Consider the following 72,089-nt stretch of genomic DNA (forward strand, 5'->3'; position numbering starts at 1 on the left):
TAGGAAGAAAATTATGGTATTTGTAAATTATTTACCGATGCCATAATATATATTGTTTTAAAAAAGAATGCAGATGATAGTTAATGTACAAACTACTTGTAATGTGGAAGAAGTATTTACCAGTGTAAGCACCGAGTGGCCTGGTACTTCCTATTACCAAGATACTTCCAATCAGTGCTTACACTGGTAAATACTTCTTCCACATTACAAGTAGTTTGTACATTAAGGCTGGCATATCCTTTATGGTTAATATATTATTATATATATAAGCCCAGTTAGATCCTTATCTATCAATACAATGGTTCAGCGTGCTTACCGGGGGAATCCGGGTACAGGATTTCATCCTGGCTAATAACACTGTTCAAACCTCCTTGCAATGTGGAACAGCAAAATTTTAATCATCTACATACCAAATAAAGTCATCATAGAAAGATGATTTGCGCAAAACAAGTGACACTTTCCGGTACTGTCAAATTGCCTTCGAGTATCTGTTGAGAAAGTACCAAAAGTTGCTGTTTGTTGTACTGTATTATATAATGTAGCAAAACGATTGAATGACAGATTTGATTTTGAGTAGTAGAAAACAATCATGAAAATGGTTAATATAATGAACAGCTAAATGAAAATGAAGGAACAAAAATTTGAGGCAAACAAACGCATCAAGAAATGTCACAGTTTGTATTACATGCGAATTAACTTACTTTTTTCAACCGAATTAACTTTTTTGTATTTTGTAAACTCATATGTTTCAGTTTGTCCTTTTCCTTCCCTCAAAATTCCTTTAACAAATTAATAAAGATATATCAAAATAAATAACAAAAAATTTTTAAATAACTTGCTAATAATAATAATAATATCTAAGTAGGCACTTTTGTGTGCGCGTATGAACTTACATACAAAGTGTAAGTTGCATTGTACTGAATGTACTTTATAGTGTATGTGCACCTGCATGCGCATATGCATCAACGGGTTTTTTGATAAAGGAAAAAGGTTTTAGGATGTATTTTATTTTAAGTAAAGAGAACAAAAAAATAAAAATTCTCCCAACTCTTCGTTAGTTCAAAACAAGAAGAAAAATAAAAAACTGATAAAAAAACAATGGGAAACAAAAATGATCAAACTTAAAGATTGGGTGAAAAAGAAAATCAAGTTTTCACCAAAGTAATTACAAGTATTTCCATGTTAAAGTTGAGTGTGCCCTACCTCAAACTTCAAAATAATAAAGTTGTAACTATACTAAAGTAGTTGTATCTTCACTTTATTCTCATCAAAAGTGAAGTAACAACAACTACCTTTACAGAAAAACAAAGTTATAATTACAGGGGGTAGTTGTAATTTTTATTCACGCCAAAGGTATTACAACTTAAAAATACCATACTTCAACTCATTTTTATTCACTTTACCCAATTTATACTTTAATTCAATAATTTCCAAATGGTGAAATTTCAGTACTTTTTTGTAATCTTTTCATTAGTTAAATAAAAGTGTATTTTTAAAATTTTATTTTATCATTTTTTTATTTCTATGTTAGGCAGCAAAAATTTCAGCACCTGTTTTCCTTATAAGTAATATCATTTACTGCAATGATATAAATTCTTTATTGCATTAACTAGGGCAGCAACACATCCCAACAGAACGGAGACTGTTTGCAGACTACTCTAAAATGAGTTTGAAAGCTGTTCTTAATGTATATGAGGAACCATCAATTCTTCTTGCGTATACAGCATAAATGTAAACGTATGACAATATTAGACTTTCATTGAAGATGATATAACATGAAAAGTATTCTTGCCATATATATGGAGGCCTAAAAGTGATTTTATTGGGATTGCAATTTGGTTGTACTGAGTACTATTGTTTCTTATGTAAGTATAGTAGAGACAGGAAAAACCACTACATTAAAAAACGACAGGCCAAGGAGAGAACTTATGGATGGGCAGAAAACTGTTACTTATCAATCCAAAGTGTATCCCATTACCCATAAAACTTGGTTTGATGAAAAATTTTGTCAAAAGCATTGGATCTTAACAGCCAAGGTTTTTTATATATTAGAATAAATTTTTAGGATCAGTGAGGGAAAAATCAAAAATGAAATATTTATTAAACCACAAATATGTAAGCTAATCAAGGATTCAGACTTTGAGTGAATCTGGGAAAGCAGTTTGGTTATCGTTTTAAAATATTATTAAATCATTTTTGGCCAAAAAGAAGGCTGAGAACTATATAGAATTTTTAAGTGAATTTTTTGAAAGCTATAAAAACTGGAATGAATTATGTCTCTAAAAGCACAAATGTTGCTTTTACCAGTATATATCAATGCTGGTAACACACTACCAGGCACCAAATAGGCCTAATATACTTGCTGATTACTACAGGAGAGTGAAAAGAGACATTCCAAAGGCTGAATACAGGAAAAAACTAAAGAAAAGCAAATTAGGAAAGATATCATACTACAACAATTCCTTAAAAAAAAACAATTTTCTTTAAAGCAGTACTATGAAAAACCTTTTGATAACTTTTGGTTTTTAGATTTGAATCACACCAAAAAATAATATAAGACACAAACACACATACACACACTCACACCTTACCTTACTTAATGCATGCAACAGAAAAATTTTTTTTTTTGTTTGCAGTGAATTTGTGTCATATGTTTTCAAACACATTTCTAGAACATAAATGAAAGCTCTGTTTAAATGTGCTTCAGACTGTTCTCAGGACTTCTTATCTTGATGAAAAGTAATCTATTACAGCATAACTCAGACCTGAGCAACTATGAACTGCTTGGATGCTCACTGCCTGGAGTCGGTCCTGAGACATACTTTCAGGTAGGGTTGTTGTATAAGTAGCTCCTCTGTAACCCTTTATTCCTTTTTCATTATTCACCCCTGACCTTTATCTAAGGTTAAGGTACTGAATCAAGAGCACTTCTAATACTTCCTAGCAGAATATAAAGAAATTTGTATCCTTACAAATCGTATCCTTACGTCCTCTTAATCTGTTTACTGACACATTTAAGTATTTTACATTAATTAAGGCTATTCTATAGGAACAATCACAAATTTGATCAAACTCATACTATTTAGCATGCCACATACTACGCTGAATAATAACTGTAGCGTTGTTTTCATTCAAGGTTTGAACCTACCTATCTTCAAGAATACCTAAAATAACAAAGATATCTACATAGGTACTAGAATGTAATACAACAGAACAATTTGATTTTATATTATACAGTACGTGAAAATGATGCACGTTTTTGTAATTAATTACATAAAACAGAATTGCAGCTGCTATTATGAGTAATTTAATAATTATTCAGTTACAACAAATCTGTTTTATTATTTTTTTTCAGAAATGACATTTAGTGGGTAGCGTATTCAGTTTATTACAAAAAAAAGATCTGCAATGGGAAATTAGTAAATGATTATTAAAAAAGGCAGGCAATGTATTGCGTAGCTGGGAAAGTTCCAATTTATTTTTGAAAAATCATTTTCAATTCAATCATTTTAAGTTCTATTTTTATATTTATGATAAAATAGTTTTATTTTAGTGAAAAACAATAACCAAAATTATCAATTATTTTTTTTCACATTTTTATGTAAAAATATTTATTTCTAATTTTATGATGGTTAAAAAGCAAATACAAAAAAAAATCATTATTTTATACTTGGGAAGGACTTAATGAAAGTTGAACAGTGGGACTACTATTTTTCTCTTGTTTTTCCAAACACATACAATAACTTAAAGTACAGCAAGTGAATAAATAATGACTTTTTTGATACATCAATCCATTGTACCTTATACTTGATATTTGCTTGTATCAACTTTTGCTGTAATTCATCTAAGGATTTTTCCAGATTTGTCATTTCTTCAAAATTAATTTTTTTGTCCACGTGTTATTCAAGTTTTCCAATAGTATGAGCTTTATATTTATTTCAAATAGCAGATACTATTCTGCTTTTTAAGTTTGTAATAGTTTCCCATTTGATATTCGAACTTCTGAGGATTTTCTCTCTAAAAGGCTTTTAAAATTCAAATTTCTGAGTATTTCTAAAAAAATGCTCAAAAAAATCTAAGACAATTCATTATCATCTAACGATATAGATTTAAATCCTAATGATTTTTCAGATGTGGATTTCTTACATAAATAAATGATAATGATTTGAAAAATAATAATATGAAAATGTTATCATCAAAACAGTCCAGAAGAAACTGTTGATATTTATTATGAAAATGGTTAACTAAACAACCAAAATTTAATCGAGTTCAATAATGAAATAGATTTAAATAAAAGGGAAACCGAATATTATTTAGAAAATGTTGTTGCAGTGAACAATGTAACAGACATAGTGTTTGAAGAAAGATAATGATTAGAAGAAATCTTAAATCCATATTTTAATGCTAACTGTACTGTTACACCAATGTTTCAAACTATTGCAAAAAAAATTTACAAAGTTTAAACGCCAAGAAACACATTTTACCCGGTTTCCTTATCATTTAAAACCAGTCTCCTCTAAAAATGTCCAAATTGTATTAAAATTTGATAGCATAAACGACACAGAAAAGAATTTACCACAGCAACGGGTAAGTATATACTATGATGGTGAAATATACTTCATGTATTTGACAATATGAATGAATCAATTCCACCTTATGAAAATGGATTACAAATTTTTATCCAAATTGTAGTATACAATTTATATAGTTTCCTTATTGTTTCTTTACCAGTTATTTCTCTACTTGTAGAAATACAAAAACATTTCACAAAGTTGAAAGTCAAACTGATGCTTACAATTGTGGATTCTTTGCTACAATTCAAGACTAAATGATTTGGAAAACCGGAAGAGGAAAGTTATGATGAATCACATTTTCTCAAATAGATGAAACATTGCTAATCGTGAGGCTAGAATTCCTATTAATGATAGCAATAGTATTTCTGTTGCCTGTAAAGAAAAATTTTTAGGTGCTTTATTAGATGATAAATTTGGAAAAAACACACCATATTTTTCTGTTTTGAAGTGACTTGTATTTAATTCCCCCTCTGTCTGAAGGAGAATAAAATATCATCTCTTGGGGCTCCTATCAAAAGTCAGAATGAGTTTTCAAAATACAAAAATGGGCTTTCACATTAATGTTTGGTGCTCGTTCAAATCGTGCAGATCAATATTTACAAAATTAAAAATTTTAACTTAGCCTTGTGTTTATAATTATGAATATAAAATCTTTACTAAAAAAATACTTATGTATTCTTACAAAAAATAACAACACCCACCTTTACCGAATCAGACAACAAAACTTTTCATACAACTCAACTCAATACTTCGGCTCAGGAGAAAAGTCTTTATGCTTCCATTACCATATTTAATAAATTGTTAAATTGTTTGATGTAAAGTCTTCTGACCTATTTATTTAAAATACAATAAAAAAATATTTTTATGGAAACAATTTACTCCGTCAATGAATTTTAAAATAATAATAATTTTAAAAAAATGAACACGATTTAACTGCAACATAAATATATGCTCAAAATAATTTTTAAAAGTGGCTTCTGAACTGTTATTAATATGGATTTTAATCATATCTATTTCTTATTTTATAATTAATTGTAAATTTTGTGATACAGCTGTGATTAAAGATTTTATCACAATAGCCTTTGATTCATCTGGTAATACTGGAGCAGTTCCTTTTTATCCATGGAGTAGCATATTACCCATTCCTCACATGATCTTATATAAAGTAGTTACAATTCAAGGTTCATTCTGATCAGAATGAAAAATTTAACTATTTATAAAAATTCAAATTCAAAATAGCTTTTGTACAAAACATTTTTTAGAATTTTGATCAAGGACAGCCATTTCTGGTAACGGGGAAGATATGTGAACTGCAAGAAAGAATGTTAAATTAGGTTTATTAATAAGGTAAATAAAAACCATTGATGATTTTTAATTCATTTTAATTAAAAAAATAAATAACAACTATAAATACAATTTAATAAGTTCATCACTCACAGCAGAAGGAGTCAATATACCAAGATCAGTAAATAATAATGTTATAAATGAAGGTGGAGTGTAATCAACAAGGGGATGCTGCTTACTAAGATCTTTATTTAACATGGATGCCGTATACTGAAAAAATAAAATAAAATGAAGTTAAATTTAATTCACTGAAAAATTCCCTACAACCACCCACAACATAGTATTACAGTTAACAAATGTAGAGAAATACATACCTTAAATTCATTTGGCAAATCCCTTTGATTTAATGGATAAATTCTAGAAAATTTAAAGCTTTCTGTTAAAACGTAGAATGGTTTTTTCATTTCTTTTGCGCACACTGCCATAGTAAAGCTTCCCACCTACACAATAAGTACATGACATGAATAAGAAAAATCTTTCTAAGAATGTAGTCAAATTATAATCATAAATATTGTTTAATATATTCATAAATATCAACAATATTTATGATTATAAATATTGTTTCCTGCTTAATTTAAATATTAGTCATTAAGTACCACACTAAAAACATTCCAATGTTCTGACAGATGTTTAGTCTGTAGCTCTTAAACTAACAGCGCCATAACATCTTACACCAGACACTTACCGAGGAGATTCCTCTCGCCATCATGTTATGTATTGTACATTGGCGTACACAGCCCATTGAAACGCAAATGTACAGATTTAAAAGCGACACATTCATTCTCTTCACTGGAGGACCTAACTAAAAAAAATAAGTGATTGCACAGAAAACAACTCCTACTAATGTTTCCTTATCTGAAGAGCTTTACAAGCGTCACAGCCGCAAGAAAGACTGGGATAGGTAATATCTTATCAATAATCTCTGTTCAACAAGAACTATGATGCAGTTCCTTCCTTGGAGGTATTGCAGATGGCTTTATTTGTAATGGTATTTTTCTTAAAGCGCTTAGAAAACTACTCTAAAATGTTGTTAAATAGTATATTTAATCTTGTGTTTGTCAGTTCAATACATTGTTTTCATAAAATTTGATAAGTTTATAAATTTCAAGAAAATTTACTAAATTTAAATTAAACACCTTATTAATAAATACCTTATTAATTATTCCACCGCTTTCTACAACACCTTCGGCACCGACCATTACCATATCAACTTGTTCCATCACATAACCGACAGCTGAATCCAAAATAACTGTACACTGTATGTTGTACTTTTGTAATGCTTTTGCCATCTCTTCGCTATCAATAAAAGAAATAAATAAAAATCATACACTACTAGTATTTTATAAAGTTAAAATATAATTTAATAAAATTAAATTTACTATAAAAGAAAAAGAACTGAATACTACTGGGTATCCCAAATGGAAACTCAATCTGATGTTAACAAATTTAATTTATTACTTTAAAAAAAAAACAAACATATCAACAGAAATAATAGTTGCTACGAAGAATTTTTATATATAGGAGGTACTCAATATGACCACCAAAATTTGCTGCTAGGCATACCTGAATGCATTTCAATATGTTTCAAAATACATGCTGAAGCACCAAAGAAGTGACAGTCTTAACAAATTTATTTGTTCATTTCTGCAAGGTATGAGGATTGTTCTTGTAAACAGATTCTTTCATTGCTCCCCATGAATTAAAATTTGTAGGTACAAGATATGAGGATCTGAGGGCGAATGTTTCTTGAAATGAGTCTCCCTGAAAACTTTACACAGATAATTTAACAAAACATCGATGAACACTATTATTCAATCTTGTTGGAAGTATGCTCCAGCAATTTCTTTCTCATTTATAACAACGAAAGGATAAATGATTTCATTGCAACAACATTCTGGGTGACTGTGTTTAGAAAAAACTGAATGATTATATTACATCTGCTAACACAATCTAGCACACCATACTCCAATCTTTTCACCATGTAATGGTCGTTTCAAGTTCTCATGAGGATTACTCACAGACCACAACCGACATTCTGGCTGTTGAGAAGGCCTGATAAATGAAACCACAATTTATCTGAAAAAAAAAAAAATATAAATAAAGCACAGATTCTAATAGCCTGTTGAATGAGTTGACCAAAATAATCACAAAAAATTTATGTAATCATTTGGCAATTTGAGATTTGTAATTTGCTTGTGGAATCCAAAAAGAATTTCAGAAAAGTAAGGGCTATACTTGCAACCATTTCACCCTTTTGGGTGTTACCCAGTTAATGAAACTTAAAAGGAAAAGTATTTGTGTTCAATGAATTTTCACAAAATATTCAACTCAATAAACCAGTCTGTTGTTTCCATATCTTGGGGAGAAGCTATTCTCTTGTCAAGCATTAGTGGAAGGTGAATCAATGTTTCAAATCTATATATCATGGGTGTCAAAAAGGTGATCTGCTATAAAATTTTTGTGGCCTGCATTGCCCAGAAATGAAATGCTAAAGTAAACAATACTTTACAGGAGAAATAGCAAGTAGCCACTGTAGTGGTTTTCTATATTACCATTGTATTACTCTACAATGAGTCATGCTTTCTCTTTGCAAGTCTTGATGCTGCTATGATGTACTGTTGAGTAGGTTGCAAATGCAGTCTTTCTAATAATTTTATCGAAAAGATATTTCACTAATACTAGTTTTCTGTCGTGATCTGTTGTGTTGTATTTTAACAAGTATGTAAGCAATGGTTTTTAAATTTTATACTTTTAATTTCAACCATAGAATTTTAATAGAAAATGTCCCTTTCAACACAAGTCAAAAAAAAAAATGATGTTGAGAGAAGAAATTTCCATGAAAAGTCAAAGCTAACTATTTTTATATGGAAGTGAATTAAAATTACATAATATTAAGCATCATCGTAAGACTAATCACAAGGAACAATATTCATGTTTTAAAGGAAAAATAAGAGAAGAAAAATTAAAAACAATGAAGAAATCACTTTACAATCGGCAACAAGTATTTAAAAAAATTATGAAAACTAATGAATCAGTATAATAAGAGAAAGTTATGAAATAAACAATGTTAGCAAAACATTCAAAATCATTCATGGATGGTTCATTAATCAAAGAATGCATGATAAAAGCAGTCTAAATAAACTGTCCAGAAAAAGCACAATCATCTCTTGATATTTCATTATCTAGAAATACAGTGGTAGAAAGAATTATTGAAATGGCAGAAAACAACAGCTCACAACTACAAGATATACGAGATATTGCTAAAGTTGCTGTACTTTTCATGGTTGCAATAATAACACGAGGATCACTGCAGAATTGTTGGGAATTATACCTATTCTTAGATCTATGACTGGCAATGATATTTTTGATGCTGTGTGAAGATTTTTAGAAAAGTGTAAGCTTCCACTTGACAGATTTGTGTCTATAATAACGGATGGTGCTAAATCAAAGACAGGTGGAAATCAAGGATTTGTCAAAATTGATAAGAAAATTACAAGTTATGTACCAAGATAAACTAAAACCGTGGCTTTCCACTGTGTTTAAAAATATTAAAAATGGATGATGTATTGAAAACTGTAATAAAAACAATCAACTTTATTATCACAAGAGCACTTAATCATCAGAAATTAATTTATTTTCTTAAAATTTGTAGAATCTGAATTCGATGATTTTCGATTCGATGAGTTTGATGGTTATCATGCCACAAAGTTTTAAGGAGATTCTATATGCTTTTGGAGGAAAACAGTTTTCCTTGAAATGAAAAATAAAGATGTATTGGTTATATAAAATCCTTTGTGGATTATGGATCTGGAATTTTTAACTGGTATCATAAGCCAGCTCAATAATTTTAATAGTACACTGCAAGCCAAAAATAAGTTAATAATGAATATGTACAACGCTACAGCAAGTTTTGTACAAAAATTAATATTGTTTAAAAATCATTTTAAAAAAGATGTTTTGTCCTGTTTTTCATTGCATTAACTTCATACATGAATCAAATGTCTAGAAACAAATGAAAAGAAGTAAAAATTTCAAAAATATATTCATACTTAGGTGAAATGTACCCAGAGATAGATATCTGACAGAAACATCTGACATCTTACAAGAGATAGACATCTGACATCACACAAAATGACCTGTGACAGAAATGAGTTTGATTCACCTGCTCTATATAACTGGAATACTATCAATAAAATCAGTATATTTGATTACAAAACTAAAGTTTTATGGAATTTTCCATCTCACAGGGTGTTTTGCAGGAAGACACTCTCTTTCACCTATGTTTTTTTAATATTTATATAAAATAAGGAAGAATATTTTATGGAATGTGGGTTGTAGTCCTGTTGGTATTGACTATGCGATAAGGATTATGATCCTAATTTGTGCTGATGATTTAATCCTACTGTCTCAGAAGTTGATTGAATTACACATGAAATTAAAGTCTTTGGAAGAATGTTGTGAAATAAATAACTTGAAAGTAAGTACTGAAAAAAGTGAAAAAATTAAAAAGAGAAAGCTAACAGCAGAAATAAAAAAGGTCAGATCTCAGGAGAGATCCATAGGTGAATCCAAATCACCTCTAGGGACTTTGCCTATAGAGAGCTGTGTGTTAATTAGGATCTTTACCTTGTAAAAAGATTAAAAAATGGAATATTTCATAAATTTAAAATAGAGCTGCTGAAGCCTGATGTAAAGAGCTGACAACACAGTTGTAGTACTTTCCCATCATGCAGCTTTTTTTCAGATGCACAGCTTATACACACAACTTAATTTAAAATATTGATAATTTTATTTAAATAAAATATTTTTTATTTATTTAATTCAATGATTCTAAGTAAAACATGTGTGCATACCATATTTCATTTGCGTGGGTTTAGCAAGTGGCGGTACTAGCAGCAACTTTAAATATTATTCATTTATTTAATTGTACCGCTCACCTGTGATGTCACAACAAAGTAGACGACTACAGCAGTAGTCTGGCCATTAAGGAGGATGTGGGGTGAATAAGGGAGGGTGGGTGGCTGAGTTAAGATCCCAATTTTTTATGGGAAACAAATCTGTAGATCCAACATCCAACGAGGTGCTAACAGAAAAAACTGCAACAAAAAAGACCCACTGTACTGTGGGTCTTCTACAATGTTTCAAAATGATTATTATTTTTTGGAGTTGGGGTGCAATTTAGAAAAAAATTCTTTACACAAAAGATGTTTTTTTTTAGTTGTTTACAAAGATATTTTTAAAAAATGCAATGAAAATCACTTCTTGTATTGCCTTCTATAACTCTTTAAAATTAAAACCATTTTTAGGGGTGGGGGTAAAATTTACCAAATTTTTTTACAAAAGTTGTTTATTAATAAACAACAAGCAGTTATTTATAATCTTCATCGACTAAAAAGGAATATGATTGTATTCATAGACCATCTTTGCTAGAGATCCTATGAAATTATGGACTTCACCTAAAATTGGTTAAAATGATAGAATTCACATTAACAAACACACAGTCCAAGGTTAAATTTAGAGGGGAGATGACTGGACCCTTCCCGATAAAGACTGGATTGAGACAAGCCAATGGACTTTCCCCACTGCTATTCAATATTACACTGGACTACAAAATTAAAATTTCGCAAAGGGAAAATCCCATTAAAACAATAATAGGAACAGGTAAAAATTCTATAAAAACTAATATATTAGGATTTACTGATGATTTGGCCTTACTAGCACTAATTATGGAAGAGGTTAAAAAACAAATCACCAGCCTAGAAAAAATTTCCCAAAGGATTGGCCGAAAATTTCTTATTAAAAGATAGAAATAATGGCCATGGATTTCCTCTCACTGCAGATTGAAGGAAAAACAAACACGGCAAAACAAAATAACTAAAATTAAAAGAGCACAGTCTAACTTGGTAAACATACAAAAAAAAAATGTATCTCAATAAAATCCAAAATTCATCATTATAACACAGTAGTTCTTCCGGTAGTGCTTTATGCTTGTGAGACTACCTTTAAGATTAAGAATGAAAGTAAAACAGACCAATTACTTAAAAAAAGGGCAAATTATCAGAACTTGTTTAAATAAAAGTTATCAAAATGATGGAGTCTGGCGAACTGCCACAAATGAAACAATCTACAAACAAGTTGACCCAATTCTCAGTACAATGAAAAAACAAAGTACTTCCTTTTTTCCATGTATTAAGAATGCCTGAGAACCGAATTCTAAAACAACTGGTCACAAGGAATATTAACAAAAAATCCTGTGGAAAATGTGTTTGAGAAATCCAAAGAGATCTTCAAGAAATTGGCTTGAGAGTTGAGGATGTGTATGATAAAATGAAAATTAACTACGCACTTCAAACAATAGATTCAATGTTAAAAAATTACAAAGGCATAACAAAGTGGAGATCACAGACAAGATCGGGAAGCAATGATTCGATAGAATGAATAAATACTGGGAAAATCAAAAGGCCAATAAAAAGACTAATATAGAAATTCAAGAGGAACTGAAACATGGATGACATATGGATGATAAGAGGAAGTGGTCCAATGTGGCCTCAAAAGTAAAAAAAAAATAATAAAATATTCACAAAATTATCAAAAAAAAAAATATATATATACATGTATCACACTTCTGATTATTTTTTCTAATTTCCAATACTATTGAAAAGAACAATACAAACTAAACTTCTGAAGATTTATGTGTAGTTATGTGATCCTTACAATTATTTAAAAAAGTGAACGTTTGACTTCAATCAAGAGAACAAGTAAAAATATCATCCTGTGCCGAGGCAGGAGAGTATGGTAGATACTCCAGACATGCCGGATTGTGCCAAGCAAAATATTACTTATCCACCATGATTGATGTGGAAGCACATGTCAATGATATTGACATACACATTTCGTTTCTCTGTGAAACCTTCTGAAATTGTAAATTTTTTACGGTACTTTGTGTGATTTATCTTGTCATTTAAATTCAGTTTCAGTAAATATTTTAAGGTTTAATGCAATGTGTCAACATAAGCCTGTTTGAATATAAAAAACCCATTATGATTTTTTATTTTCATCGAATACTACTAGTCTTGGATAATAAATAACACTTACATACATTAGAAACTTAATAATTTGTTTTCATGACTAAAGGATGATAAATTTTACGCATATCTTATTCCAACTTTGAGGTAGTATCTCATCTGGAACATTATTCCACCGCCAATATTATTGAAAATTGCAACTTTAACTGTTAATGTTGGCACCAAATTTGAACTATAACATTCTTTTCAAGATGACCCATCATAAAACATGTTTAACTATTATTGAGTGCCAGCATTAAGTTTCCATTTGCAATATAATTATATCTGTAAAGATTTTGGAAGTAATAGAATACTCTGCAAGTAATATTTACAATAACCAGATTTTTTTTTTGTCACTCAGTTGACCCCATTCCTTTCTGTTCTTTGCTAATATTTTAATCTCGACATGTTAACTTCATTCTTTCTACATTCATAATTACTGTGATATAAATATTATTAAATAAACATAATTTACAAATTGCTGGAAACACTTTTAAATTAAAAAAAAAAAAGATTGTAGTATATTTTATTTATACAGTATACTTACACTTTACAACTCTGATAGTATAAAATATCAGCATCTCTATATTTTATCACCTCTTTCACATTTTTTGACACCGACTGAATTATTTTTACACATTTTTCTTTAAATTTTCATCCTAAAACCGTACATGTGTTGTATTGTTTATCACTTTCATCTTTGTTGTTTTTCCTCATTTCCCTGTTGCAGATGATCGATAAACTTTCAATAGGATTGAGATCAGATGAGTTTGTTGGTTGTATTATTTTCACTCACGGAACTATTTTGTCGGTTTTGAAGAATGACAAGGCACAAGGTATTATTGGAACACCCGACTATTGCTTTCCAAAGAGGCAGAGCTTTGTATTTCATATTCACTGTATGTTTTTCTGTATTCATCATTCCTATGATAAAACAAAGAATGAGATCCTTCAACAGAAAAACATCCCCAAAACATTTTTTTTTACCTGATGTTTCACAGGTTTCAGTGTCTGAAAAATAATTCTCCATTCAACAAAGTTTGGATGTTTCCCACAGTGAATGTGTTTCATCAGAGAGAAAATTTCTTTCTACTGATCTTCAAAAGTCTAATTTACATGTTTCTTGCTGTTGTAATCTCTTTTTTCATATTTTTTGTCAGTAATTTAAATAGACATCATGTTTTCCGACTGTTCAGTTCAAATAACCTTCATCAAACAGCTGAATCATGAAATTCAACAGTCATTTCCTATTCAAGATAATGACTAGGTTTTTTAAGATTAACATTTAATATGTAACCACCAAGATAACATCTTTTCAAGTAATCTTCTTTTTACTGCCACAATTTTCTTTTTCTTTTGACAGTCTCTTTTCAGAGACTTTTAACTGTTTAGAGATTCCATTATCTGCCATTATCAGGCAGATAATGGAATTGGCAGCTTTTAAACTCACCTTACACTGAACTGCAATTTGACATCAATATATCAAAATAGTTCATAGAAAGTTATGATTTTAGTTCTTTTTTTTTGGTGTAACATTCTTTCTAAAAAATTAAACTGAATCACCATAAAAAATTACACAATATGTAGCAAAAACCAAATGTACCGATTACCAAAATTAAACAAATCTGATTAATAACATTTTTAAAACACTGAATGTTTAACTTCACATGCATTATAAACGATAAATGACTATAAGATTAGTTGTTCTTACAATAATGAACAAAGATGGCCTTGAAAAAAGTAGTGTGAACAATACAACTGAGATTTCCCTATTCTGTGAATGTTTTCATTAACTCGCATAACATTACAGTACCGTATCATATTAATTTCACTTAAAATAAAGTATTGTTCACACACACATCCTTGTAATACGAAAAATCCATTTATCCATACGAATAAATTACAATTTTCCTTTTATTATAAGAATGGGCAATATTTACATACTACTATCATTAAGGGCAGTTTAAGCTCAAAGCTCAAAGGGCATCAGCTTTAATACAAAACATAGGTATTAGAGGGAGAGGATTAATATACAATGATTGTAATAGATCTTCCCTTTTTTATAAATGCACAATGATTAATGCAATTGCTGATCAAACGGTATGTATGATAGAACTGATTGATCCTCAGCAAATACTGACCAATTACTATCTGTCAGAGAGAGTTATTATCAATCAGAGGTTACAGTGGCCCTGGAGAAAGAAATGTATAATAATTCAAAAATTCATTATAGCAATAAAATTCACTTACCCGCTACTATCCGGAGATGACTTTGTAACAAACACTTGAAACCTTTTATTTGAAAGAACAGCTTCTTTCATAGTTTCAAAAACAACTTTTGATTTTGAATGTATTAGGATTTTCTGTAACAAAAAATAAATTGTTATAGAAATAATAAAAATATTATATATTTTAATTTAACGTTAAATATTACCGTAGGAAAAAACATTACAGATTGAAATGAAATCCAGCATTAAGGTTCAGAGTACTGGCATATACTGAGAAGTGGAAAAATTCACACCTGAAGATAAATACTTCAAAATAATATAAATATAAAGAAAAAAATTATGAATGATTGCTTTCAAACTATACAGAAATTATTCTTTCAAAGGACAATTTCCATATGATTTAACTAAGTCATTAAAATTTGTAATAACTTTAACGTTATGTAAATATTTTTATTTGTATAATGTTAACATGAAGAACTCAAGTAACTAATGGTTATATATTTTGGATTGCATGATTTAAGCCTTATCCCTGTATATACGTGAAACTACTTTAAGTTGGATTCAAGGGTATAATACACTTAATTTCTCTAAATTTTTGTTAAGTTTTGGAGATGTAAGAAAAAATCCATATTACAAACAATGCTTACTTGAGCAAAAATATAATAATAGGCTAGGAATACCAAATATCAGCATATTACTAACAAAGTAACAAAATCAATTTTAGATTAAATTTATAACTTTTACACACTTATTTTATCAATAACATAACTATTAAGTAAAGCCACTAGAGAACAAAATAAACCTTATAAAAACAAACAAGTGTAAAAATATTAATTAAAATATACCATGCATATTAAATAAAGGCAAGAGAATGCAATAATCAATTTTGCATATGCACACGCACTAACCAAATTTAATACATATCCTAAATAAACATTACCAGATCAAATAATTCACAATACTAGGATTCAATATGATCTTCAAAACAAACAAATGAAATCTATTTCAATTTGAATAGTACAACAAAAATGATACTTTTTTGCTTTAAGGGCATAAAATGGATAAAATGTCAATGGCCAAACCATGTTTGACAAATCGATTCTTATAAATCACTTAAATTAAACAGATCAGATAGTTTCATTTTTTATTGTTGGGATTTATTAGCAGCTCAAATTGTATATTATAATATAGCAGTAATAACAATAAAACACTGAATATATGTATACCAGAAAAAACTCTGATGGAAGTAAATAATTAAATTATTACTCGTCAAAAATTACAAACAGAAAACATAGGTGGATAATAGTTGTACATGGGTTCTTGAAGTAGTGTTGGTAGTGCTAATGGCACAATGGAAGGGATAGTGTATTGTGGCAGGACATCATACACAGAAAGAAGCTGAGTGCCAGTACAACAATCCAACTCCAGCCTGTGCATCAATAAAGCTTTCTAAACTTTGACAAGTGATCTGTATCTAAAATTTATATCGGTTTATCGTAGCAATAATTATTTTACATAAATTCAATCCTAGCACAAGAAATAAATGAAAACGACCGATCACAACTGAAATAATATCAGAAACTTATGTACAAGACATGTTGTAAAAGTAGGAGCCATCTGCTAATAAAAATGGTAATAACAATAATAATCTAATCATAATTTAAATAATCTTGCACAAGTGCAACAGTTTCAACTGCTTCACTAGGTAGCTATCAGACCTCTTATTAGCAGTCTATTGTTGTTTTCATTACATTCGCAGTATTAATGATGACTGCGACAATAAACAATCCTGGGAGTTGTAAAATCCAAGGAGTGATTTAAATTTTCAACACTAAAAGTTTTATTGTGAATTGTGTGAAATTTACAGACCTGCAGTAATAGGTGAGGAAAAGTAAGGCGACGGTGTCTTGAGTTTAATGAATGCGATACACAAACATTCATAATAAACAGAAGAGTGAAAGGGTAGGGGCTTAAAAAAAACACCTTATTTAACACACAAGTATAAAAGTTTGAAAAACACTCTTTCCAATTAGTGTTCTTATAAGGAGCATTTTCACGCATTTTGCAGAGTACAGTGTATAGAACTATTAATGCAATATAATGGTATCGTGAATTGTGTGCAAGATGTGTATGAAAATGTTGGCTGACATGCACAAAAATCAAAGAATAGCCTCTGGTACACTATGAGAGAATGGAGGAGAAAGAGAGGAAGGGGAGAGACTTTTTTTTCATATCATAACTAGTAATGAAAACAGAATTTCATATATCAATTTCAAGTCCAAACAATAATCCATGAGATGGTTCATTTGAATCTAAGATTCCAAAAAAAATCCAAGCAAACTTGAAAGATCATTGCAACTGTTTTCTGAAACAAAAAAGTACTCTTCCAGTGGATTTAATGGAGCCCGAAACAAGTGGAGATGTACAGTTAAGCATTTTCAAAACTAAGATGTGCAATCGGTACGAGAAGCATGGGATGCTGTCATCAGGAATGTTCACATTCATGATAATACACACTGCTGTCTGCAATACCAAGAAGAGATTCATGAACACTACTGATGGGAACTTTATGATAACTCCCCTTGCATCCTGGACTTTGTACCTAGTGACTACTGCGTCTTCATTCACTCAAAAAAGTGATTTAGTTCTCAAAAGTTTAAGGAAAATGATGAATTAAAATCAGCTGTATTGAACTGGCTGAAATTTCAGCAAGCTACTTTTTATGAACAGGGTGTTAAAAAATGCCTTGTAACAACAAAGTTTATTATAACACACTACTTTTATTTTATAACATGTTTATTTATGAGCACCTAGAATATTTATGAATATTCATAAGGGCATAGTGATATTTATAACCACCTCTACTGTACCAGAAAACATAAGAGTTTTTATTTAATTCTATGTAATACTTTGGCTTATGAAAAAAGGTCTATTTATTTCTGTTAGCATTTTTTAATAAGTGTGATACATAAACATTCATAATAAACAGAAGAGAAGAGTATCGATATTGACATATCAATATTACCGGAAAGATTTGAAAAATCTTTCCTCTAATAATTTAAAATACAATTAAACATTTCTGTTTTACAGGAACAATAGTACTCTGTTGAACTTAAAAAAAAAACCTTCTGCATTCCTGTCTAATATGTATGTAGAAATAATTTTTACACATTTTTTATTTACTATTTTTAATTTATTATTACTTCAAAATTATTAAATTACTGTGGACTTAAGACTAATTTTTTATTTTATTTTATAATTATGAATTTAATGGGATGCTGTTCTGACCGTGGTTTTTCTTTATCTATCTAAGCAAATGTAGGAGCTTTCTTTCTATTATCTTTGTAGTAGCATACCTAATCATTCCTGACAAGATCTGTATAATGTATTACCATGTAATAAGGTACACAATCAAATATTTATTTATTTACTTATATCACAACATTTAAAATTACATTTAAATAGATAGTCTGCATTACTGCTGTCAGTGCTGTTATAGTACTCTATTACTACTACTACTACTACTACTACTACAACTCCAATTATTTTCTATTCTGTTAATTTGTAGTACTCTATTACTCTAGCATTAAATGCTAAAAAATGTACTTGTATTTATTGTCATATAGATAAAATGTTAAATGAAAAAAAATGAAAGAAAATTTAAATCTAGATTTCTATTCTCTTGTTTCCAAACATCAACTGACTGGTTAGTTTTATCTCATATTATAAAAATTAATACGTATTTATTATTTTTATCGGCCGGTTAAAGTTTTACTGGAGTATACTTGACTCATTGTATCAGACGTCAAGAATAAATTACAGCTGCACACAAGTATATACCAAGCTAAAAACTAGTAAAATTTCTACAGATTAATTATAAAATTATCATACTTACGGCACCATCAAAAATAAAAGTTGAAGCAAGTTTAGCAACTTTTCCTCTAGCTTCCATTAATTTTTTTAAAAAAATTTCACCACGATGCAGCATAATTTTCTTACAATCTGCAAAAGGCTGAAAAAAAATCACAATGAGAATAACAATGATAAAGTTGATAATGACATAAATACCAGAAGGACTTTTAGAAATTTTAGCCAGACTAATGTGTAAATAAAAAACACTGTAAACAGAATTTCTATAAAATTAAAAAAAAAAGTTTCATATTTAAAATTATATTATTTTATTTTTATTCATTTATCTGTAAAGTTTGCTTATTGAAATTATTAACTTTTTTTTTTGGAAATTTATAACTTCTTTACAATACAAGAACCAAATTATGAGAAGATATCAAGAGAATTAATTTACTTTTCACAAAATATTTTTCACTAACACCATACCATTATTACCTCTACTCAAAAATGCACCATATCTACTTGAAATACGATCGGTGAAACAACGGCCAAGCCATTATGATAACCTGATCTAATATCTAGTTCTCTGTATAGGGACAAAATTAAACACTACCAGTCTTAAGTTTTGTTCCATAACTTCCTCCTACTCTATACTAGATGCAAGTTTGGGTACACTACTGGCTACCATCACTGATTAGGACATGATTTAAAAAATTTGAGACAAAACCACTTGCAAAGGCACATGAGTGATATTACACGAGGAGCCCATTTTAAATATTTCTCAATACTTATACAGTCATACTGAGTTTAATGAAGAGAATACGTTCCACGAAATTACATTGTTAAATTAAACTTTGTTATCAGAGGTAAAAATATTGGGGTTGGGATAAGTTCCTTAATAAAAAAAAAAATAAAAAATAAAAAAAAAAAAAAAAATATATATATATATATATATATATATATATATATATGCAATCATTAAAGGAAGTAATTTTTATTCAATAAAACTTTAATATATTAAAATATTTATTTTAATCGATAACAAAAATTAACTTATTTTTGTAAGTGCATTAAAAAGATCTACAATATGGATTACATAATAATAACAAACATATTCAAAAAGAAATGTTATTTATTGTAAAATAAGCAGTTATTACAATTGTATAATCACAACTTTTTGTCAATATGAATCTGAAGTTGATTTTTTATGCTCCTTTTCTCTTTTCAATAATTGATTGTATGGACATACTGCATTTAATACTGATCTTTTCACAATAACACTTATTCTCAAATCTGAATCATTTTCACAAAAAAAAAAAATTTAATGTTGTTATCTATATAACTAATTTTTTGTTGTTAATGTTTTTTTCATGAAGAACTTCATTTACTGAACAAAAATCATCATTTTTTTATATTTTTGACTTTGTTATTCACAAAATTTTCTAAATCTTCAACTGAAAACTCCTCATCTTCTGCATTTAATAAATTGTTAATCTTTTAAAATTTTAATCTTTTTCACTAACATCTACAAATCTTATTAGAATAGACAACTAAATAACATCAGTTTTAATCTCCTGAATTTTATATTCGTCATCTAGCACAGCTTGTGCCCATAATTTGTGCCAAACTTCATTTAAACATTTCCAAGAACTATGTATGTTTTCAATTGTATTTTTAACGGTGTAATTTTACAAAAAGTATTAACCAACATGCTCTCTTTACCTTCCAATTCAATTAAATTTCTTAATGAATGATGCAAATAATGCGCTTTAAATGTTGCTGCTGTTACTCCTTGATTCATCAGCTGAATCGAAGTTGTGTTTGGTGGAAGAAAAACAATTTTGACAGGAATACATGTGTTTACAAAGATTAACTATGAAAATTAGTTGGATGACCAGAAGTATTATCCAACAAAAAAAGAGATCTTTCTTCAAAATTATTGTCTTTGCAATACCATTTCACTACTAGTCAGAAATGGTTGACAAACCGATCAGTAAATAATTCCTTAGATATCCACATTTTTTATTAGCTTTCCTTATTACAGTAAAATCATATAATTGGGTTACCTTTTAATGCTCTTGGATTTTTTTGAGAGGTAAACTAGTAACAACTTTAATTTAAATCCCCTGTTAGAATTGATCTAAAAAGTAATGTTAAGCCATCTTTGGTTGCTTTGAAATCTGATGATGGTTTTTCTTCAACAAAAATAAAGTTCTTCGATTATAATCATTTTCAGAACAAACTACTTTCATTAACATCGAACACTAGATTTGGAGAAAAGTTTTCTTATTCAATTATCTCCTTAGTTTTCCTGGATATCTATTCATAGCTTTAATGTCTGCACTTACAGCTCTTTTCCTGATAATTTTACACTATGAATTTCAGCTGGTATGTTTAATTCTTCAAACCATCCACAGGAAGCTATAAAACTTTCTGTATTGCCTTCTGTTTCTTTAGATTTTAAATGATTAAATACAGATAATGCTTTCTTAAATCACCATTTGAGTTACAAGCATATGGCTCTTGTGACATATCAAAATATTTTTTCCAGTTTTCTAAAATTGGATTCCTCAAGCGAGTTAATTTTGCTGCTATAATATCTGTACAATTGGTGCAGACTGTTTTATTTTTCTGTTAGGTAAGGTATGGTTGTTTTAGTTGATTGAGCTAACCCAAGGAATGTGTCACACTGGATTGTTTTTCACCTCTTTCAACACATTCTACAATTTTTTATTTCATTTCTAAAGAGATTACTTTCCTTTTCTCAATTTGGATGTTTTAACAAATAAAATAAAATTATAATTTTACAATAATATCAGATAATTGATGTCATTTATCTCAATGAACTGCAGTGAAACATACAATATGCTACGCATTTACGAAACGTTAACAATGACTAAATTTTATTAAAAACCTTGATGAGGCATGCTGTTAATACAACATTCACTCACTTGGGAATATATATTCACATTAGTGCTATCTGAAGAATGTTGACTGCTGAGTGAAACTGTAGGGAAAATCCTTTATTATTACTCACCGAGCCTTTCCTCAACTGCCGATACGTCATGTACTGTTCGTTACAGGAAGTTTTACTATAACCGAATGCAACCTTTCTCTATGTTAGTCAGTCTGTTGTGCTGTGTTATACGTGTAAGACTGAGTTACCTCTTTAGTGACATTAATAATTAATTTGTGTTTCCAAATATATATAAGTTTTAATATGCTTAGTTACATTCATACATTTTATATTTTTAACTGATAAATAATGTATTTGTATGAAAAAAAAATTCATTGATCTACAATATTTTATTTTTGTTTATCCTTTAGAAATATTTTCACAAAATATAATTTAAAAAAATAACCAAAAATGATTATAAATTATGAATTTTTTGAGGCTTCATTATCAGAGGTAATGTTAAAGGAGGTATGACTTTACATTAGATTTTAGAAGATACAGTACTAAATAGTATACAACAAATTCTGTAAGTATTATAGTTTCTTAATACTTGAATTTATAATTAATTTATAAAACTCTAATTAAAAATATCTTAACTAAATACTTGAAGAGCGAAAGAAAATGAGTATAGGAATTGGTACAGCAATGAATTCAAGAAAAGTTTTCATGAGGGCTGTTCAGAAAGTTCTCGGCCCAACAAAGAAAACACAAAGTATTTTCAGAAATATTTTTTTTATTTTTCTATGTGATCACTTTGCAATTTGATACATTTAGAACAATGATTTTCCAAGTTTTTAATATCTTCAGTATAATGTGATTTGTCCATCTCAGCAAAAAAATGGTTTTCTATGCTTTGATCTTATTATCTGATATGAAACTTCATCCAGATCATTTCTTCAAGTTTAGAAAGAGGAAGTAATTACCGAGTGCAAAGTCTGACGAATATGGCACATGTGGAACCAAATTGAAGCATAGATTATGGAATTTTGCAGAAATAACCCAAGATGCGAGTGAAAATGCATTACCATGGTGAAAGAGCATGTTTTTTTTGGGCATTTGGCCTGACTAGTACCCTTCAATCAGTTCAGCAGTTAAACATAATACTCCTTGCATGTACTGATGATGGTCTGCCTTTTTCCAGATAATCTGTAAGCTCTGCACTATAATAATTCTATGACTTCTAGAATTCTATTTCAGAATTCTTCTGAAAATAAACCGTTAACATTTTCTCTGTCACTTTTACCTGTTTCCACCCACTGCTTAAACTGCTGTTTAGTCTCTGGCATGTAATGGTAAATCCATGGCTCATCTACTATTATAAAATGTCAAAGAAACTCATTGGGATAAGTAAGTCTAAACACTCTTGAGAAGTGTTCAGACAAATTCATTTTTGGTCAACTGCAAACATAAAATCCAACGAACAGAAATTTTTCTCATACTCAAAACATTGTGAAAAATATAATGTAAATGATCTATCAAGATGTTTGCGATTTCAGCAAGCCTGCGCATCTTCAGTAGGTGATCATTTAATATGGCATTGTGGATTTTTGTGACTATTTCATCAGTCATATCGGGTTTTGAGCATAAATGGATGTACAACCACAATTAAATTCAGCAGCCCATTATTCTACAATAGAAAATGAAGGGGAAGAATCCTTTAATGTGGAATCTAACTTTTTTTGTATGTCTGTTGGCACAAAATCTTTTAAAACAAAGTTGTTACAACAGCTTGAATTTCAATATTAATTTTTCATAAAATGTCAAAACTTGTTTGCTTTAACTGATCAAACAAGCATCTAAATGCATATGTCTGAAACTCTGCAGTACGCAATCTGAAGGATCACACTTAACTATTATAATCATTTAGTCATACTTATGTCATCTGTGTCAGACCGAGAACTTTCTGAGTGGCCCTAGTTTATGGTAAGATGAATTTAGAAACAGAGAAGACTTGCTAACATTAACATATGGATCAGAGCCATCCACAATAAGGAAGAAGAGTATTACAAAACTCCCACACAAAAATAATAAAAAAGCAAAATGCTTTCTGACAAATGGGTGATGAGAATTCTATAAATAATGGCAGACTATGAAAATAGTGTAAACAAAAACGGGTGTTCAGTAAAGAAAGATCATTACACCATTAACTGATGTAAATCATTACTCTTATAATAAAAGTATTCTTATAATATGTACAAATAAAATTACCTTATTATCAAGCGCAGCTAATGTTATAAATCTCAAGAACAATTCGCTACCAGATGCTACAGCAGTTACTGGAAAATCAGTATTTCTCATAACATCAACAGCATTCTTTAGATTTGCATCCAGTTCTTGAACTGTTTCAGCTATAACAAAAAATAAAAATAACGATTTTTTTTTTTTTACCTTATTAAAGGTTATTAAATTTTACAGTTTATTTTACATTAGTTAACCTTACTTTAAAATATCCTTAAATATTCATGAAACTATACGACACTGGGCATACGACATTAACATCAGATCTCATATAACAAATTATTATTTATAAACATTATTAAATAAACAAAGAACAAATATGAAGGATATTTGATAAACAAGTGCAAAAACAAAAAAAGGCTCTTTTTTGTTTCTAAGCATAATCTTCTTTCAAGTCTATTTACTATACTTAGCCCAAATGATGCTCAAGTTTTACGATCCCATCCTCATCAGAAAAGTTTCAAGTATTCAAACACAAATATTACGGCAATAACTTCATAATTTCATGTAAGCCATGTCTTCATATTTTGCAACAGATAAAAATCTGAAGATGCCCAAATCTGGCAATTACGGGTACATATAAAAAAAAGAAGCAATTAAGGGGAAGCAACAAAAATTAGAAAAAGTATAATTTACCAATATCACTTTTTAAGTAATGTGTTCAAGAGAAAGATACAATATTTTTCGTAAAAGGATATTATTCTCATCTAAAAATTGAAAAAAATATTAATAATAGAAGATTATAATTTCTCTTTTAAGATACTCTGGTTTTCTAGGTAATAAGAAAAATGAAATTAAGATAAATATTTATATACTATTCATAATGATTGACTTACATTTATCATGTTCTAAAAATTTTAGTAATGTCCTAATAGTAGCGATTCCAGCAGATACTTCGCTTTCTTTCCTCATTATACCACAAAAATATGATTCAACATCTGAAACAAAACACAATTTATAAATAGGAAAAATTTTACCATTCCCAAATAGTTTATAAAAAATATCAACCCACATTTCTGTAAACAGTAGATTTTGGATCATTTTTTTAATGAATTTAACTGAAATTTTAAGTGAATTTTCAAACTGCATTTTATAACTCTGTGGTGAAAATGAATTAAGACTTGAAAATTAAAATAAAGAACAAAACAAATATTGGATTATAACAAATATTGATTATGAGAGGTTTATAGAGAGCAAATGTCATCTTACTTTATAAACAATACCATAAACTCTGTTTTCAAGAATACTGGACATCACCGATGAAGACAGTCAAGGATTTACTTCAATTATTGCCATTGTTTTTTTGATTGCATCTTTAAAATATTTTTTTTAATACTTAAAACATTTTTAAGTTATAATATGAACAATAAATATATAACTGCCATTGTTTTTCTGATTGAATCTTTAAAATATTTTTTTATACTTTTATATTTTTAAGTATAATATGTACAATAAATATATAACAAAGTTAATAATTATAAAGTGGTATATATAAAAGCAGCCATCAATCAGATAGTGTTTCAATGATCAAGGATTAGTTGCCAATGGTTTTTCCAACAACCCACTAGCTGCCATTTTATATAAAAAATAATTTCAGTTATTGAAGCAAGGAAACTTACAGCACAATTTCATAAAAAGTGTGACCACCATAAAAGTGTTTGACTATGTATCACAAACACAAAAAGAGACAAAATGGAAAAAAAGGTTGAGTTACAACAGTTTACTTTGCTTGGAAAATTATGTAACTGATAAAAAAATTTCCAGTAATAATAATAATAGCAAAAATTACCAATAATTTTATCATTTAAAATATTCCACGAATTGAACCCATGCAGGAGAATTCAAAAATATTGCTTTGAATATTTTAATTGTTTTAATAACTCATTTATTTAGCATGTTTATGGTGGTGTTTATGTTGGCAATTATTAATTGTAATATACTAGACAATTTCAAAAAAAATAAATAAATATGTATATTTTTTATTATTAAAAATATTGTCCAGCATTGTGATTAATAATAATTAACAAAAATCAGTTATGAACATATCAAAACAGGAACCTTAATAAACTTTCCCATTTTATATATAAGGATCAATCCATTTTAAGTGACCCAAGGGTGGCTGCTTGACCAATTCAAAAAAAAATCAAAACTTACCCACTTGTTTCCTGTATGTCTCAGGACCTTAAAACTATTTTATTTAAGCAGTTTACCTGTGGCAGCCATTTTTTTTTACGGTGCACACACCTACTTTGTGATTGTAAGGGTTTACGGAAAAAATCGTAAATAAAAAACTATTGGTCCTGGAAGGATGAAACAAAAATCTAATCATATTTTCTCAAGGTAGAAGATTGGTCCAGTGGTTTATTTACCTATATCTCTTCTTTCTGTGAGAAATTTGAATGTAGAAAACTGTGAAATTTCACTTTTGGTAATTTTTTTCAAGAGGCAGGGATGGCATACACAGTTTGAATTATTTTTTTTATTTGTAGGTATATGTTAGTAGTTCTACTATAAATAGGAGTAATGATTATATACTCACCCCTAAGTTTTTATTAATTTTTTAAAACTAATTTATTTTTAAATTCAAATTTTCGCTTCAAATAACTCTGATGGGACTGGTGATAAATCTCAAATTTGCACAACTTACAGTGTTTTTATAGATGTTTATGAGAAATAAAAATGTTTCTTTGTATTGTACTAATAAAAAAGTTATAACCTCTCAAAAATCAAGAAAAAGCTGTTAAAAGCAATACCATCTTGACTCACTAAATCAGTGCTCCAAGGGGGGTTTCTTGTCTTCTTGGCACTTTAATATTTTTATATTTATTACTGTAGTTGAAAGAGACTTGTTTGAACCATTCAACTGCAGTGTCTATGTTATAAGAAGCGCTTTAAGCAATTTCCAGTAGTCAGGATAATTCAGGTTGAAACATGTTCATTTATGCTTGTTGTATCATTTAGCTTTGCAGTTACAGACTGGGCAATCTGACATTAGTCAGTGACCTGTTCACATCTTTACCAAGTGTCTCAAATTTCATCCTGTGTTTGGAAGTGTTTATTAAGTAAATAAGTTTTACTTGCAAATTTTAAAATCGGTTAAATTTTTACATTATTTTCAAGTAATTTTATATAAAACAATGGAAGAACAATGTTCCATAGGAATTTATGTGAATTAAGAGTGTCATAAAACAGTGTATGGTACAGTGCCAAAAGAACTCATTAAAATTTGCAAATTTAGTGATGAAAACAAACAACTTATTTTTTACATGTTAATTCAGATGTCACTAGTGATTCTAAATATCATGAAAAAGGTTTTTGTCAAAATTCAGTCACCTGTATGAACAGTTCTGTTGTGATCCTTTGAGAACTAATAAAAAAAAAGAAAAAATAATCCTCTTGTATATATAATTTGTTTTATATAATTTTTGTAAAAATTTGTAACAAAAATTCTACAAGATGTATTTTTTTTTGTATACACACAAGACACTAAACACTTATTTTCTCATTATTTTTGTGTTTTTTTCTAAGTTTTTATCTTTTGTAACAAATGAGATAAATTTATTCTTATTGGGAACTGTTTTATTACCCCAATCCCTATTTTAGGGATTGCAGGAATGTAATTATCTGAAAACTTAGAAAAGTACTCTTCACTGTAGGCTAAATAAATTGACCGAGTATAACTTCCTATTTCCAGTTTTAAAGAAACAGAAATTTTTTTGGGTAGTCTCCCCCTGTAAGAACACATTTTTCCAAATTTTAATTTAATTCCTGGAAAGACTCTTTGTGTTAACTGTTTCAAAAATATTTTTTCTCAACATAACACAGAACTATATGAATGCGAAGACCAAGAGCAATAATACACTGCCCCACATCACAATATTGAACAAGTTGGATGCTGCTTATAGCATTTTGGGTATATCATCTCCATCAAAATTGAAAAAATTAAGCATGGATCAAAGGCCAAGGGCATTAAAACGTAAAATAAATAAAGTATCAGAAAAATAATAAACTTTAATTTCTACAAAAACAGGTTATTTCACTGAAGAGTAATTAAAATTTTGCTACAATTTATTTTTTCTTCGATAGTGTTTACGAAAATAAACCAATATAAAAATAAAAATGAATTCTGGAAAAAAAGATGTAGGCTACTCATTGAAATCTCAGTTTGGGTAAGTTGAACAAGCATTTTTGAATCAAAATTGTATTACGTTACTGGTATTGGTTAAGTTATCATTAAATTACCACCCATTATCCACCTCATTATTAATTTTTAAAAAAAAAGTTTTATAAATATTGAAAACATCAACTTCAACAAAATACAGGCTAAATACAGAAAATATATAAAAACTGTAAATTGCAAAGAAGACAAGAAACCCCCTTGGAATACTTATTTAGTGAGTCAAAATGGTATCGATTTTAACACATTTTTCATGATTTTTGAGAGGTTATAACTTTTTTATTTGTCATAAACATCTATAAAAACACTGTAAGTTGTGCAAACCAGCCCCATCAGAGTTATTTGAATTTAAAAAAAAAAATTAGTTTCCAAAAATTCATAAAAATTTAGGGGTAAGTATATCACCATTACTATTATTTATGGTAAAGCTACTAACATATACCTATGTATAAAAAAAAATAATTCAAACTGTGTATACCATTCCTGCCTCTTGAAAAAAATTACCAAAAGTGAAATTTCAAAGTTTTCTACGTTCAAATTTATTGGTAATTTTCTCACAGAAAGAGAGATAGGTAAGTAAACCACTGGACCAAATCTTCTACCTTGGAAAAATATGATAAGCTTTTTGTTTCATCCGTCCAGAACCAATAGTTTTTTATTTATGATTTTTTTTGTAAAATCTTACAATCACAATAGGTGTACCGCACTGTAACAAAAATGGCTGCCACAGATAAACTGCTTAAATAAAAAATTTAAAAAAATTAGTCTGAAGGTCTTGAAACATGTAAGAAACAGGTAGGTAAGTTTCAATTTTTTTTGAACTGGTCAAGCAACCAGCTTATTTTTTTTTAGAACACTTCAAATGGATTAAAGTTGAAAATATAGATCCATCATCAATTTTAAAATACTGTATCAGGTAATACATTTCCACTGTTATGAGTTTTACAATCTATTAGCAATGCTAATAGATTACCTGATAAAGCACTATATCATATTAGTGTACATAAGAGATGTGGTTCAAAAGAGCTGATGAGTTATAAATAGTGACTGGCAACACTAATTGGTTCATGCATGCATAATAGCTTTAGTGGTTTGTTGGGCATGTAACCCCACATTGCTATCAATTCATTGTTGTTTGCCTTAGTGAGAATGTGTGTGGTAATAATAAATCCTGCCAGTTGTGAAGTTTGTCCAATGATTAGATTTCTAAATGCAAGAGGACACAATGCTGCTGAGATTCATGTTAATTGTGTGAAAATATGGGAAAAGTGAGTGAAGGAAAAGTTTTCCTTCAGTGAGTGAAGGACAAGTGAGGCAGTGGTGGCACAAGTTTAAGGAAGGGTGTTCAAATGTTCATCAGCAGGTCTAGTGTCCAGACTGATGGTCTTGTTCAACGTGTGAATGGAAATGTTGAGAGAAAATTGTTGTTTTACAATTAGCAATCTTTCTCTAGAATTTCCAGACAAGATTTCCAAGAAAACATTGTTGAGAATTGTGACAGAAATGTAATGTACACATTACAATTTCTGTCCAACATGACTACTAATAAGGTTACAAAAGTACTCTTCTGCCTTAATGAATATTAATATTAATATTCTGCCTTAATATTTAATTCTGTTGATTTTGATCAATATTGTCCAGTCATCAATATATTTATTTACTTTTTTTAAAAATATATCAATGATCCACATGTACTAATCAGAAATGAGTTTTACGTCACTAATATTTTTATTCTGTTTACAGTCACTGTAAGTTAGAACGAATTTTAAGTATAAAGCGGTCAAGGTAAGAAAACCTGATTTTTAGGTACCAGTTCCTTATAAAAGCAAACAGACAACATATTACATCAGACTATAAATTTCATATTAATGATACTATTTCATCGTATTTTATAGTATATGGTTTATATTTAATACAAAAATAACTTCACGAGAATAATTCCTGAATCATAAGTAGCTATGTTTCATAGCTCACTCAGTTATACTGACGAAGGTTTTTTCTTCATAAATATTACTTATATACTGTTATTTTATGTAAAACTAATTTAAATACATAAAAGCTAATATTAACTTTAAAAATATTGTTAGCTGAGAAACAAACATTTAGTAAAATTATTACTTCAGTAAACAAATCACAAATAAGTAAAGCTGAAATAAGTAAATTTAATATTACAATACAACTACTGCAAACATTTATGAAAAATACAATCCCTATTCATAAAAAATATACCTGTTAGTTGTAAATAACTATTTAACATACCTGTTTTGTTCATTTTTCAGGCACTAATAAATACATTAACAAGAAACATAACCTATTGCAACCAACACGGGCAAACTAGTACTTCAAACAGGGTATCCTAAGTTCAGTAAATCGAGACGTAAATCCATCGAAATTTCTTATATCGATAATCAAAATAATTATTCTGCACTTAATTTTTTTGTGATATAGATCGAAGCACTATATAAAGTCATTGGTAATTAGCGCTAAAACATAATCATGCTAGAGTACTCTTAAATCTGAAAACAGCTTCAAATCTATTATTAAGGTAGAAATTTTGTAGTGCTCATCCATTGTAACGCGATACCTTTACTGTCGATTATCACCCAAAGCTTGGACAAGAAATCAGCTGTTGTTTATTCTTACAGTGTAATGTGGAATCGTATAATTAGTAGTTGTAAATTAAGTATTACTTACTTTTCTTCTGTTACGTAATGTTTCTTTAAAAATGTTGGCGCTACTGATCTTATAAATTAAACAAGCATGAAAATGTAGTTTTTTCTTGGAAATAGAAAGGAAGAGTAAATTTTAATAATGATGGAAGCCGAAGAAGATAATTACAATAAGTATGTTTAAATTTATACCGGTCTTAAACATTTTCCAACTTCTTTTTGTTCTCCCTAGTATTTATTTATTTAATAAAAATTGTTTCACTGATGTTATCGCAGGTTTGGTTGCTTATTTCATAAATTTGTACATTTAAGATCATATCTCGCCGAAGCCATTTATGTTTTGTTTTTACATTACAGAATAGTTTTGCTGTCTTGGAGGCTTTTTCTTCTGATAAAAGGCGTGTGTCCATCTTTTATAAATAGCATATTGCAGGGCTTGTTTTTGTTGTGTTTTTTCTGAGGTTATTTGGGTGCTATAATTTGTCATTTATTAAAAAAATATTGTGTTGCAGTAATTACTTACATAACTCCACAAATCTCATTTTACATGTGTCACTTCCTTTGTTCAAAATTAGAATAAAGATATTTGCTGTCTAATACAAAAAAATCTAATCTCGATTTCCTTTTCTTAATTAAATTTTCCTTTATTTATATCTTATGAAAATTAACTGACCTATTTCTCATGGATAATCCTTATAGTTTACATGCTACATGTACCTTTTAAGTTTTACAAGTTATTAACTTTTCATAGTTTCCTTGAAACATTATGATGGCCTAAACATTTAGGCAATTAAGATAATGTAAAGTGCCTTCTACTAGGTTTAGTTATACTAAAAACAAAAATATTATACATAGATTATCTGTATTCAATTGTAAATGAATTTGACAACCGAATCTAAATTTAGATTTTTTTCAAGCGAACACAAAATTAGGAGTTAGTAAATAGGTAGTAGCCGTTTTTAGTTTGGTGCCCATTTCTAAGAGTCAAAAGATAAAGAATAATTAAATTCTATTTTTTTGAAGAAATAATACTTCTCCAATATTTATGGATTTTATTAAAACAGCTGTCATTAAAGATAAAAATTTCTCCATTTTACTGTTTGTATTCTGGTGGCTGTAGGTGGATAATATTAATAATAGTAAACGGATAGTATTAGTAAATCTAATTACATAAAACTTTCTTACATAACCTTGTGTTATGTGCTTAATGTTGAACATTAAATAGATAAATCTTTTACTCTGATCTGTACATAACACATTATATAGATCACGTCAGAAATTTGGTAGATATGCTAATCCACTGATAAAAAAAAGGGAACTATCCCAACATTTATCTGGTTTGTCAGTTATTAAGCATAGCATTTATCATGGTTTTGCTTGAATGGATCACTGAAACCGTGATAAAACTTTGGTCAGAGCAACATCCCAAAATACATAATTGATTTTATGATAAAAAATAGATGCGATTAAAAAGTCCATATTACTTATTTAAAATATAAATACATGAAATAATGTTAAATAAATATACTATTACACTAAATACATGAAATTTGTCTACATAATGTTTTCGCTGTAAAAAAAATTAATTTTAAATAAATTCGTAGAAAACTGTTTGGTAATTTGTTAAAAATTGTAATAGAAACAATAATAAGGTCCTTTTCGGTGTCGAAGTACGTTATTATTTTTTAAGAGTAAGTGGTTATTATTTTCCTTAATAAAGTTTGTGAATTCAAAATTATAAACGCATTGGTAAAATAACATTTAAAATGTACAAAATAATGGCCTAAATGATTAATATTTATTGGCACAAAATTATGATCTAACTGTACAATTTTTAAACTTTACTTTTAACATTTTGAGTGAGTCTTGAGAAATTATATTTTATTTCGTTTGGGGATATATGTAAGCATAACATATATTTAATAATTACGGCTAGCTTAGTGTTTTAGGTTCTAAAGTGCCTTAATAGATACTTAATAATATAGGCAATGAAGTGCCTATAAGCCTTATAAAAGCCTTTTACCATGAAAGTCATCAACACACACTAATTATTTTAAAATGATTGCTAGTGTAATTGGGAATTTATAATTAATTTTGTGTACATTATTATGAATTGCCCTATTTTATGATTTAGTACTGATGTTGCATCAGAAGATGTAAGCAATCCACAGCTGCCTAGTGATCTGGTAGGCCAGACCGACTTGTTAAAAGGAGATGCTATTGGTAATACATTATACAGTGAAAGATTTGTACTGAAGACACTAATGACATTATCACAGGTGAGTTAATTAATCTTCATCTTCTACTGACTTTTATTATATTAATATCTATTTATTTATTCATCTAGTATGCATTGACTTATTAACAATTACTGTGCTTTTTTGCAAGAGTTTGAATTTTATAGCACATATGAAATATCAGTCTCACCAGTATTTGAATATTGGATCCTTTGGATTAAAAGCAAAGACACCACTGCTTCATTATTGTAGTTGGCAAAATTAAGTATTATTTACTACCTCTTTAATCATAGAAAGAAAACTAACATTGCAGAAAGTAAACTAGCATTATTGTTTGAAGTATTTCTTTAATTAAAAGAAAAAAAAAACTTTATAAAAACTATTTATTTGTAAAGTATTAATAAAATCATTAAAATTAAACACATATTCTAATATTAATTAACAGTAGTTTGGTCAAAAAGAAACTGAACCTTTAAAATTTTATGGCCAATGTATTATAGTCAATGTTTTATTAGTGATGCTGTGTAATGTATTTTTTAGAAATAATATAATTGCCGAGTCATTAAATTATCTTGGTGTAACTTATTGTTTCATTTCCAATCTGTAAGCAAGTGATATTGTGTTTTGTGCTTGCAGAGATATAGAAATGAAGATTTTTAAGCGATGAATTAGTTCAGTAACATAAAAGAGATTAAAAGAAATTTGCTACAAGACCAACAGGTTATTCCATGAAACTGTACCAGAATATATCAATAAATTTCTTATTCTGATCAGTACATAATAATACATTATACACATTATGTCAGGATCTGCTACTCCATGGATAAAAAAAAAAACTACACTTTTTCACTTTATGAGTAACAGAAATAGTTCCTGATAATGATAATTTTATCGTTATCGTTAATGGGAATTCCATTTATGATTAACAATGCTATGTCTACCTAAGATGTGATTGCTTTTACCCATTTTTAAATTTAGGTTATAATCCATCCAGGAATAATTTTTAGAACTGCCACAGAATTTTCAAGTTCTTTTAAATGGTATACATTCCATCTGTGGAAGCAATGCTGAAAGTTATTAAAATTGGAGGATTTGGAAATAAAAATGACAAAATTTTGTAAAAGTATGTAAAATAATTTTGAAAAAATCTTATTTTTTTTAATGAACCTAGTAATGTAATACTCATATAACATAATGTAATTTTCATATAATTCACCCATGAATTTAAATTTACCTCAGGGGTATCTAATTATAATTCTGCATTCCACAAGTTTCCAGATCTTTTAAAGATCGTCTTGCAGTTTTGTTAAATTGAGATATAAAGGGAGCTGCATCCCTGGTTCTCATAGCGAGAGTACATGAAGCTTGTTATATAACTGATGGCTTGGAAATGGTATTAGTCAATAATGTTAGAATAGGTTGGCTTGGCATCAAACTGGACACCTTCTGGCACAGAAAGAAAAGTACTAATCTTATGTGCCGCTCTTGACACATCCAATTTAAAATCGTACCATTACAGCTGACACTTCAATCTTTTCATTAGATGTAATAAAAATGAATGTACTTTCTTGAAGCTTTGCATGTAAAATATGATAACTGATGTCCTAGGAGGAACGGTTTAATGAGATTGTACTGCATTTATTTTGGCATTAATTCAAATAAGCATCAATAGTTTTGTGACTGTATAAGTCATTTTGTTGCTATAATTATTGATTTATTCTGTTCTTATCATTTTTTTCAGATTGCTGTATCAGAATGGACAGAAGATTTTGAAAATGATCTGTGCTATTTGTGGGATATGACCATTGAACATGATGTCGTTAAAGTATTGATGAAACATGATTTTTTGAAACTGTCTTCGACCGTACTTCAAGGACCTTTGCAAGAACCAAGATTTATTGTTTGTATTTTTTTTGTTATAATAATTTTTTGAATATTTTATTTTTAAAAAAGTTGACAGTAGTGAGGAATAGCATTAGTGAATGTCCATATTTATAGTAAATTTTCTCGGTGACAAAATTAATTTTAAGTGTCCTCATCAACAATATTCTTAATGTTGAAAGCTTAAAATGAGAATTTTTGCATATGTTCATTATTTCTTCAAAACATTCTCCCAACCCTGAGTTTTGCAATATTCCACTTAAATCCAGTGATAATTTATTTCAGTTTAACATTATATCTCTTAAAAAACTACTCATTTTTAATGACATTCATAAAAAATGAATAATTTTGTGAAATCTTTACTGTTAATTGGTTTTAAAAAATCATTATTTTCTAAAATTAGTCATAAATCTTTTTTTCATTGTAACCATTTCTTTTCTTTTTTTTAATCTTGTTAAATTGTTGACTTCATAACATTTGCTTTTTAAGGTAACTTTTTTTATGTAGCGCTATGCAAACTATATCACTATGTAATCAGTTATTAAAATAATACAATAAAGATAGGTGGATTTTTTTTAGGTTTATACAGGCAAGGCTATTCAACATGGCAACCAGTGTAGTATAGTAATAAATAAATCTTTTATTTTGGTTGGTACTTTTTCACACTCGCCGACAATTTTGCAGCTTCTGGATTCCTGTTAAGAGATGATCTTTGCTGAGGTGTCAAATTTCCTTGGTCATGGCACGATAACTGTTTCAAACTGCTAAAACAAATTCTTTGGAATGGTTCTTTTAGTTTTGGAAAGAGATTGAATTCTAGTGGACTCAACTCAGAACTATATGGTGAATCGAAAAGCATTTCCCGAGTATAATCAACAAAAATATAGTCCGAACTCAATATGTGGGCGCACATTGTCATGTAAAATTTATACAAGACTGTTGATTTTTTCTGTACACAGTATTAAAACTTTTGAACGCAAAACTTTTCATTAAAATGCAATGTACTGTAGTTTTTGGAATTCTGGTTTCATTTTTGATTTCTCTCACTGACATGGTCTTCAACAAACATTAGGGTAACAATAGTGATCCTTTTGTCATCTATACCAATAGACAATTGATCAGAGCATGGCTCACATGCTATACTCCTTTGCCTTCCCTAAACTTTATATGCCAACACTGTACAGTGCTGCAGTCTACAGTATCATCACCGCATACTTCTCGTAATGTTTGATAAATTATTGGCTCAGTATCACCTGTTTTAAAGTTATGATTTTGATATGTGCTTGTTGCTTGAATTTTATTATTACCAAAGTAAATTTCTGCTTTGTCTTTGACTGCACTGATATTATTATACACTTAATAAACCGGAACAACTTATATGGTCTACTTCATGACAATTCTGGCTACACACTGCCCAGTTGCTGTGTATCATTCCTTGTTTTGGTTTTTGTACACATGCACACAGTACATTACTTTTGGGACAATCCACATAAATTATATAGATCATGTCAGGGATGAGTACAATTAATTATAGGAAGAAAAATAAGCATGATTAAAGTCCATATTAATTATTTAAAATATAGTTTCTTGAAAAAATGTTAAGGTAAATAAGTAAAGGTATTAAATATAAAAAATAACTATAAAATAATTCTCATTTCAGAAGGTGTTAATGGAAATAATTTGAGCACATATTTATGTAAATGTTGAAATGTACAAATGCAGAAAATAAGGGTTTTTTAAACATTTTTGATTGTTATTATTGAAAAACGAATCAACAGAGTAATATTGTTTTTTAAAAGAAAACTACTTAATTATATTTTAGATAAATTGGTGGGAAGATTTTAAAAATTATTTTGTAATTTATTAATAATGATGACAGATTCATTATAAGATCCGTTTTCTTAAGCTGAAGTATTGTGTTGATTTCTTTTAAAACCATTCCCTTATCTCGGTTATTGTTTTTTTTTGTTTAAAGAATAAGCAACTTCTTTTAAGGAAAAAGATTACACATAAATGTAAACACATGGATAACTTATCATTTTCAGTATACTAAATATGAGGCTGCTAATTATATGAAGGTGTAGTGGTTATTAGAAGGTATTAGTGGTTCCTTTTATTTATTAAGCAAGAATCAGTTTTGGACAGTTTTTAAAATAAATTCTTATGATTATGATACAGAAAATTGAACAAGTAGGTCTGTGGAGGTCCATAAGATAATATTTAGATGTAAGCCATTTTATGCACTGCCATAGTTCATTGAGAAATTATCATTTGACATCGGTGCCTGTGGTGATGAAAAAATTTGCATAAAAAGACTAAAATAATTTTTACTGAAAAATCATTCTGTACATAGTTTATTCAATAAGGGTACTATTATTATTATTATTATTAGTTGTAATTGATGTAAAACTAATATAATAATTAACAAAACCGAGCCCCTAAAACTAAAAGAAAAATGATCCCTACTCAACTAATAAAAAATTACCAAAATGCAACTAAAAAAAATAACAGTCATGGATAAACTCAAAGATCTAGTCAACAACCTTAAACAGAACGCAGAAGAATTAGCTGCAGTAAAATCCCGTATAAAAAACATTAGTGGTGGAACGAATGTGACAAAACAATGGAAAAAACACATGAAGCAAGGCTACTTTACCATTCCCAAAAATCAGAAACATCCCTCCAAAATCTAGTAAAAGAAAGAAAAAAATCCACCTGAAACCTAAGGAGAATAAAGACAACACGATAAAATCATACTGAAGTCAATAGAAGAAGAATTCAATGAAACAGTCTATAGACTATTGCAAAACCTCCAACTCTACCAATAAAGAATGAAAATGGTAAACTGGCTCAAACAATAAAGACAACATAGAAATTCTAAATTGCGAAGAACTGACAGAACTCCTAAACTTTAACATAACACCACCAGGAAACATCATTCCCCCCCACAATAAAAGAAGTCTACCAAGCACTGGGTGAGATGAAGAATTTTAAAGCAGTGGGAGATCAGACTTTTAGAAATCTGGAAACATGCAGGAAGATCAGCAAAAATTGCCCTTCATCAACAGCTTGTCAACATCTGGATCAAAGAACTAACAGAACACTAAACAAAAGCCCTCATCTATCTGTTACACAAAAAACGGAATAAAACAGACCCTAACAATTACAGGAAAATCTCACTCCTAGACACAGCATATAAAATTCTTTCAAGAATCCTCCTAAACAAGATTGGTTCACAACTCGCAAATAACTGGAAGAATACCAGACAAGTTTCAGACTCTGGAGGAGCTGTCCAGATCAGATCATGAGTCTCAAGCTAATAATGTATTATAACAGGAAAAAAATCATGGTGAAACATGGTGATAACATTTGTAGATTTCAAGAAAGCTTATGACTGCATCCACAGAGAATCCCTAATAAATATTCTAAGACATCTTACGAGATGTCTTAGAATATTACGTGAGATCTTTGAACCATTTGAGATCAAAACAGGACTGCCAAGGCAATGGGCTCTCACTGCTGTTATTCAACTGTGTTCTAGTAATGAGGGATGGCTCAAAAAATGCCTCCCAAAAGTAAAAATATGTTGAAAAATCAAAACAAACTGTCTTGGTTTCGGTGATGACTTGGCATTGCTAGCAAATGATGTTGACAAAGTTATCATGTTGGTTTTTGGAGCATAATTTCTGTCTTTTTGAATGATATTTTGAGGAAATTTTATTTACAATGTTTTGAAGTTCTTCAAGCTATCTGCGATAGCTTTGTCAACATTTGACGTTGACAAAACTTCAAAACATTGTAAATAAAATTGCCTCAAAATATCATTCAAAAAGACAGAAATTATGCCCCAAAAACCACATGATTAAAAAAAGAAGTAAACATAAATGCTAATTAAATCAGAGTAGTAACACAATTTAAATACCTCTGAGAAATAATAACAAACAACCTAACGGAAAAACCTCAATCCAAATAAGAAGAAACAAACTAGCTAAAGCTCAAAAATTAACCTGGTACACTTACAATAAAAAATGCCTATCAATAAACACAAAAATAATACACTGCAGCACAGTTATAAAACCAGAACCCACTTATGCACCAGAAGCACTAACACCTGAATGAACAATCAAAGACATACTGACTCCAGAAAATCAAACGAAGAATTGGAAGAACCTCCATCAATAAAAAGTACCAGAAAGATGGGCAGTGGTGGATTGTGCCCAACAAAGTTGAGTACAAAGTGTTAGTACTCGTCATTGATACCGTGTGCAAGAGGAGACATTTTTTTGACATATCATGAGGATGCAAGACTTCTGAACAGCTAGTACACTACAATCTTGACTCTAGAAACACCAATTCAGGATGCAGATGAATCAGAGAAATAAGAGAGGATCTAAAGAAAATCAGCCTTAAACCACAGATAAAATAAAATTAAACAAGAAAATCAAGAAAAAATACTCGCTTCACAGTTACAAGAAAAAACTCACAACATGAACATTTTCGATACTAGATAGAGCAGAAAGATCGAAACGTATGAAAAAGTACTGGAAGGACCACAAGGCCCAAACAGTCCCATTGCTTGGATAATGGACTGACTAAAGTGATATGTGCGGTCATAAAAGATAATAATAATTAGTTTTAATTTTAAGATTAGATTAAGTTTAGTTCCTTTAATTTATTCAGTCACTGAATTACCAAGGTATAATAAAAAAAATTAAAAGCAAATCTTGATTAGAGGTCCTTTGTCTTATTGTGAGGTGTGATATATCTGCACTGCAGTAATGTGCAGTTATTAAAATTCAAAATAATAACAGTTATAAATCTACCAACAAAAGTTAATCTTTTGTCTCAACAAAAGATCTCATCTTTTTCTGTCTCAACATTATCGACAGTTAAAATCTATCGATGACAATTAGTAAATTTTGCTCCTTAATAAAACTCAAAAAGTTAAGTTTGTTACGTTATTAAATATTAACTACGCATACATATATTCCTGTATGAAGTATAATGTCATTTCTTGGGGCTTGCTAAAAAAATCAGAACTTCTTAAGATACAAAAATGTGCTGGCTGGTCATCATGTGGCTCTATAAGTGTGAACTGTATAGACCTATCTTTAGAAAGTTAAATGTTGAACTCATCCGTGTGTTTATATTTATGAATTTGCAATCTTTGCTAAAAGGAATAGTCATTTATTCTTAAAAAATAACATATTCACCTTTATCAAACCAGATGGCAGAAATATTTTTATATAATTAAAAACAATAGTTTAACTTACGAGAAATGGCTTTGAATTTAAAAATTTTTTTGATAAATTTTAAAATGATAATGATAAAAAAAAATGATTATCTGCATCCAATTCTGTTTTTATAAATAGATGCTCAAAATAATTTCTGAATTGTGAATTTGTTTGTAGTTATGTTTTATATTTAGTACTTTATGTATTTACTTTAACAGAACTTCATGGGTTTGTATTTAAACAATTAATATTGAGTCTAGTCATATTTATCTTATAATTTGTCATAATCAGATGATCTATGTAATGTATTACTATGTACCGATCAAAATAAAATATTTATTATTTTTTTTTTTCACTGCTTAATTTTATAGCTTTTATTTAGTAATGTAATACTGAACAGATATTCTTTAGTGTATGAAAAATGTCAAGCCTCAACTGGGATTTGAACCTAGGACTTAACAGATGAAAGTGTGAGATGCCATCACTCTACCACAGAGTTTAGCAATGCACTGAAATATCTAGTTATTCTAATGGCTACATTTGACATTAATTTGATAATAATTTAATCTGTACTGCAAACTGCTATTTTTGTTTCATCTATTTTTAATTTTTTTTTTTGTTATAATTTTTCTTTATTTATTTATGCGTATGTTAATTTCCAGGAAATTGTTGTCGGTATATTACGCAACATGTGTTGCTTTGATGAAGTTCGTCAAATGATTTCTGAGAGACCAGAAATGACTCAGTTGTTAATGCAATTACTGACATCATCTGACACTCTTACTCTTATACAGCTGGTAAGTTTTCTATGTTATTTTGTTAGTGTTATGTATAAATGATCGGTTGATCGTTTATTATTTATATGTTTCTGGTAAAATTTATCTACTGGAAAGTACATACCACTGGTAACATTTATTTTAATGCTAATTAATTTGAACTTCTATTCTAAATGTTAAATTAACATTGGTTATGAAATATCTATTACTTTAATTAACTTTCTTTTGACCGGTTAAAAAAAGAATGGAAAGATTTCATTGTACACCTAAACTATTCGCATTATTTCTTCAAAAGTTCTCTGCTTTAGTTTTGGTAAATATTGTATTGCAACACCAGTTTTTTCAGATTTGTTGATTCTGACACCAGGGTATCCATCTTTATTGAAATACTCCCAATCGAATTGTTCGTAAAAATTTTTTCTGATTGTATAGCAGAATTAAACATTATCGTGTAGAAGATCTATAACTCTTTTGAGTATTCCTTGCTGTTCGTTTTAGATTTATTTTCAATATTTACTTGGAATTTTTTATAAAAACAGACCAATTATATTTGTACTTTAGGAAATCTTATATTTCATAAATTCTTTAAGTACCAATTTTTTCTTGGAAAACGTAACAGTAAAAATGATCATTAAAGATATAAAATTTACACTTTTTGATAAGATTGTATGACCCAGAAAACTTGATACTTTTGTGTCAAAACATAAAAAAAATTTGTTTGACAGACTTTCTCAAAATGTTAATGATATTTTCCTGTTCCTAGTTGTAAAATTGAATACCCATTGTTAATTGTATATATCTACTATATCCTACAATATATCTTATATATATAATCACATAATCCCGACATAATAATCCCGATAATTCAAATTGTCCATGGACAGAACAAGGTAAATTACTTCTCAATTAAAAAAAAATCTTTACAAAAAATATTGTATATAAAAAAAGTTTAAAACCTACAATTTTTGGATTAAAAAAAAAATTAGAAACATAAAAGGAAACCCATGTCCCATTATTTGGAAGGATTTCAGCTCTATAAATGCATTTTGCACTTAATTGAAAGAATTATCAACAGTTTTATAGAGCCCATTGACATTTTTTCATACAGCAGACTTTATTGCTACTTTGATAAAACTGACATGATTGTGATTTTAGAATACATGAATTTTTGTAAGTAAAATTGTTATTTTAAAATACATGAATTCTTGTAAGTAAAATTCCTTTACAATCCCAAAAGTCTTGCCGTAATTTTTTTTTATTTCATAGTGTCTACTTGATTTCTAGTCTCTGAATTTCTCGTACCGATATCTTGTAATATTATTATTATTATAACTTGACATAAACATAGTGGATGTTGTGCATTAACTTCTTCTGTTGCAAAAAACAAGTTGATGTGATCACTTGGGCAGTACTTATTATAATAAAGGACATCTAAACAGGGGACTAGTGTACCTCTGGAATATTGTACCAAGGAAGGCGCCTCCATCTTTGTTACATGAAAATTAAATCTTCTTGGAAAAAAAGCTGCTGTAGTTTTCCATTGCTTTCAGCTGCACAGTAATCAGAAGATTGAGTTATGTTGATATGGCCATTAGGGACTCCATTACCTCAGATTTTATTCTGATATTTTTAATAGAAATTTAATTTTGGAAATAAAAGAAGTCAGTAGGAACTAATTCAGGTGAGTTTGATAGGTGAGAGACAACAATAAGTAAATCTTTTATAAAACTCATGACTTAATTTCAATGTGTGAACTGGTCCATTATCATGGTGAAGGAACCATCACGAGTTGTCATAGAAAAGTTCAGGTCTGTTCTTCCTTAAATTTTTGTGGAGACATCTGATGACCTCTAGATAGTACTGATGGTGACTGTCCTGGAGGTAGAAACTCATAGTAACATCGCCTTTAATGATAAGACTGTCAACATCGCCTTAGAGTTTGAATGTCGTTTGCATATCTTTTGTCTTGATAATTTTCTGACTCACTGAAATGATCAGAATTTGGTTTCTACATCATACCAACACACTTGCGTCATTGTCAGTTATTGACATTGACAAGAAGATTTCATCATTATTTGCACGATTAAAATGTTTCTGACAGATTGCTATACAATTGGCTTTCTGCTTTTGAATCAAGTTTTGAAGCAGACTTGCGGCTGGCACAATACATTCTTAATTTTTCAGTTAGGATTTTATGACATGAAACCACTGAAATCCCATTCTCTTTGCTACCTTATGAACTGTTTAATGTCGATTTGGCATCACCAAATTGTTTGCTTGATCATCAAGGTATGTGTCCATTGACATCAATGATCTTCCTGGATGAGTGTCGTCTTTGGTAGATTCTCAACCACTTCTGAAAGGCCTGAATCATTTATATCAATGTCTGCGGCTCAATTAGTTCTTCCTGTAGCCTCTTGAATCATTTTGGTAAAGTTTTTCCCAAACATAAAAAACTCTTTGTTCAAGTCACTCATCACCAAAAATGCTGTAGCCACTAAATAACACCTACTTCAAATGAATGCTACATAAAGCTAATCATCATAGATGCATGCAGATAGTGAGGGATTATTCATTAGTTCTTATGCAGTGATATCAGTTGAACATCTCAGAATATCTCTAAGCATCAAAGAAAAAAGGTTGGTTATTTTTTGAACAGACCTTATACATCAAATTAGGTGTAAGAAAATTTAAATCGATTCATGTAGTATAATACTATTTATACATTTTATTAGTGTAATATTCTCTGAGAGAATCATACAATATGTTTGGTGTTACTGTCAATATCAGAGTGTTACTGATAATGATCTGATGAGTGAAAAAGGCATTGTAAATTTGCTAATTATATAATAAGTAATTGGCTGTGTTATTGTTAACAGGTACGACTACTGCACACTTTTGCTTGGGATCTTGTCAAGCAAGAAGACCAGCGTAGTTGTACAACACAAAAACATTGGCTTGAAAAACAAATGGATTGTCAACATTTGTGTGATAAATTATCATTTCTGTTGAATAGTTCAACTAATGATGATTTACTCTATGGTGTATTAGATGTATTGAATACACTATGTATATACGGCCCAACGCTTAGTGACAAGGATTTTAGCCAGTACTTTGCTACAACTGGTAATTGCTTATATATTAATATTTCATACTATGTTAAGACTAAATTTTGGAAACTAACGTAATAAAATTTCTTGTATTCTTGTGAAAAATTGTTTATTATATGGCATCATTACAGGTAATATTACTATTTGCATAAGTATAAATAAATTTTATAAAGTACGGTATAAATGAACGTTTAGTGGAAATCTGATTGAGAAGTTAATAATTCATTTGTGAATACTTATATATCCCACACAATTTTGTGGGGATCTGATTGTTAACCATAAGAATCCAGTGAGCTACCATAAGATTATCTGAAAAAATGAAGCAATCAGTCAGTTATTATAGTCAGTATTAGTTGGTCAGTGCAAAGTTGTTGATAACGAGCGAGTTCCTTCTATCATGGGTTGAAATACTATGAGGGGGTTGTAAAAAAACATAGATATCCGCGCCTGCAGGAGGGGGTCTTATACTTTTCAGGTGGGGTTGTTTGTCATGTTTTCTGGGTATCATCGCTTTTTTACTATATAATTTTTTCTTTCACTGTTGAACTCTTGTTCTGTGGGTTTTTATTTGATGTGCACTAAGTATATGAGTACGTGTAGTGAAAAGCTTATTGACTAAACCTGGATACAAGACTTAATATATAGCATCTCAACTCTTTGTTAAAATATCACATGATCATTATATTAAACAGATTTTTATGATTAATTTTATAACTAAAGCTGTTGTCTTTATAAAGCTGTTGTTTTTTTACATTTTTCCACAATGGTTTATATTTATTAAAATCACACCCAGTTATTTTATTTTGTTACTTTAACCACCAGATTAATTCATTTATCTTATTTTAAAGAAATGTGTTCTTATAACCAAATATTTTAATTGCCAATAAAATTGAGTCATCCATAATAAAATTTAAATTCTGTTTTAAAATTATATAGAGAAAAGCTTACAAAACTTTACTAATGAATGAAAATAACTGTATTAGGCCAAGACACAGAGAAATAGAAGCTGTTTTTATGATAAAAAAGATTGCAGGAAACCAATTGTACCACAGTATATAAGATGGTTTGTAGATAAACATGTATGTTTCCAACTTCTATTTTTTTTTTTTATTGTTAAACAAAGTTTAAAAACCAAAAAAATGTTTAGTTTTTCTTCTAAGTTGAAAAGTAATGGAACAATCATAATACTTCACTGAGAGAAGTTGTGGACAATTAAAATGTCAAGTTTTTCAAGGGCTTGTTTTAAAAGTATTTTAATTGTTCACAACTAATATTATTCAAGTATTATGATTGCTCCATTATTTTTCAATTTAGAAGCAAAAAACTAAAAAACCAATTTTTTGTCCTTAAACTTTGTTTAAACAAAAAAAAAAAAAATAGGAGTTGGAAGCATATGCATGTTGGTCTACAAACCATCTGACATACTGTGGTACAACTAGTTTTCTCTGATGTTTTAATTCACCTGAAAATCTCTAAGTCCTTGGTCTATATCAACATTACAACAGGAAGTATAAAGATAGTTTAGCTTATTTGGTGATTAAATATGAAACAACTATTATGAAATTTAAAATGTTTAATAGCACTTAAGATGAATGCAGGAAACTGTTTAGGCTTTTAGAAATAAAATTAATAGAAATTCCAAAACAGAATTATTGAGTGCAACTGATGCAGAAAAATATGATTATCAAAAAGGAGATGAAGCGATAAAAAAAGAAAGAGATTTGTTCGAAAATTGAAGCCAATATATATTAGTATTAAAGGTGCACATGGAAAACCAGTAGACAAGAAATTTAACAGGTGGCAGGAATATTGAGAGAGCGACATGTTAAAAGGAAAATGATTGAATGAAGTTATAGAAAAGATGAAAGAATTTGATATCAGATATCAGACATCAGACAAGGCCCTATTTTGCGATCATAGTTTGATAGGGCTCTAGAAGTGTTAAAAGCGGTTGAGGTAGATACAGTCAGAACTATTGTTTTGTTTAGGAAAAACAGGACTACATAAACTCTACAGATGAGTATTCATAAAACATTAATATTAATATAGCATTTGACATGTGGAGGTTTTTAATTTCGTGTATTTGTACATTAAACCAATCTATTTGTTGTAAAACGAGAAATGTAGCTTCATAACTGAAAATAAACTCATTTAAAAATCCCGCTTTCAAGTTCTAAGCTATCCAGATTATTTTTAGTGAATTAAATAATTTAATCTTATTCTGTGGATAAATTTTATTTAACACCTGAATCTTAAATGCGGTGAAGCAGTGTTGTTTTTTTAAAATATTGTGTACAGTTGTTTTTGGAATGTCTAACTACGCAAGACTTGAACAGTGATTTTTACAGGTTTTGCAAATAATTTGTTTACATGGTTTCAACAGTCTTGTCAGACACTGATGGTTGTCCTGGATTTGACTGCTTCAGTGAGCTGCCTGTTTCTCAGAGTCATTTGTCCTCTGAATGTTATTTTCGTTATCTGGTTCTTCTATTGAATACACAAAGGTATTTATCTCAGCCGAGTGTAATCAACTCAAACTTAGAAAGCGACCAAATGTACTGAATCTTCCTCTGTAGTGTATCACGGTGAGTAATGAGCTTCATAAGGCTATCAACCTTGTAACACATAGAACATGAACTGGTGCTGGAACTTGTTTATGTGTAGAAAAGTTGGACAGTTTCTCTTCATTTTGATATATATACATCGTGTTTCTATCATGCTTCATTCCAAAACTATGATTGTTTGAAAGTCACCATTATGTTACTAACACTGTATTTTTAGGTTTGACAAGACGATATTAATATATTAATCATTTTAAAAACATAAGTAAATAATTTTACTCACATTGTTAAGAAGATACGATGAAACTTCAAGCAATTTTCATAATAAAACTGATATCATATACTTCCTGTATCGGTAAATATTTTAATCGTATTAAAATTATAAGACATTTTTAAAGTAAAATCTGTAAATGACAAGTGTATAATTTGCCGCTTATATATGTGATGTAAACAGATGGTGCTTGTGTAGCTCTGTTATTTCAATCAGTAGTCAACTTTAGCAACAATAGTTAAGTCGTTTTGTTGTTGTTTATATTCATCTATTTATATTGAGTGCTGCAATTGGTGAACTTACCAAGTGTAAAGTATGAGGAGTAATCAAATTTTTGATGGGAAAAAACAGTTCTGTGGCTGAAATTAACAGGCAGATTTGTGATGATTGTGATACGGACTGAAATTATGGGGAGTAATGCTAACAGTGGTGCTGTTCATTTCGAGAAGGGAAAACAAACGTTTGTGATTTATGAAAATGAAGTGATAAATTGTTTGATCAAATTTTTAGTAGAGATGAAACTTGGATTTCTTAGACAAAACAGCAGTTGATGTGATGGCAGATTCATCATATCCTACACCAAAGAAGTACAAACAAGGATGTTTGATAAAGAAACTTACAGATACTGCTTTTTGTCTTGCTTTTCATATTGATCATTGAGATCCTGTAATGCCAATACGTACTGCAAAATCTTAAAAAATCTCAAAAAAGCTATATAAAACAAATGATAGATGCTATCCCATTGGATTTTGTTTTTTCAGGACAATGTTCAGTCACACATGGCAAATCAGACAGTGAGGCCACTGGAAAATTTTCAGTCATCCATCGTATAGCCTTGACTTTTCTCTCAGCAATTATTTTACTTTTTTTTGCCTTAAACAGTGGCTTTTCATCAAAAGGGTTTGACAAAGATGAATTGGAAATTGGTGTTACTGAGCGGTTTAAGTTGATGGTAGAAGCTAGTGAAACGCTTAGAAAAAATGTTTGATGGTGACTGCAGCTATGCAGAAAATCAGTAAGTATGTGCAGTTTTTATGGTTAAGTAATAAAGTTTGTTGTTCATATTTTTCATTTTTGTTTTTATTTCAAAATGGACCTTACTTTAAAAACATGCCTTGTAATTATGTAATTTTTTTAGATATGGTCAACAGTTTATTAGAATGTTGGCAGCAATTGTTTTTGAAGTCACGATCAGTATATGATGATATCGAGAATGAAGATGGAGATAGTGTTGCTGAAACTGACAATGAAATGTTTTTATCTAAACATATGTTTAAAGCAGCTAAAAAGTGGATAGCAGTATTGGCATCATTTGCCGGTCATGATAAAGGAAGAGAAGCATTAGGTATTTATAAATGTTTCATTAGCGTGTTCATTTTTATAAAACTTTCCCAATCTGCTACTAAAGTAAGTGAAAAATATTAGAAAAATTACTTTGACAAAATTTCAGTTTGTGAAACCATATTTAAAGGAATTAATAAAATTAAAATTAATAATTTATGTTTTTACGACCGAGTGTTCTTTCCATGTTTGGAACAGTCATTGCTATGATTGTTCCTCAGTCATTCCATGGATTACATTTAATAGACTCGATTAATAATAAATATTTTCTAGTTCATGTGTGTTTTGTGTGGGTTTGTATATATATTTATATATTATACACTGGTATTTGTTTACATAGCTGTATTGATATTAGATAAAATTACAAATAGAGATCTTATTTTTCTATGTAGTTTCCTTCAACAGAAGTACATTTTCTGCACCGTATAGGTAGCTTCTTGATCCCCTCATAAAAAAAAACAAGATGGGTGCCCTAAAAACCAACTATGCACATAATGATCAACTGCGGCATCATCTTTGAAACTTTCACCTCCTAAAGTTTCTTTCGCCAAATCAAACATTGAATTCACACAGTAACAAGTCTGGATTGTACGGCGCGTATTCAAATTCTAGTGAATTTGAGCGAGTTATCACTATATGTAGCCTTGCATTGTCGTGGAGAAGAACATTGTGAATTAATTGCCGACATCATTTGTTGCGATAAGCAGCCCTGACACATCCAACAATCGGTAGTAGTATACCTCATTTACCGACCTTCATTCATGTAGAAGATCAATATCAGCAGCACGCCTTTTGAGTCCCAAAAAACAGTTTCCAGAACTTTTCCAGCATTTCTTTGCTTTGACTTTTTCTCCTTTCCATAGTTCTCTTGCTTTGTGGAGTGTAGTTGCGGACCCGTGTTTCATCACAGGTCACAATACAGTCCAAAAATGCCTCCTTCTTCCTCAAAGTGATTCAGATGCACCTGACGGATGTCTTTCTGGATATTTCTTTGCGCATCACTGTGAAAATGTTGAACCCACCTCACCAATACTTTGCTGTATCCAAGAGCGTCTTGACAACATTGTATGGATATTCTCCAACATTTATGTCCATCTCTGATGCAATTTCAGCAGTAGTTCTGCGGTGATCGCCTTCCACAATGTTACAAATGGCCTGAATGTTTCTATCATTGACTTTGGTCTGCAGATGATTTGTGACTTTCATTCTCCAATGCATCATGGCCACTTCAAAATTTTTTTGGCCTAATACAGCACTTGAGGTTTTGACAGGATAGCATCTCTGAACCGTGCTTGGATTTGAGTAAAAATTTCAGAGGATTTGACATGTTTGTTGGGAGAAATCCGATTATAACTCCTTGCACAACACACAACAGACAATGTTACCTCCTGCTCAGACATTCTGCTGCTGATGTGGGAATGTGAAATCCCGCTCCCCTCCACACGTATCCAACTTTAACTACCCAAAGCGCCTTACCACATTTACAGCAAAATTCCAGTTTATATTTGAATGACCCTCATCTGTATATATATATATATATATATATATATATATATATATATATATATACGAATGTTATATTTATATTTAATCTTTTTTAATACTGAAATATTATTTCTTTTGATTTTTTTTACAGCCAGTAAAGGTGACCAGTTAAGTGTAATTATGTTGAAACTTTTAAAATTGCCCGATGAAGATGAACGTTGTGAAGAAATGTTAACAGATATTGTAAACGTACTGGAAGCTCTAATATCAACAAACTTTTTTGCTGAAACTATTAAATTGTTATTATCTATATTGTACAGTATTACTCAAATGCAAGGTATGTAGTAGCGGCTCAGTGTTATTAAATTAGTGTATATAATTGATATGAGAATACACAATAATTTATGGAAAAATTGTTATAAATTAGAATATGTTTCATTAGATTTCATGTTTTATTGAGGTCTGCATCAGTAAGATATACATACAAATTTCTTATTATTTGATGCATCATTTATTCAATATTACTTATATCGCTAGAAATTCCACCCTCGCTTCCTTTATTTGCCGATTGTGTTATTCCTTTTCAAATTTTCTGATATATAATAGATTAAACAGATTTTCTGATATATAATAGATTAAACACATTAAATTTAGACAATAGATAAATTAAGTCAGGAACAGATAGGTATACTACTTCATAGATAAAAACAAAAGAACTACCTCGGCAGGGTAGATCTTTGTAAAACCTTATCAGAGCGATAACACAAAATACACAGGTAATTATAATATAAGAAGTAGATGTGATTAAAGTCCATATTAATTATTTAAAATATAAATTCAATAAAAAAAGTTAAGGTAAATACATAAAGATACTAAATATAAAAAATAACTATAAAATAATTCAGAATTCAAAAGGTGTATATGAAAATTATTTGATTGCAAGTTTTATGTACACGTTGAAAGATATGTAGAAAATTTAGGATTTTTAATTTTCAATTAGTATTATATAAATAATATTAATCATTTCTATAAAACAAAATCTTTTATTTATATTTTTTTAAATAAATTGGTGGGAAGATTTTTAAAAACAATATTTTTTTAAAAAGATGGTAAAGGTGATGTAATTATGTTTTTACCTTAATAATTAGCAATATTGAAAATTACGATTGACCCTCTTGATCAAAGACTTTTTTTTATTATAATTATACTTTATTTAGTGTATAATTGCTAAAAAAAAAAATTAAAAAGGTTTGGTTTCCATTTAATCCCCTTGTTCAGTAGCTACCTTATACAATATTTTTAATAATAGACACGATTGATACTTACAAAGAAAGTATCAGAAATTATAAAGCATTTTAAAGGTTTTTTTAAATTCTTAAGTCGGGTCCCTTGGGTGGACCCCCTTTTTTAAAAATTCCCTTGTCTGTATTAATAATAGATGTATTTTCAGTCTAGAAAACTAAAATTTTAACAAAAATTGATATTTTATAAGTACAGGATTTTAGATACATAAAAGTTAAAATTATTTACTTCACTGTCACCCTGATTCGGTATAATGTTATTCAACAAAACTAAAAAAAAAATATAGTTTACTGAAAACTATGGAATACTGTGATGCTCCTTATTAGATTGATAAAAAATCAGACTAAAGCTAGAATATTTAAAGCCAAATTTCTATTTTTTTTTTGTCTATCTGTCTTCAAGATGGCAAAAACTATGTAGAAATAATGTTGAATATTCCCCACCTGTAAATCTGATCAACCTAAACTTTGAAGTTTTAAAGTTTTTGCTTTTGAGACTGACATTGCCCACGATGTGCGCTACCTGCCAGTTTTTACTTGACTCATGATATTCAGGCGTTTGGTGATAAGCATGTCAGTTGTATCCTAGCTAATATTGTGGCATTCTGCATTCGATTATGAAATGTAATACTGTGTGGTTAATTTCACATATTTCATTTTTTATTGCAGGTAATTTTTAAGCTCACTTTCGTGTTCATTTTATCTTATTCTTCATTTCTTTTTCTTGTGTTTATTTAATTTGTGAACTTTTTTCATAAATAGTTATATAATATTTTCATTAAATTATTATCTAATAATTAAAAAAAAAAAAAAAAGTTCTGAAAAATCTTCCTGTACACAGCTGCCATGTGTCAGAAAAAATTTTTTGCAATTAGATTCCGATATAGATTGCCTGGATTGTGAAGATAGTGATTTTTATTTTGAATTTTACAAATTGAATTCATTCACAGTCATTCAGATGTTGAAGATTCGTGTCATTTCATATTACAAACAGGGTAGAAATAAATATAGAAGATATTTCTCATAATATTCTGCCTACAGAACGTGGTGAAAACTGTCAATCTCAAAACACTGACAACAAAAAATTCCAACTGGGTTACTTAACAGGATATATAAATTTAAAACTAATTGGTTCTTGATGAAACAGTTTAATCAAAGATTATATGTATTCTTAACAAAAACACTATTTTTTTTTTCTTAAATAAATAATAGATAAATCTTAAGAAATAAAATAAATCATAAATCTAATATTCATGATAAATTTCATAATTTTTTAAGTATTATAAATATTGTCTTGAAATAAATTGAATATTATGTAAAGTAAAAAAAAAAAAAATGTTACTGGTTGGTCTCACTGGCATCTCTGATTGAAATTCAGTCGGCATGCCAAGGGACGAATCGGTCACAAGACTGTTTCTTATGTTTCTGAAACTAAAAATAACAAACAAATAGGTCCATTATTTATTGATATTAAAAATAAAAATTTGTCTTACGTTAGAAGACACCTCAGATAAAATAAAATTAAACAAGAAAATCAAGAATAAAAACACTAGTTTTACACTCGCAAGAAAAAAACTCACAACATGAGCATTTTCAAAGCTAGAAAGGGCCCAAAGATCGGAACGTATGAAAAAGTATTGGGAGGATTTCTATGACCATTACACAAAAATTAAAAATTGTAATATCCCTCCCCCTTTTTTAATCTTATCCAAAATTTAATGCCATCAATGCCTCATATATAAAAACTTTCTAAGCGATTTTCAAACTATTTATGTTGAGCCAGTTTGGAGATATTAATAAAAATACACACATGTACATATATGTTTGGAAATTTTGATATTTCTTTTTGTTTTTTGGACTAGGGGTCTCTTGAAACATTGACATTTACAAAAAACCCTGATAACCAAAATTTTGACTGAATACTATACTTTCCATTATTAGATATGCTGCTGTAACAGCAATAGAACTGCAGCTAGGAAAATGACAAGAGAAGCATAATAAGGCTTTTATTACAAGTGAATGTATGGGGTTGAGTTATATGAAAACAGTTCTGTTGTCTAACCCACCGGGTCGGTCTAGTGGTGAATGCATCTTCCCAAATCAGCTGATTTAAAAGTCTAGAGTTCTAAGGTTCAAATCTTAGTAGGTTACTTTTATATGGATTTGAATACTAGATCATGTGTTCCTTGGTGTTGGGTTTCAATTAACCACATGTGTCAGGAACAGTCAACCTGGAACTATACAAGACTATACTTCATTTACATTCATACGTATTGTCCTCATTCATCCTCTGAAGTAATACCTTACGGTGGTTTTGGAGGCTAAACAGAAAAAGAAAGAAAGATAGAGTTCAGTAAAACACAGCGGTGAAACATTCACATACACACACAACTTAACAAATCTTGATGATATTCAATAAAATAGTACCAAAAGTTGTTGTCATAATAATCTTTCACTAAATTGATGGTGTCACTTATGAGACAATCTTTATAATATGTGTATGCTAAAACCGCTACCGCAGCTAAAGAACACAAGTCATACCAAGAACTGAATTCATACTGAAGAAAATTTCATCATGTTGGATTACTCATTACTCAACCCACTGACACGTCTCTACATGTCTGGCTTGACATGAAGTGATATCAATCAACTGTTATGTACCAAATATATGTCTACAGCGTGCATCACAATGCAAATCAGATGTGAATAAGCAAACATACAGATGTACTAACTAATTTGTATAATTTGTTCTACAAACAAATAAATTTAAGAGGTTAAGAACATTACGTGATGGATTCTTTCGCAATACATATTCAGATTAAGCGTATAAAATATTATATAGAACACCTACTCCCTTTCAGTTCTAAATTTTATGTTGACCAGTGTAATCTGATTGAAACAAAGATGAATGGTATTTGGTAAAGATTTGAAGGGAAGATGTAAAGACAGCTAAGATTTCAATTGTACAATCGTGTAAAATCTGGTTAACACAACTTCATTCTGCAAGTTTAAAATTTATGTTTTGTCATTTATGCATAATCTCTTACAGGTAAAAATCGCATTAGCTGATTAACAAGGTATTAGGGATAATTTTAAATGGGCCTGACGCTTGAAATCTGTATGAGAAGGTAAGATTAAGATGACATGAAAATAAAATTTAATCTTAGTAATATATAGATTGAAAATCAAGTAACATATACAGTGTACAAAATGTTGAGTTCATTTGCTATTTATTAAACTACTTAACTACCGCCTACAAAATATGATTTTTCTCTGAATTTCAGTTTAATGTCAATATAAACAGAAGTAAACACATGAAGGTCTATTATATTTTTTATTTAATTATTATTAATTTGTAAAAGGTATATTCCAAATCAGTTGCCTATCGATCGGTTTCTACAATGTATATTTATATATTATTACCTTTTTATTAACTATTATTTAAACATATACAGAATTGTACGTTCAATTTTATTTTATATACAAGTTTTTAATAGCGGCTATTTTTATTTTACTTATTTTTATATTTAATAGGTGGTGACATAGCTGCAGTTCCTGAAAAATTGACGTTAATTGAATCATTTGAAAACTACTTTGAATCTTGTGTAAGAAACGGAAGCAAAGCTAAATTATCAGAGGCGCTTGATCTGTGTGATGATCACTTGGTACTATTGTTTTGGACTGTAATTCGAAGGCGTGACCAAGAATTAATGTCAAATTGGAAAAGTGACATTAAACCTTTTGATGAACGGAGTATATAATTTAATTTTGTAAATTATGGATGTGAAATTTGTATGTACATAATTAAATGCAATAAAAAATTACTTTTATTTATGCATGTAAATAAGTTTATTCATTCTTTTAACCGTTCATAATTTCATTAATAGTTTATTTCAGTTTCTTTTTGTCGCACGTTTACGTACTTTTTACAAAGACGGAGTTAATTGTTTAACTCTAGATAACTGAAATTAACAAGCAAGAAGTATTAATTAAACGCTAACTTGATAACCGCTTCATGTTATACAATGCTATTTGGAAGGAGTCTGCTACATTTACTTAGAAAAGTACGGGAGAGTAAATTGTTTTGGTGATGCCATATGCCGGTTATATAAAGCCATTGTTTTAGGAGTCACCCTCTTGGAGATAATTACCTTGAGTTAGGTAACCCCATTAGCAACAGAGAATTAATCTGCACGGATGGCAGAACATCTGGCCTTAAAACCTTGTGATGTGTGTTGGACAAGAAGAAAATCTAAACGCTACATATATCATGGTTAATATCTTTCAGTAATGACCCTAATCGTAAGGTTCAGTTTTCAGAACCGATAACTGAATGAAGTCGATCAAGAAAGAACTAACCGTTTAAAATGATGACAATCTTGTAAAAATACCTACCGGGTAAGTAGGCGCAATTAATTATTGGCATCTAGAAAACAACATTTATTTCAAAGCTAATTTGAACCGGCCTGATGTAATAGTTTGTGGTGACTGTAACATCCAGCCTTGGAGCAGCAGACTTTATTTTTTTTAAAGTTTAGTTACCAGAAAGAAGCACTTTTCAGTAAAAATGTATTTTTAGTGGGAAATATTATTTAATATATATTTTTTTAAAGTACATTGTATATATGTACACATACACACACTTCAGGAAATTTCTGTAATATGTGTTTTTGGACTAAGGGGATCTGAAAATTAGCAGGTCAGCATCTGCAAATCCACTGATAAGCTGACATTTTTGCTGATATTTTAGCTACAATGCTGCTCCAGCAACTGAGGTTTTAATAAAGTTTTTTGATATCACCAAAATTATCTTAGCGTTTTCAGCAGGTTAACTTTAGGGTTTTTAGCGTGGACAGGGACTAATTGCTATATGAGCACTTAGTCCCAGACTATGACATCGTGTGTTACTGTTTTGTCAAGAAAAAGTCGTAGAAAAAAAATAATTTAATAAGGTTGATCAATCTTTACCGTGTAAGATGTGCAAAGTAATTTGTTTTCCATTTTCCTTTTATCGATGTGAAAATAGAAAAACGTACGGTTTTTCAGGAGATTATCAGGAAGTAAAATAAAGCAGCTATAAAAATTTGAAATTTTAACGTGTTCATCTAAACCTTATTTAATACGAGCTCTCTGCCGAGTCCCACTTCGATTAAAAGATTTTTACTTTCCCTTCTAGCGCTACAGCAGAGCTATAGCTGTAGAAATCAATCCAAGTAAGCGTACAGGGTTTTCACTGGATCTTGACGTTTTGACGCCTAAGGAACCCAAAAAACTAGATAGAAATTTTCTGGATGTTAATGTACATGTGTTTGGTGTTCGCCTCTAAATCACCTTATATCTTCAGAACCGCCGAACCGATTTTGACCAAGCTCTATCAGACTTAAAAGGTGTAGGGGGTGAGGTTGTAGAGCAAGGTCACTCAGTATCTTGAGATTTCGCCTAATTATGGACATATTTTTCTTAAGCGCTTTGTTAACGATTAAAAAATAACTATTTTACAAAATCGCATCCCAGCCCAAAAAAATGCTCTAAACTACTGCTAAGTTGTGACCCGCAGGTGAGCGGTAGAATTAAATAAATGAATAATATTTTAAGTGTAAAAAAGTAACTCATTCTTACTGGATCTCGAACTAGATCGCCCGGTCGACTCGGTATCTGGTGCGTTGAGCCTCGCGGCTACACCGGTTTGCCGACCGTACAAGCGAAATTTGTTCTAGGTAAGTTGTGAATTACATTAGTTTAGTTAATGCCAACCGTCGCCGCTAGTGCCGCCACATCCGTCCAAATTAAATACGGTATGCGTGCGCGCGCTTTAGTTGAATCGTGGAACTAAATAAACGAAAAAGTAAAATATTTTCTTAACTAAACAGTTAAAATAAAATGATAAATATCTTATTAAGTTGTGTGCGGAAGCCGTGTATCAGAAGCTTTTTAAAACGACCGTGATTTTTTTTAGCAAAAGAATAGCTCTCCGGGATCTGATTTGCGTTTTGGGATAGATTTAGCATCGTCAGTGTAACACAAATTCGACGATAATATTTGCAATCGAAATAAAATGACGGACGTATATCTGGTGGAACTGCTTTATAAGTTAAGAAGGAAAGCATTTCTCTTATTTAAGTATAGCATGCGATAATGTAGTTACAATTTTTTATTAACGTTTTACAAATTTATAAAGTGAAAAAATTTAACGAATGGCTTAAATATATTACAGCAATAATACACCGATCGCAGAACAAAATGATATTTTTCTTTTCGTAATATTTAAAGTTTTTTATTTTTCTAGCGCGACTTTACGTATGCGTTTATAAATTAGCCGATATAATCTAGAGTATTTATGGATAAGAGTTAACCCTTTATTTACCTTATTATATCTATTGATATATTTAAAATTTAAATATACTAAAATTCACGGATTACTAAAAGGTAAGCCTACACAGAAACAGTGTGCTTTTTTTTACCGACTATGTAATGTATGTTCGGTTGAAATAGAGTGTATTTAAATGTGATTACCGTTCCAGGTGCTTTTAATTTATAAAATAGTTAAAAATTTATATCCATTTTATTTAGATTTTAAATCGTTACAGTCGATTTCTGTTACACTGTTGATTCCAGCAATACCAAGGTTATCGCAAACTGCCCGTCAAATTTCGGAGTAATCTGCCGGTTATTTTTGTATAGCTGTTTAAATTTTACTTTTCTGAAAACCTTATAACAAATTTTTTTTCTAATTTTAGTCGATGGAAAACGTTGTCATATACATCTTCCGTTGAAATGATTGACGATTCTAATGACGTAATTAAATTTTTTCAACGATTTTTTTTTTAATACAGTAGCACATCAGTCGCCCGTTATTACCCATTATAATCTAAACTCATTTGGTAAAGACAATAAATTTAGTTTTGATAATCCTTTTTTTCATTTTTAAAATTTTAATCGTTAGAATATATTTGAAATCGTAATAAAATAACGGGCGTATTTATAAAAGTATTTCACGAATTAAAAAGACGCACGTAGAACGGCGGCTTTCTCGTTCAAATAAACAGAGTTACAACTAACTGAAAATGAAATATAACTGAAAACGAATTAAAATACCAAATTGCAAGTTACTTAATCCTCTGCGATCAGACCGTAGAACGGTCTACCTATTTTAACGATTTCTTTTGATGGCAGTTATACGGCGTAAAGTATAGTAGATCGACTGTCCAAGTCTGTAACGATATCGTTACAAATTTGTTACGACTCTAATTATAAATTAAGGATTTGAAATTTCTCTACCGTGAATTTAAAAATAATATAAAAACAGTTAAGTATATTTTAAATTTACCGTGAACACTTTAAACAAAACATCCGTTTTTTTTTATCGAGAGATGACTGAACATTACAAATAATGAATTATTACGAATGGAAGATATAAACAAATAAAGTAATGTAATTAAATACTACACCGACCTGCATGAAGGACCCTGAAGGTTCTCGGTTACGATACCGGTCGAACAAGGAATTTTTTCACGCGCTACAAAATTTAGTTATCAACAAAAAAAAAGGAATAGGATAACTTTAATCGGGTAAATCCCTGTTATATGAATAAAAACTGGAATGGTTTCTTTAAATAATACACCAATGTTACAGCTATATTAATTTTTATTATTTTAAAGGATAAATTTATCATTAATAAATTAATTTTAGTTGTTTATATATGTTGCTAAATTACATAGTAAATTACTGGTTATTTTGTTATATTACATCAATTATTTAATAAATTTAAGTTGTTTCAATGTTAATGTCATGGTTTAACATGCAACATAAAATTATATTACTAACCAGGTGTCCTTAACGACAGCTTTATATACTTAGTATTCAATCAGTATTCTTTACATGTATGATTCTACACATTGTACTGTACAATATAAACATACATTCTTATTTTTATTTATTTTCCTTTTAATAAATCAATTAATATTAATGGCATCTAAAAATTAATTTAAATATTCAACTGTTAAAATATATAATTTTATTTTTTTTTTAAATCCCATTTATATTTAAATAATGTTATACAAAATTTCTTGAACGTATTAAATGTTATAATTATAAAAGATGGAAGGTAATATTTGAGTGAAGGGTGTTTCTCAATCTACAATTTAAAAGCTTTTGAGATTAAGGTGTGACAGAAAACTTTATAAATCCTTTCAAAATAATGAAATAAACAAATGCAAAAAGAGTTTGGTGTAATGATAAAATTTGTAACAGCTGTATATTTTGGACTAAAATGAGGTATAATAACAAATTATTCACATTTGGTTTATTTTTTTAAAGGATTGATTGATTGATTTTTTTTTAAAAGGTTAAAAAGTAATCTGACCATTGAGTCTCATTTCAGTACTGTTTCCAGTGTTCAAAGGATTCTTGAAATTAATGAACCTCAGCATAATCTATTTTAATGAAAATAATCATGTAATTTTTTTCTCTTTTAAGTGCCATTTCATCTTTGGAAAGAGATAAAGTCACGAGAAGCAAGATCTAATGGATTATGTAAATTATCAAACACTAATCAATATTAATCCTAGTAAGAAATTTGGAACAATTTCATAGATAGGCAATTTGTCATATTGGGTTTTCAAACTATCACATTCATGCAATATCAATCTTTTATGATCAAAGTGCATACATCAAATGTTGTGGAACTTAAGAGCTAGCATTTCGACTGTCTGTCCTGATGGGATGTATTCATCATATATGTTTCACCTTTATCATACAGACAAAAGTTAGTATCAACATCATCTTGAAACTTCTGCTGCACAGTTTTTACATTCGATATACAAAGATTGGATCTCAGTTTTAGGTTCATATTCATCATCATATGTTGGCCCTGAGAGAAACCATTTAGTAAGTTGGTGGCCGGAGCTGTCAGCAGTGATGTTGCTGGCTGTGAGCTATTAAATACCAACAGCTGGGAGCTTTAACCTAAAAGAAATCTTACAAGAACAATTTTGCTCATCAACACGTGACCAGAATTGATAGTCTGACCAGGATGGTCAAATAGTGGATCTTTAAGTGATAAAGTAACCAAGCTCTGCTGTGTATGATGTCATCTGGATCTTTCCAGCACAGAGCTTCAGTCTGGCTGTCCAAACTCACTCTTTTAAAATTCTGGATTGCAGTGGGGTGAATTCTAACTGACTAAGTTGCACTAGTAATGAATGGTCAGAATAACAATTACTCTGATTAATCATTGCCTTGGTTTTTGCTCTGTACATGATTGATCATTATGAATTTTTCAATTGGTTGATTCATATTAGCTGATTACATAATATTGGTTTCTTTATGGACATCCGAGGGCAATTTTGGTAAAAATTTGCTCAGATATGTCTCATACCTAATTTGTCCATAATAATCAACTGAAATGAATTGAAATCCATGTTAAAAGTCTTCAGACTGCTAATGAACAGTCAATTTTTGGATTTTTTATCATAGCAATACACAGAAGTTCAACAATTTTTTTCATTTTTGCTTTCAAAAATTTCAATATTATTAGAAATATAGTTGGTGAGGGGGCTTGAGTGCTCAGTGATACAGAGTAGCTGGAGAGGTATATCGGGAGGTATCTGTTGAGAACCAGACTAAGGAATGATTCCTGAAAGAGGGCAGCAACTCTTTCAGTAGTTGTTAAGGGCGTAAGTCAGGACGACTTAAACGGCCATATCAACATCACTCAGTCCTCTGAGTACTGCGCAGCTGAAAGCAATGAAAAACTACAGCTGCTTTTTTTTTCCAAGAAAATGTAGCTCTCTGCATTTTCATATAGCAATGATGGAGGCGCCTTCCTTGGTAAAATATTCCGGAGGTAAACTAGTCCCCCGTTCGGATCTCCGGGTGGGGACTACTAAGGAAGGGTCACCAGAAAATTAAAAAATAACATTCTACAAGTCGGAGCGTGGAATGTCAGAAGTTTAAAAAAGGTTGGTAGGTTAGAAAATTTAAAGAGGGAAATGGATAGGATAAATGTAGATGTAGTAGGAATTAGTGAGGTTCGGTGGGAAGAGGAAGGCGACTTTTGGTCAGGTGAGTTTAGATTAATTAACTCAGCTTCAAATAATGGACAGGCAGGAGTAGGATTCGTGATGAACAAGAAGATAGGGAAGAGTTTAGAGTATTTCAAAATGCATAGCGATAGAATCATTGTAATAAGGATAAAATCAAAACCTAAACCGACAATGATTGTTAACGTCTATATGCCTACAAGCGCCCATGATGATGATGAGGTAGAGTGTGTATACGAAGAAATTGATGAAGCAATTAAACAAGTAAAAGGTACTTAACGAGATAATGACACAGCATATAAAATCTGCCCATAAAATTTATTTTCATATCCTCAAGCTGCATGACTTAAGACTGATGTTATAAAACATCTTATGGCTTTTGTTAGAGGAGAGATATCTCAAACATCTGTATGAGAGGAGAGATATAGAAAAATGTGCAGATAAAATTATCGTGAAATTTTTATCTAAATGAAGTAGATTATCTATTATTCACTGTCGCTAACGATTTAACCGGATTCCTACTTGCTTAGCGGTAAAGAAAATTTAGATTTTCTTACCTTCTGAAATCGGGATCTAGATGCGCCAGAAGTAAATTTGTCTTTAATAGTCGGAACTGTTTTACTAAATGTAGTAATATTTATGAATTAGTCGTTACAGGGTTTAAAACTAGACCTCAGGATTCCATTTTTTCTCGCCCTCTACTTTCTTTCTAGACGGTCCAGTAAAAATAAATCTGATAAACGAATAATGATGTCATTTTTGAAACAAAAAAAAAAAACAGGGTTACATTTTACTACAAAAAGAAAACACTATTTACATATTTATACTTCAGTATTCGACCGAGCGACGAACGTGTTTTAAAATTCATAAAGATTTCCCCCTCGTATGGAAATTCCGAGAAAAATATTTAATGAAAAATTGAAGCGACGGAGTTCAGAAATGACAGTTTTACAAGAACAGAATTTAAAATTTTGAAGGGAAATATTTTAACAATAAAAAATAAGATACGTAATAACAAAAACACTCGATAAATACTACCTACCGGTACTTTAATGCGCGGTTAGGCGAGCACGTTACGTCAACATTGATATAACGTGACAATGTTTCGATCATATCAAATAAATACTGTTTGCACGGACTTCTGTCGTAGCAGACAATTTTGTCCACACACTCCTTTCAGAACACATACACTCGCAAAATTGCTTTTCTGTTTCTTTCTCGGTCTTAGTGTTTGTGGGTACACTAAGACCCGAGTTGTAAGAGTTTTTCTTCAGTAATTTATCACAGTAATCGATGTAATTTTTAATCCGACAGACGCACGAAAATCTTTTTTATTAATCGACCCCACAGCCATTTTTTAATTTACGAGTATTACGTACAAAGAGCGGTAGGCAAATTACTAGACGCAAATTAAAAAAATATATATATATTTAAAAATTATTTTTGTAAAAGACATGGACGAGTCGAATTAAAGTCCAGAAATTAAGCGAATATGCTAATAAAATAGACTTGCAAATCTTTTTCGAAAAAGCAAAATGGTTCTCCGACGATAAAAAAATAAAATACAAACATTAAAAATCGTCGAAAATCAGGAAATTAAAACTCTATATCTCGGAAAAGTAATAACGCCAAACGCTCTACAAAAGGAAGCGCTAAGAAAAGAAGGAAAGGGAAGTATAGGAAGAAAAACACAGAATGAAAAATTGAAAAATCCCCGAACATTCATTGTTAGTCAAAATAGTTCTCGCTTTATCTTAATATTATGATATTTCATCGCTTTGGTAGTACTGGAATCGGCTGTCAAGTTGATCTTCTTTTGTTGGATTTTCTACTATCGATTGTTTTAACGAGAAGTTTTACTTTATTATCTTTCGATTTAATCGAACCGTGTTGAGGATCGTACGTAAATAGAATATCGAGAGATAATTTACAGAAAACACGACCGTATCTAAAATGAAAGATAAATATTTTAAAAAGGAACTGAAAATTCTACTATAGCGATTAAAAAATTATTCATCGGATCGGTTATAACCGTCCGGCTTTGAGCAGGGATAAAAACTTGCGTCGTGTTTGTCAGACAGATGTAAAGATGCTGATCGCACGAATAGAATTCCCAAAGGTAGTATTTCTGTCGCCCGTAAAATTAAATTACTGAATGCTTTATTAGGTGACAAGTTCTTACGGGATTATCGAATCTATTTAATTTCGAACCGATTGAAACCGCACTGTTTTAAAACGCCTTAATAAAACGCTACGCTTCTCGTTATTATTTCTTTATTACGCTTACGTATAGTCCCGTCACGTATAATATTATCTCTTCGGTCTTTCTGAAAAAGTCAAAATGAGTTTTCAGCAATAAAAAATGTGCCCGTAGTATGACTTGTATAGACCGATAAGTGGAAAATTAAAACGTTTAACTTATCCGGTGCGTTTTATATTTATCGATGTCCGATCTTTTCTAAAAAGAATAGCCGCTTATTCCAAAAAATTAAGAATATCCACCTCTACCGAATCGACAACAAAAATTTTTCGTGTAACTCAATACAATACTTCCGGTTGCAAGAAGGGTCTCTGTTATACTTCCGCTGCATTTTTAAAATAGATTACCAAACCGTCTGAAAAACCTTTCCGTTAATTAACGTAAAATAAATTAAAAATATTATTTTTAAAGAAACAATATCACTCTTTCGATTTAATTTTTAAATATACAAATTAAAAAATAATTTTTTTTGCATCCTGTCCAACATATATATATATATATATATAATATTATATAAAGAAGAGGGTTTCTGCTTGTTCGGGATAAAAAAAACATACTCGATCAATCGCAATTAAATTTTTATCCGTGTTTCTTGGCACGACTGAGAAGAATTTTAGATATATTTCATCTCAAAAATAAACGTTTAAAAGATAACGCATCAGTTTCAACGTGTGCATACGTAGTATTACGAGTATGTAGTATATGGTATACGTTGGTACAAAGTTTAATTAATTGTGAGCCTCCTTCACGAAAATAGTGTTGAGATGAGTTGAATCGGTCGAACGAATTAAATAAATTTAAAAAAAATATGTTTAATAATAACGGGCTACCCGAGGCGATTGCGCGTGAGGCTAGCGTTTGCAATTTGGTTTCTTTCTCGGGTTTCCGAAAGCCTGAATTCTTTAATCGTTATTTATCAGTATTATTCTTACAACAACGAGGATAATGAACGGTGCGGGGGTCCAGCGGGTGGAGCCCTCTAAATGGACGGAAATGCGACCGAAGCTAGCTCTGCGGTTGTCCAGGCAGCCAATCCCCCTGGCAACACGGGAATGGCGAGTGAAGCCAGCTCTGTGACCCTGGGGTAGGTCCCTGAGTTAGTTCCGGGGTTTGTCTGGGCCCCGAGGGTCCGGTAAGAGGGTCGCTAGTAATATATATACTGAAATAATTTCTCTTAACGCCTTCAGTATTGCGATTTTTTAAAAATCGTTATAATTAGTACTTCTATGTGTTTACATTTTAAATAAGCGATACGGGCTTTAATCACGTTTATTTTTTATTTCATAATTGTGTATTTTTACTTCCTTGTACGAAGTAAAGGAAGTACGGTGATCGCGAAAAATTTCGGTTTTCAAATTTCAGTGGAAATATCCATTTTGACCATCGCTGAATCCGTTTCGGCGTGACTTCTATACGTACGTATGTATGTATGTACGTATAACACAAAAATATGGAGAAAGTATTATGTATGTACACAACTCGAAAACGATTAGCCGTAGTATGTTGAAATTTTGGATTAAGGATTATTCTAACATTTATTTGTGAACCTCCCCTTTTGATCGCAATCAACTGGACCAAAAGTATCCAAAAATGACCAAAATCTCCCAAAAAAATTGGATTTTGGACCTCTTCTTAACTGCAGAAATAAGCCCTTATTCAGAGCTTTTCAATGATGCGTCACAAGTGGTACTTATTTTTATCGGTTCCAGAGTTATAACCAAATAAAATTTTAATTAATGAAATATTGGTTCTCTAAGGGGAAGGCACATCGGTTCGAATCAGATTTCATCTCCTTTTTTATTTTTTTAATTTTTTTTTTTAATTTATTTTTTAAACATTTTTTTAAAAATTAAATGTATCGGTTTATTAATAACTATTATCCCGTGATTGTACAAAGAAATTTAATAATTATTCAATAATAACAATTAAAAAAAAAATCAGAAAAAATCAAGTTATTAGTGAAATAAAATTTTATGTGCTTTTAAAAATGTCTATATATAATTTAATAGACATTATTACATATACGTTTATGTAATAGAGTCGATTAAACATCTGATTATTTAATATTAATTAAAAATCATAATTTAGAATCGTATTATTTTTGTAAAGAAAGGTTATCGATTGTAAATGAAAAAAGTGCAACTAAAGCGGTACAAGGTTTCCAATAATAACTTTACAAACAAATCCCTAATTGCCTTTTGTCAAATACCTCTTCATCAAATGAAGACGTCATTTTCAAATAATAGTAAAATATAAACTCGCCACACTTTACCGAAGTTGACCGATAAAAATAATATGAAATTAAGATTATTTTACTTCGAACAGCGACAAACGAAAGTGTAATATAACATGCCAGGGTGATTCATCGAAAACGCAGAAACAACTGGATGTAAAGCAAACTAATTTATGTTTTTCGAGGAGATACTAAGCTGGACTAGTAACTTTTTGTTCACCTCGCTCTGACCGATCGCTAAAACCGCTCGGTCCCAATTAACAGTAGTTACCAACTTTTTATCCACTTTACCGATTGCGTTCGAAGAAAAGGGAAACTGATTTCTTAATATAATTTCTGATCCGATGGCTAGTACATTGCTGCATAGCAGAATACTACTGAATCTGAATGTAAGCTCATCTCAGCAGTAATAGTTCAACTTTTGGACCTGTGAAAAAAAAGTTGTATGCTGTTCGACGGGGGAATGATATTAGGTTAGGTCATTGGCTTACACATGTTACAGACAAATATCGCATTTGAAATTGTGTTAAATAGTTATTCAAAATTAACAAGTGAGAAATGCAACATTTTAATATAAATAATATTGTACAAAAAATATTTTAAACTCTTTCTTTACGAGTAAAGCTTACTTTAATCGTAAAAAATAAAATAATAGGAATCGATTAAAAAGATTCCTATTTAGGGAAATTTTATATCAAAGTGTTATTTCTTCGGTTTAATTTGTGCGAGATAACCGATTTGTTGTTTATGTAACAGTTGTTCTACAGTAGGCATATTTCATTGTACATCCCGAAACGTCTTTTTTACTTAATTTTCTTTGTTTCTTGTTTCAAAGTCGGTAAAAATATTTACCAAATTTATCTTAAACAGAGAATTTATTTCAGTATATCTTAAATACATTTTATAGTTAAAAAATTTACAGATCTTTTTCAGGTAAAATCTAGAAGTTAACTATTGTATAAACACCCTACACGTTACTAACTTTTTACGATCTCTGTTGGAAGTTGTGATAATCCTCTCTTGTAAAACTGAAATATTTAATGTAGGATTCCCTCTTATCAACAAAAATAAATACAAAAATATAGATTTTTGGTATTTATAAAAAAAAACGAGGTAAGTTATTTCCTTTTATCAAGCTATTACAGGCTAACCGACTGATTTTCGCTGCTGAGATATGAATTATTATAACATGTGAAGAATCCCAAGCCTAAATGGAATTTGAATCCAGGACATACCAGAACAAAAGGCAGAGAGCTACCATTCTGCTATCTAGGTAGACAAAAAATAAACTAAATAACACAAAAAAATAAACTTATTCCTCTTTTAATAAAAAATCGTTTATTATTTAAATCATTAGGATGCGATCGGGTAAAATATGTCAGATTTGAGAATTAAACCAAATAGTATGATGTCCACAAAAAATGTTTTGTAATTTCAAAAAGGATTTCTTAACACGTCTTGTGCGGGCAGTTTTTTGTGATTGATATGTTGTGGATGATTTTTAGTAAAAAAAACTTAAGGACAAGAATTAAAGCAAATAAACACCTAACATAAATTTGATAAAAATTAAAAGCTTTTTTAAATTTCATCTGTATAAATACCTATGGTTACCTTATTTAAGAAACATATTATAAATAACATCTGTAATCTAGACGAGCAGAAGATAGTTTGGCTTGCGCTTTAATATACCATTAAATAAATTTATCTTAAAATTTCTTCATTTCATACTGTTATCAACCCCCATCTATTTTTCAAAATTATCCTGCAGTACAGCACCTCAGAAGTGTATTTCCAGGTGCTCAAATTATATGCAACAGTTTAGTATAAACAATGTAAAAAAATTAAAACTTTATCATTTTAATTCATTAAATGATTAAAATCATTATCAGTTTTTGAGAAATTAAATAATACACTATAAACTTAAAACCGGTTATAATATTGAGAACAGAATACCCCCCTCAGTTTTTATATTTGATTACGAGGATATCAAACTTCTTGGAATCATCAAAAATAAAACTTGGTTAACCTCGGTTTTCATAAAACAGTTTTAGGCGATCTGGAACAATCTTTGGACATTCTATGAAGAAAATCGACTATTTGTATGGATGTGTAAAAACAAGCCGAATCTTCAAGATTTTTTTTTAGATTACTCTATATAAGAATATTAATTTCAATAAATACAAAGTAATAAGAATCAAATATTTCAATTAATGAAAGTTAACATCATGAATCACTTTTAACTGAAAAAAGTAATTTTTTTAAAACAGTTTTGTAAAAATTAAAATTAAAGTTCATTAAAATTGTTTAAACTGTTTATGAGAAAAGCTTGTGTTAGTTCTTACCGCTATCTAAATTTGTTTGTGGTATTTAGATGATGTGTTTTCCCGATGCTAAGCATTTATTATCGTAAATTAAACTACGATAACATTTTATTTACTATCGTAAATTAAATTATAAAAAAATTGAAGTTGATCAAATAATAGTTCTATAATAGAAAATCAAAATGTTGTTTTCTGAATGCTTGAGAAACCCTGTTTTACCAAATAAGCACTCCAGCCATCAGGCATATTGAGACAGGAAACAGAGCCTCTGAAGTACTCATAGGAACTCTGCTCTAATTGTAGATTAGATTACACTAAGGATGAAGTGAATACACATATGCAGCAGGAATTAAGATGACGACAATAGAATCCAGAATAAGGAAGAATGTAAAGGAAACTGAAATAATGGGTTGCACGATAAGAAAGAATTATCTACTCAGATTATATTACTCTTTGAATGATTATCTGCAACCTTGAGCAAACATTATTCTGAGTACAAATCAAGGTTCCTTTCTTGCAACAGGTATCCATCCTCCTCACAATCGTTTGGGAAATTGGAGCATTATCCTACAATTACTAAGTGATTTTCAACCGATCACCTGAATATATGTTGTAGCAAATTATTGATTTTTCAAATGAAAAAAAACGCCACACAAGAAATTACTCTAGAATACCTAATGCACAATCTTATCAAAGTAATTTTGTGGCATATTTTTTTTGGGGGGGGGGCACACTACAGAGGTACAATATTAACGCCCGAAAGCAATGATGTTACAATAAATACATTTTTCTATAACAACATACGTCAAGTAAAACTGGTATATAAACTAAATAACACAAAAATAAAATTAACGAAGAAATTGCACAGTAACACAGGAAAAAGTAAAAAGTACTAAAAAATCATATTACAGTAATTATTAAATAATGGAATGCAAAGACTTTATGAAACAAGATATTCTACATCCTTATATATTTTTTTTTTAACCTCCGGGATCACTAATAGGAATTGCTTCAGAGGATAACATGAATGATTTTTAGTGTATGTGAAAATGCCATGTCTGACTGGGATTCGAACCCGGGACTCTGGATGAAAGGCCAAAACATTACTACTCGTGCCACAGAGGCTGGCAATATCCTTATGTTGAAAATATCTAGCTGAGCTACGAACTTTACATTCAAATTCCCAATAGAGAGATGAATTTACATAAATCACTTATTCCAAACCAAAATATAAAATCAGTACTTTAATCATTACTTGCTTCATGATCTTGTTCATGCATAAATATTTGAACACTCACCTCCTTATACATTGTAATAATATGGAAAATTCATTGAACAAGAAGGCCTTGATGAAAACTTTAATGTTAAATATTAAAAATGACTAATTTCATTTTCCATGTAATTTGGAAAATAGGAGTCTATAGTTTTTAATTATTTACCATGAAAAATTAATTACAAAGTCTACAGCACTAACCGCATTATAAGTTCAACTAGAATCATATTCACTGACACGAACATAAATAAAAAGTTAAACTAGAAAATAAAAACAGAATTAAGATATATATTTTTAATACTTCAGCAGTTTATGAAATCACCCGACTAAAATCAAACCATGTTCCAGTCCACTACACTACACGTGCAGTATACGATAACCATATGATTATTTTCAAATATAAACAATGTTGCCAGAGAGAAAATTTTTTTTTTGGTAAGAGGAGAAAAAATACTGATACTGGATAAATTCATCATGTATAATTCTTCTGCATTACAAATTTGTAATTATTCTGTACAATAAAAGCACCTGATCTGCTGCATTGTAGATTGTAAATCATTTAGTCATCAGTTGGTGTAGTCTAGCCTCAGGCATATCATTAATGTAGTTATCCTTTTACGGTTTCAAGAATTCCTACAGCTTTAGTTTGCTTGTAACTGCTAAGAACAGACTGTAACTTAACTGTAATTGCTTATAAGTTAGTTCTTACACCATCGAGTTAAACATGATCATATAATGTATTACTGATAAGAGTATTTGTTTATAAAGTGTAATATTAATGAAATTGAACTATGCATGCGATGAAATCTTTGAGAATTTTTATGCTTTTCTGTGAGGTATATTTTTTCAAATCTAGATGGTTATTGTCACTTTTAGAATCAATCTATTATGCAATAAATATAGAAATGCTAATTTGATTAAAGTAAAACTTTCATCAGTAAAAATGAAGATCACGGAAAGGGACAATGTAAAATTATGTCTACAGACAGAATTTGTAAGTCATAAAATGTTATTTTTTGCTAATTTTGCATTGTGAGAAAAATTGTTAGGAATTATAGTTAGCAATAGTTTTTAATAATCTTTTATTTTGAAACATCAACGTATAGTTCTCCTTCTCTCAGTGAAAAGTGGTTTTCTTTTTATCCTCGAATCATGACCATGAGGTAGCTGACATTTAATAAACAATCACTCATAATTGGCGAATGAAAAAAAAAAATATGACGTAAAAGTATATTTTATTCGCAACATAATCTTAAATTTATTTTTCCATACAGTTACAAATTTCTACCAACAGTGAACCGGTTTTCTTAATCTGTCAATGAAGAATACCTTCAGCAGGTCCTTCAGTTCATCATCCATGGTGAAATGAATGCCCTTGATATCCCTCTTCTATTGCGGAAGGATGTGAAAATCAGAGGAGGCCAAATCTGGTAAGCGTGGAGAGTGTGGAGTAGGTTTAAATTTTCAACTTCACAAGAGCCTCGCACGGCAATTGCAGGGGATGATGTATATGCCTGAGCATTATCAGCTCCATGGACTGTCAAACACAACACATATCTCCTAATATGTTTTAATGTTTCTATAAATCGTACAGAATTTAGTCGACTCAGTTTTCAGTAGTCAGTCACGTACAAGTGCATGGAATCCCAGAACATTTTTTCACAATTCCAGAAAAAGATTAATGTACAGAACAATAAACATCAACAACAGAACAATGACAGAACATTTTGTTTGCAATTCCAGAAAAAGTTAGGGGGTTTAAGATTATTTTTATTATGGCGAACCATAGTGCCAGTATTCCATGCTCTGATGTTTTTCTTCTATGTCGTAACGATGAACCCGAATTTCGTCTCCTGTCGCAGTATTGAAAAAGAAGTCATCTCTCTTGCCACTATACATTTCAGATGTATAGGTGTTCATAACATTCCTTTTGTTGTTGTTAGTTCTCTTCTATGAGTTTGCATGGCACACACCGTGAATAGATTTACGGTAGCCTAGTCACGCAGTAATGTATCCTTCTCATTCTTTCGATATGTCTACATGTTGGCAATACGTTGTTATGTAACGCGACAGTCATTTTAAATCGATTCATGCACCCTCTTCTCCACCGCGGATAGCACGAAAAATCCGGCCAAAACCACTGCGTCGAGCTGTGCAGAAAAAACTTCGGTCGAAACCGTGCAGGGAGAGCAACGAAGTAGAAGGCGAGCCAAGGCTGAGAGGCAGCTCCTTGTAAAGTCGAAAATGGTGGAGTACAGCAGTGCGGTGGTCGGCTCTGTCCTGGAGGACTCTGGGGCGAAGCTTCACTTGAAGTGATCTAGCTTGGATCCGAAGGGATAGTGCGGATCGAGGATATGCGGCCCGCATGGGCCAAAATATCCTCAAAAAAGGAGTCAAGGATTTCGGTCGAGTTTAGACAGCTGGTGAACTCGTACCTTTCTGAATCTTCCTTTTTGGTTGCTGAACTGGTATTGAAAAACGAAAACCTTCAGGGCGCAAACTGAGGCCTTGATTCAGTCGTTTCTCGACTGTCGGGCAAGATGGATCAGGTGGTAGATGGAGTTAAGGACTACAAACCGGAAACGGGCTCTCCCCGTTTCCGGCCAACAACTCTCTTGTTGGCGAGATCCACCCTTCTCTGAAACGGGTTGAGGAGAAGGTAAAAA

The 72,089-nt window shown here is 29.9% G+C and overlaps 2 protein-coding genes across 2 annotated transcripts; one reads left to right on the top strand and one right to left on the bottom strand.

Moving 5' to 3' along the window:
* Positions 1-5,939: 5,939 nt before the first annotated feature.
* Positions 5,940-30,853, bottom strand: eIF2Balpha (eukaryotic translation initiation factor 2B subunit alpha). Its single transcript, XM_075375770.1, has 8 exons — positions 30,690-30,853; positions 25,090-25,191; positions 24,224-24,363; positions 19,106-19,222; positions 15,233-15,345; positions 7,070-7,214; positions 6,233-6,358; positions 5,940-6,128 (listed from the first exon to the last, which is right to left on the bottom strand). Exons 1-8 carry the CDS (start codon positions 30,700-30,702, stop codon positions 5,979-5,981), a joined length of 906 nt encoding a protein of 301 aa, XP_075231885.1. The 5' UTR covers positions 30,703-30,853; the 3' UTR covers positions 5,940-5,978.
* A 200-nt stretch (positions 30,854-31,053) lies between these two features.
* LOC142330488 (uncharacterized) lies at positions 31,054-55,143 on the top strand. Its single transcript, XM_075375769.1, has 8 exons — positions 31,054-31,273; positions 33,234-33,378; positions 35,078-35,236; positions 41,114-41,248; positions 44,107-44,353; positions 48,308-48,514; positions 50,147-50,332; positions 54,831-55,143. Exons 1-8 carry the CDS (start codon positions 31,242-31,244, stop codon positions 55,055-55,057), a joined length of 1,338 nt encoding a protein of 445 aa, XP_075231884.1. The 5' UTR covers positions 31,054-31,241; the 3' UTR covers positions 55,058-55,143.
* Positions 55,144-72,089: the final 16,946 nt, after the last annotated feature.

This window comes from Lycorma delicatula, chromosome 9 (genome assembly GCF_047948215.1).
Source record: "Lycorma delicatula isolate Av1 chromosome 9, ASM4794821v1, whole genome shotgun sequence".
Taxonomy (NCBI): domain Eukaryota; kingdom Metazoa; phylum Arthropoda; class Insecta; order Hemiptera; family Fulgoridae; genus Lycorma; species Lycorma delicatula.

What these genes read in the sequence shown, in the direction of transcription:
- eIF2Balpha (XM_075375770.1), bottom strand. An exon ending in TAGCTGCGCTTGATAATAAG is followed by an intron (nt 19,223 to 24,223) that starts GTAATTTTATTT and finishes ATTTTTTTTCAG; the next exon opens with CCTTTTGCAGATTGTAAGAA. An exon ending in CTTTTATTTTTGATGGTGCC is followed by an intron (nt 15,346 to 19,105) that starts GTAAGTATGATA and finishes TTTTTGTTACAG; the next exon opens with AAAATCCTAATACATTCAAA.
- LOC142330488 (XM_075375769.1), top strand. Translation starts at nt 31,242, where the DNA reads ATGATGGAAGCCGAAGAAGATAATTACAATAA. An exon ending in TGCAAGAACCAAGATTTATT is followed by an intron (nt 35,237 to 41,113) that starts GTTTGTATTTTT and finishes GTTAATTTCCAG; the next exon opens with GAAATTGTTGTCGGTATATT. An exon ending in CCAGTACTTTGCTACAACTG is followed by an intron (nt 44,354 to 48,307) that starts GTAATTGCTTAT and finishes TAATTTTTTTAG; the next exon opens with ATATGGTCAACAGTTTATTA.